Source organism: Diceros bicornis, chromosome 26 (assembly GCF_020826845.1).
Source record: "Diceros bicornis minor isolate mBicDic1 chromosome 26, mDicBic1.mat.cur, whole genome shotgun sequence".
Taxonomy (NCBI): domain Eukaryota; kingdom Metazoa; phylum Chordata; class Mammalia; order Perissodactyla; family Rhinocerotidae; genus Diceros; species Diceros bicornis.
In genome coordinates this window covers 6436406-6508494 of record NC_080765.1, presented here as the reverse complement: position 1 = coordinate 6508494, position 72089 = coordinate 6436406, and the positions used below count along the sequence as shown (strand labels likewise).

Below are 72089 nucleotides of genomic sequence, written 5' to 3'. Positions count from 1 at the left end.
CCCTCCCTATCCCAGTGACTTAACAAGTGGCTTCCATTGTTGCACCAATGACCCTGGTGTTATGCCATGAGAACTGGTATTAATGATTAATTAATTGATCTATTTGCAGAATGATGTGACCTCTGCACTCCTCATCTTGCTAAAATTTGTAAGTATTGGTGTAAAGTGGAGATGATTCCTTCATTTCTGTATTCATTCAAAATCACCATCCAACTATAGCACTCTTAGGCTCCAGGAATGTAGAAATGAATAAATTGAAGTTCCTACCCAGGAGGATCTCGTAATTTAATTAGAGAGACAAACTCATAATTATTGCACAATCAGTGTGCCCCCAGACACCCTGTGCTCTGGCCCATGAGGGAAGGAGAAGGGATCTGTATTACTTTGCTAGGGCTGCCATAGCTAAGTATGACATACTGAGTGACTTAAAGAACAGAAATTTATTCTCACAATTCTAAGTTCAAACATCTAGGTGTCAGCAGCATTGATTTCTTTTGAAGCCTCTCTGATTGGCTTGCATATGGCCATCTTCTGCCTGATCTTCACAGGGTCTTCCCTCTGTGCATGTCTGTGTCCTAATCTCCTCTACTTATAAGAATTACAGTCAAATTGGATTAGGACCCGCCTATGTGACCTCATTTAAACTTAATTAACTCTTTAAAGATCCTATTTCCGACTACAGTCACATTCTGAAGCGCTGGAGTTTAGAACTTCAATGTATACATTTGGAAGACACCATTCATCCCATAATAGGATCTGAGGAGGGAGCCTATGGACCTGCAGGTGGCTGTCACCGCTGGGCTAAGGGGACCTGTAGCAGTGCATGTGCACTCTCATCAAGGCTGGTGGAGGGTGAGGCTGGGACCTGGGTGCCAGTGAGAAGGGCCTAGGTCAGCAGAGGTTACTCTTAGGCCTGATAGAATCAAGAATTCAGCAGTGAATACTCGAGGACCCTCTTGAGAACCAGGGCAGAGAGCAGGTGTCACCTGCAAGGCCCAGGGCAGGGGGAGGGTCTGAGCCCACTTTCCCACTCCCAACAGTTATACCTCGGTCATCTCGACCTCATCCTAAGAGGAGCAGAGGAAGAAGGAGGTGGATCAGAGAGACCAAACTCAAAAAAGCTTGTTACCCAAGTGAAACCAAGAAGTTGTTTTCTGGTAACAAGAAATTCTCCCTCCCCAATCCTACCCCAGGACTCATGGGAATGATTATCTCAATTATGAAAAGGTAAAAAGCCTACATTTCCTTTGAGCATCTGTGTGCAGTTTCAAAAGCACTATACTTCTCATTTCTGCAGGTGGTATCATAACACAGTTGATTGATGGACAAAGATGACATGAAAGAAGCAGAGAGTTGGAAGGAATCTCAGTATTCAAGTACTTTAGGCTTGAATTTGGCTTTAATTTTACAGATTTCACATTTAATCCTCCTAACAGCCCTCTGAAGGAATGGAGGCACAGAGAAATTAATGACCTCCCCAAGGTGAGGGTGCTGGAAAAGACAGAGCTCTCCAGACATGTGGCCTTAACCGTTATGCTGTGCTGTTTCCAAACAACCTTATTAGTCCCACTGCTGGGATAGTGCTCAGGAGGCCCCCAAAGGGCTAATGTTGACCCCACTGGTGCCTTCTCAGGGCATAGATTGCTGCCGAGAACATAATAGGCCTTCAGTTAATTATGTCATGGCTGTTTGTGAAACATTTATTGGAAACACTAGTGGACTCCCACTGGCACCACCAAGTTCCTCTGGAACTTGGGGATTTCCCAACACCTCGTATCAGGAGGTTCATCTGAACCTCAAACACCCTGGAAGGTCAGCAGGAAGGTCCTTGTCCAGTCTTCTGTGTAGATCCACAGATATTTCCTGTGCACCACTCTGGGTCAGGTATGAGATGCACACAGTTTGGTGGGAAATCATCAGACCCATGAACAGATGGATTCAATACGGCCAGAGGTCAGCCCTGGTGCTTTGGGAGCACAGAGAAGAAGTACTTGTCCCCAGAGGGGTTGGGGAGGAGGTGACACCCAAACTAGAGCTTTTAAAAATTTATTTTAAAAAATCAAATTTATCGATGTATATGCTTTATAACATCGACAGGTGCTAGAAGGTTTATAACAAAATTAGGAGCTCCTTGCCTTACCTGATCTCCAGTGTGATTTTTCCCTCTAGAATCCACTTTCAACCTAGTTAGTAGTTTCTTCTGGTGTTCATTGGCGTGTCGTTAAATGACATGCTTATAATACTGTTTCTTGATTGCTCTAGAAGAGGACTGTGTAGGTTCCTGTTATCCTCCTTGCCTCACACCCACTTCCTCGCCTTCTCAAAACAGGGATAGGAATTAGATTCCTATTCAACGTATGCATCAACATGACTGAAGTACTTATTATTCACAGTTGAGCCAGGCACGCTTGTACGCATCTGCTTTTGTTCTTGCCATCTTTTCATTTTTTTGGAATCTATATTCCTTTTTTATAATTTGGTGAGTTTTCTATTCGCCATTATCCATTTTCCACCAGAAGTGAAACTCTCCTCTCTGCAAGATCAAGCCCTCCCCGGCTCTCTCTTTGCTTCCGTCCAGGCTGCTCGCTCTGGTGGCATCTCCAGGGCTGTCCTCCCTAGTGCTCCTCTCGCCTCTCTGCTTTGCTGAAATACATTTTGCGAATCCTATGGGTTTCTCCTTTTTGATTTTCTCCCTGGTTTTGGGAGAGGGCATCTTCTTGTAGCTTTCAGAAATGTGGCTGATCTGACCAAACAACTGCATTTCTGATCTTATCTAATTTTAACTACTTTATATTTAAATTTAACTAGTCATATGTAGCTAGGGTGCGGCCATATTGGACGATGCAGTGTATTGACCTTTCCTTCTCAGAAATTTTCTTGAATTACTTCTTTCATTTTTTTCTGTTTTCTATTCTGAAACGCCTATTGGTCAGATGATAGAACTCCTAGAATGGTTCCCTAATTTTCTTATTTTTTCTTTCCCATTGCCCATTACTTAATTTTTCTTTTGATGTGAATTACTTAACTTCATCTTCCTAGTTTCTACAAAATGTTAAATCTTCTGTGATAGTTTTTTATTTCCAAGTGTTCCTTTCTGCTCTCTGTTCTGTTTTCACATGAGCACAGCTCTCTGGCTGTTGTGACTGTTTTCAAAGATTCCTTCCTCCTCCCACATTGCTACTGTCCCTTTGAGTTCCTTTCTCTGTTTGTTTTGATCTTTCCCTTGAATGCAGGCTGGTCCTTGCATTCTGCTTATATTTGAAAGTGTGTTGGATTTGTCAATGGTGGGCTTCAGCGTAGAGCCATCAGGCTGGAGACCCTCTAAATTTCAGGATCTGTAAATCATTTGGACTACTCATCTTCCCAAGGAGGAATTCTCTGGTTTTCTGCCCAGGAGGCAGAGGTTGATGGAAATCTCATGGTTCCTTCTGCTTTCAGTCCAACATCCCGGCCTCCTCTCTGCCAGGGGTCCCCAAGCCCAGAGTTTGTCCATTTCAGCAAGTGCAGAGAATTGACCCCCAGCCTTCTCTTGGGTAGATGAGGTGGCCATAATATAATAAAGTACCACAGACTGAGTGGATTAAAACCACAGAAATTTATTGCCTCACTGTTCAGGAGGCCAGAAGACAGAGATCAAGGCATTGGCAGAGTTGGTTCCTGTTGGAGTTTCTGGGGAGAATCTGCTCCATGCCTCTCCCAAGCTTCTGGTGGTTACCAGCAATCCTTGGTTTTCCTTGGCTTATGGCACCATCGGTACAGTCTCTGCCTCCATCTTTACACAGCAGCCTTCCCTCCGTGGGTCTCTCTGTCTCATAATCTTATAAGAACACCACTTATTGAATTAGGGCCCACACTCCAGTGTGACCACATCTTAACTAATTACATCTGCAAAGACTCTATTTCCAAATAGGGCCACATTCTGATGTTGCTGGTGGATTTGAATTTTGGAGAGAACACTTTTCGACCAGTACACGAGAGAATCTGGAAGTCTAAATCTTTCTTATACAGACTTTGAACGATCCTCTGTTTTCAGCCTCATTTACACCCTCCGATTTCAGACATACATGGTTGACTGAGTTGCTGAGACTTTCTGGGCTCCAGCGGCCTGGTTCTGCTGGCTTCTGGTCTCTGCAGTGCTGCAGGCTTCAGCTTCAGCTTTCTCTGCTCTGCCAAGAGAGTGACTTTTCATGGCTGAAAAACGATAGTCACAGGTATAGACACTGGGGCCAGGGTCTGGGTTTACATCCTGGCTCTGTGGCTATATGATCTTCTCTAAGTGACTTAACCTCTCTGTCTCAGTTTGCTCACTTGTAAAATGGAGTGATAATAAGAGCACTACTACATACAGTTATTCTGAGGACTAATGAAAATGCCTAGAAAGATGTCTGTCATGAAGAGCTTGTGATGACTCTTGGCTACGTCTCCTTCCTTGGTTCAAATGTTTGGTAGCTCTTGTCTCCTCTCTGGAGGCCTTTGTCCCTGTTGATTTACGAGTTTAAAGAAAGCCTTTTAGTGCATTTTACTGTGACTTCTGGTGGTTTCAGAGGTAAATGCATGTCTTGAATCCACTATGTTTAAGTTTCTGAAGGAATCATAAAGCTGATTATGGGTTCAGGGGAGATTAGGGCAGGCAGAGCAGTCTGAGTAAAGGTGCAGAGCACAGGGTGTGCAGGGACCTGCATGGACTCCAATCTGTTGCAGTATGAGGTTGAGGAGGGGCGCTGGGACCCTGCTGGGTGTGGTCGCCTCTCATCTGTAGGAGTCACAGACAGTAAGAGACTGAGGGAGGGGTCAAATTCAGTAGCACCCGGATCAGATGTGCAAAGGTGGCCCTCGGAAAGGAGATCAGCCAGGAGGCTGTGGTTATTGTCTAGGTTAGAGATGATGAGGGTCTGACTAGGGCAGGGTGAAGGGGAAGTGAGGAGTAGGGGGAAGTTTGAAAGATCTTTAAGCTCTTAAAATATGTTGCTAGTTATCACTTCCAAAAATTTTTATAATGACAATTTTTTGAGTACAGAAAATTTGAGCAAAAAGATTGAAAAAATTGTTTAGTTACCATGTACCCACCACCTAGATTGAACAATTAGTATTTTGCTTTATGCTTTATCACCTATCTATCCAGCCCTCGATCCATCCATTGGCCCATTTTATTTTTGGCTGATTTTGATGTACATTGCAGAATATAACACTTTGCCCATAAACATTGCAGCACGATTGTCATTAACTAGATGAATCCTAATGTATAAGTAAAAATAACCTACTGATCCCCTCTTTATTTTAAATTTTGATATTTTTTCCACCTAGATGATTTTGCAATAAAATTGATTTTGAAAAATATTGGTTAGAGTATAATTTATCATAATTACTGAGATTTTTGGCAATTTCACGCTCAAGCGGAATGCCTCACTCTCATTGCTCTAGTACCGGCCCTGTCTGGAGGTTCTGACTGAATTTTATAAACACACTGTGTCTGTAAGGTGGGAATGAGTTCTCCCTATTCCTTTTTATGGTTTCTTTGGCGTTTGCCTTTTCTCTGCCTGCAACTCACTCAACATTGAGAACTGTGTGGAAACAGATTCTGCCCCAGTCTATGAAGAGGAGGGTAGGAGGGATTTCAACCAAGGGGGTCTTTGAGATCAAACAGGAGTGCTGGTCCTACTCTGGGCCTTGTGCTCACACAGCTGGATAGGCACCACCAGCCCCAATTAGAATCCAAGAAATTAAGTCTCTAAACGTTTGTGACCTCAGTGGCTCCTACAAAGCAGGGGGTTAAAAGAGCCATTTAAACACAATCGGTAAGAAAGAGAAAGGTAAACAGTCTGCACAGCAACCTCCCAATATTTTAGTTATTTATTCAACTAAAACTTAAACTCATGTCTCCTCTTCTTGGTAAAAAAACATTACACAATTTGTGATTACTCTATAACTCTTGTCCTCTCTCAGCCACTAGTTGAAATGTTCACGAGTTCATATTGGTTGAACATTCTTGGAGGGCCTACTGAGGGTCAGGTATCTGGCTGCGCAACATCACATGTTCTCTTCAGTCAGAGCCACCAGGTGCCAGACTTGCAGATCCAGGACACAAGCCCCTGCAGATCGTGGTCCCAGAGTCTTGTCTGACATAGGCTTCTTTGAGAAGGAAAGACATAATTATTAACACTCATTTTATAGATTAGGCAACTGAGGCTGAGAGTGTTTATAAAACTCACACAAGGCCTGCATATCAGTCACATTCTGTGGATCCCTACCTGCCTGCTGTCTACACAACAGAGAGCACAGATGTCCCTGGAGTCCATAGGGAGTTCTGGGGCCACCTGGGCCAGGTTCCCCGCCACACACTTTCCTTGTCCCTCTCTATCTCTGGCATGTTCTGACAGATTCTTACCCATTGTGGTTGCGCAAAGTCAAAAATCTCAGACATTTTACTAATTCACAATCACTAAGATGTCTATTATAAAGAAGAAGAAGAAGAGGAAGAAGAAGAAGAAAATAGCAAGTATTGGTGAGAATGTGGAGAAATTGGAACATCAGACATTGCAGGCGGGAATGTAAACTGGTGCAGCCACTGTGGAACACCATTTGGCAGCTCCTCAAAAAGTTACTCATAGAATTACCATGTGACCCCAGCAGTTCCACTCCTGGGAATATAGCGAAGAGAAGTGAAAACAGTTTCAGAAACAAATACATGTATCTTCGTGTTAATGGCCACACTAATCACAATAGTCAAAGGGTGGAAACAACACAAATCAGTGAATGAATGGGTATAGAAATTGTGGTATGGGTTGTGAACCAAAATAAGCAGCTTTGCAAGGCATAGATAAGTTTTAAAGAAAAGAAAGGCTTTATTAAAAGGTTTGCAAACAGGGACACTACACCTCAACCCACAAGTAGGTAGGTGAACCCTCCATCAGTGTTTGGGTGGCTGGTTTTTAAAGGCAAAAATTGTGTGGTTTGCAAGGCTCAGGGTGAGTCCAGTTCTGATTGGTTGTCCTTCACAGCTACAGTGTATCTTGTGCCTGGTTCTTTCTAAATATCCTAACTGTGAGGAAAGACTACTGTGCTGTTCTCTGGCCATCTGGAGACATTCAAGGTTAAAATGTAATTTTTTATTTCTGCCCATAATTCAGCCTTGAGGTGGTCATGGTGACCATCACATCACATCTGGCCTCCTTCTTATCTCTTTCTTTATTGTTTCCCCGTCTTGATCATAGGTTCACCATGGTGACACCATTGATCAGTTTGGGGAGTATGTAGGTCCCTTCATGCCCAAGTGCCTCCTTGGCTGTCGGGGTTCCATCCAGTCCCACAGAGTAGGCGTCAGAGGGCGGCATGGGCTGAACATAGGTGGTGGCTTGACCCAGCATCATGTGGGTTTCCAGTGGTGGGGTGGCGTCCAGACAGCATTGTGTGATGTTTAGTCAGGGGGGCAGGTGCTGTCAGCAAGTTGCTCTCTTGTCAGAGGTCCTCCTATTGTTCTGCAAAACAAGTTCAGAAACTTTAGTTACTTTGTTTCCCATGTCAATCTTCTGAGTAGGAGGCACAGTTTTACCCTAATCCAGGGAAAATTTTAATTCCTTCATTATTGGTTTCAATCCCATTGTCTTATGATCATTCCTCAATCTTGGAGAATGGGGAGAAAGACTGTTTGAGCTACTTCCTGCTGTGAAAGTGTGATGATCAGGGTGTGAGAGGAATGAAATTGTTCTACCTTTATTTTAAAATATTTTGGGTACCAGGTGGGGAGAGTGAGGAATGCTTTGTATGACTAATATTATAGTACTCTGATCAATGGCTTTGAAACAACAGTTAAGTCAATAGTTTTTAATTACTTAGACAGCCACACATATTAGCAAAATAGATAGCCCCAATTTTAGAATCCCATCCACAATGGACCTCAGTCTTTGGGAAATCCAGAAGAAGACACATGTAAAGCAATCAGTGTTAGGGCCTGGAGACTCAAGTGAAATCTGATGAAACAAAAAGAAAGGCAAAGTTAATGGTTGGAGCAATTATAAATTAATTTTTGAGCACAGGGAATGGCCAGTCAAGAAGATTTCTAGATGTCAAAATTGAAGCATCTTTTGTAGTTCAAAATTTCTCTGATGATGTCATGGGGTGTTCAGGTATACTTTTTGAACGGTTTATACAGCAACAGGCATGAAGATTGTCTAAATATGGGCCATCATGGTAATCTCCCTTAAGTTGATACTAAGCCATCCAGTTTCAGTTTGCAGGACCTCAGGAAAAAAGGGCAGTCTCAGTTATCAATGATTCCAAATGAAAAGGATTGAAAAAATTGAAAACATTAGTTTAAAGATCTCTACCAGATGTTTGAGAAAACTCAAAGAATTCAGGATCTAGGCCAGTTTACAGATGGGAAATAAAACCTCAAAAACAATTAACAGAACTAGAATTTTATATCCACGAATATATATTATAGCTTTTACTGAAACACAATATTTTTTTCTCTAAAATCACCCTCATTTTTACCAAAGATAGCCAAATAAGGCTCATTGGTTTGTAAAATAAATCTAGTTTTAATAAACTCGGTCCAGTTATTTAGATAAGTACAGGAAGAACAGCAATTGATTATATGGGCTCTTTTAAATCTGCTTGCTGGAACTTTTTATAGGGCATCTTAGATTGAATTTTAAAAGCCTCTCGAGGCCAGGAAAACCAAGCCAAGAACTTGTCATCAGACTCTGCCTGCAATACCTACAGATTTGGGTGAATTCCTCTCTTTTCTAGGTCCCCAAAATATCCAGAGGTTCTTGCACCTGCCAGAGAAGTGACCTTCTTTACTCACCTGCTAGGGTTGCTGGGAACCCTGTAAGAAAGGTACCAGGCCAATATTTTTAAAAGGCTTTATTTGCTTCATAAATTCAACCCTTGTTCTCAAAGCTGTTTGGTCATATCTGAGTGTACATATGTTTTTCTCAGATATGACATTCTAGTCAAAGCCTTGGTAATATAACCAGCATTTCCAAAAGTGTCCTGCTAAAAGGAGAAGAGATTTTTATGGAACTTATGCAAATGCCTATATGGCCATGAAAATAAGACTACTTACTTATTAAGAGTTTCCAAATTTTGGAGGGATCAGGTAGGGAGAAAAAGACAAATGCCCCAGTTTGGTTACAAATTGCTATAAGTTGTAGTTAGCTAAAGAGAAATGATTTCTTTAAATCTGGAAAAACAAAACATTAGAGGATCCTCCTCAGTTCATGTAGTCCCATGTAATTTAATATTTTTTTGCTTGAATCCAGTTTTTCCATTAATTTTCTTAACTTCGCCTGATTATTGAAGATGATAGGACCCAAGAAGTTTAAAAGTTCAAGAGGTTTGAAAGGTATTCATTAAGGTTCATATGATGTGCCCAGTGGTGTGGATTCCTTGATCACTGGAGACTGTGGAGAGTATACACCAAGTGGGAAATATATTTTTAAATAATTGCTTTGCCATTGTGAGATTATCAGCTTTGTGAGAAGGGAGGGCTTTAACCCATCTGGAAAACATACATACAATAACAGGAACATGATGATAACCCATACTAAGCAGCATTTGAATGATATCCAGCTTTGGGTGCTCAAAGGACCCAGAGGGAAGAGTTCTTAGGCCTCTGGGGACAGAAATAGTTTTTCTTAATGTACCATGGTGGCTGAAAGAATGTAAAAACAAAAAATGGGGTTTGCCAGGGAGCCAGGAATAACCAAGCAGCCATGTTGAGTTTCCCATAGCCCTGACTGTTTGTTTAATTTCCCACAGCCCCAACTGTTTGTTTCATTTACAGCCACTGTTCACCCATCTTAATTTCTCTGATTCAGGAGCAGACTGTTGTTGTGTTACAAGGACATCAGGATGGCGAAATCTTGCAATGAGGGGTCAATTTATTTTTTATTTTATTGCAAGATAAGCAGAATAGACTTCATCCACACGTGTCATAACCTTTATAGATTTTTTTGTTGTTGCCTTTGCATGGAAGTCAGCTAAGGGCACTTTCCTGATAGTCAGTGTGAGCCTCAATTTTGATGACAGACAACATTTTATACTGGAACATATTAGATTTTTAGGAATGTTACATAATTTATGGAACCCTTATAACATATACTTCTAAAGACATGACATAATGTAATTTAACATACCAAGTAAGTCTAATTAGTTTAATTTCTCTCTCTTTATAGAGAGAAGAAATTCTTTGAGAAGACCCAGGGCCCATTAGAAACTCAAAATTTGTCCTAAAGATAGATTTTAGGTAGCATTTGAACCCTGGGGGGAAGTTTGTCAAAAATATCAAAAAGGTTTTATTCATTTGAACAGAAAGGATCACAGGCTTTTATGAAACAATAGTTAATTATCCATTTATCCAAAGTGACAAGGAGATTTTAAAGGGAAATACAGAAAGTTACATAATTCTGAGCAAAATCTAGCTTTTCTAAGTAATCAGACTTGATAAAGACAAAACACAGAATCTTTGTTTCTTAGGCAAATTACATTAAAGGTAAAGAAACTTTCTTTATAATTTCTTACTAAGAGCAGACCAATAATCTGAGAAGACTTTGTCCTTTAATGGAGAGAAAAACCAAGTTTTAATTTTGTACCAGTGTACTTGTGCTATCAAAATTTATTTCTAAATGAATTCGTTTTAATCCTAGCCAGCTTGACCATGCACAAAACTCTTTCCTCTGGGTTTTATTTCCACAAACATTTTTTCACTAGTTTCTTACATTCAGAATTTGTCCCACGCCTTCTTTTCTTTTTTTTCTGTACTGCTGGAGAAGAAATTTATCTTTCTTAATGAAACAAAGAAAAATGTTTTTATTCTTTATACATTCTTATTGAAAATACGTATCCTATTGTCTATATTTCTTATACAGACATTTTCTCAATTTTAAAACTTACAAAATTTGTCTAGAAAAGAAGTGATGTAAGGCAGTTGTTACAGAATAATTATGGGTTTTACTGTTAGGGGATAGTATAAGTGCCTATGCATTACATTAAATGAATATAAACTCCTTCTACCTGATATAGTTAAAATAAATTATATGCTGTTTGGAAATTACAGTGTGAGATTCACTTGTGTCTGTAGGTTCATCCTAACATTGCTCTGTGAAACCAAGAATACTAGAACATGCAGAGGCAACAACATCCCCACATTATCGTTGAAGAAGGTTGCTCTAGGTTGAGTAAGCAGAATAAAGATTTGAAAGATGGAAGAACAACTTCTAAACTGACAGCAGAGCTATAAATATCTGGGAAGTCACCACCAGAAAGTTTAGCTCTGCAAGTAGATATAAGAAATGGGGGAAGTTCTCTTAAACAAAGATTGTTTCTTGGCTGTAAATCTGAAAAGACAAGGCAACAGAGTTTGAGCCTGTGAGAGAGTGATTACAGCCTGGCCTTGAGGAGCCGTCATTGTGTGTGCAGGACAGAAACGCTGGTCGTCCTTGTCTTAGTCTCCCCATCTGGCCACAGAGACCCCTCTGTTGTTCAGTTTACTGTGGTATCAGAGCAGTGGCTTTCCAACATGATGGATTACTCCATAGCAAGAAATGTAGTGTAAATTATGGTCCAGCATATACCTATCTATGTAAAATCATATAATTGAAATAAAAATTTAATAAATCGACATATATTTCCTACTTTCAGTATATTTCATACATGTGTTTTATTTTGCATTTTATGAAATTATTTTCTTTTATTTAAATATATAAATTTTATAATAGATTTATCTGTGTGTTGTAGATAAAATTGAAGATATATAATCCATTTATCTATATTGATAAATGTAGCTGCCAAGTACATTTTCTATTGAAATAAATGTTACTCATAATTTATCAATGGTCTGTGATCATAGTTGGAAAACTAAGTGACAGTAAATCCTTCCACGGTGGGGGAAAGCTCTCATGAGACTTCCACTGTTTCTTATCTTTCAAAGGCGCTCGTGCTGCTTTGTCTGCACTCTCTCAGCATCAGTGCATCCAGTCTGCATAGAGTTAATTTACATTTATTACTCTGTGTTCTCATGTTTTATCTTTGATTCCTTTTGTATTTTCAGCTATTGTTCCAACTTTTTAAAAAATTACTTGTGATCTTTGCTTTCCAGTGAAAACTAGGAAGCAGGCAATTGTGAACTGTCTATCATATATTAACTTCCTGTAGTAGATTAGCAAACCCATAAACACATTTCATAATTTCTAGAAGTATATTTCTCTTCACAGAAAACTTTTCATTGTGGCACAAAACATCTATTGATAGGCCTATATACTGTTTGTAAAAAAAAAAAAAATTAGAAAACCAAAACTAGGCAAACATGTTCAGCAATTAATGTCTATGTATACCATTCTATCCAGAAATTATTTAGGTATTTAGATATCTAAATTATTTAGATATCTGTCTATTATTTAGTTCACCTTAGTGTAAGATTTATCTTATTTATATTTATTTAAACATTTGTTTTCTAACAATTATGTTTGGATTAGACGTTAAATAGTTACCCATCATCCCAAGTCATTTTCCCTGCTGACAGATTCCACAATAGAAACAGCAGGAGCCCATCTGACCAGTAAACACAGGGAGAAAAAGTTGTGTGTTGCATTACATTCAATATTGATAACTCTGAAGACATGCTTTTTAAAATTAAACCAGCAAACTTAAATAAGCTTTTATTTACCAAAGATCATTTTTATATCATGTGAATTTGAAAGACATCTTGGCTAGTTTCTATTACATTTAGAAATAATTTATACAAGTGCTTACTTCAAGCCAATTAAATAGAACTCCTTTAGAAATTTTACCATCCAGAGGCAGAGAAATATATATAAAGAGAGACTTATATACATAAACATACACATACAGATAGACACATACAAAGATCTTTAAAATTTTAGCCATGTCTCAGGTGCAAAACTCAAAAGAATGGTTGGAACCAAATTGTTTCCAGATAGACCTGCTCAGATGGCCAAAGACTTTTACTAAAAATTCTTTTATTTGTGCTGTAAGGATCCTTTTTAGAGCTGTTTTGAAGTCATTTTGTCTTTTAGAAGCTTCTGCATACTAATCAAATAATGCATTCCATTGTTTCTGAGAGGCTTTAAATCCTCTAAGAGTGACCCTTTAGGTGGACTTATCTGAAACAGAGGTTTCCTCAAATGGCAATTTTCATTTTAAATTATCTCAAAAATTTACTCATTTTCACTTGCTTAATTTTAGATCAGGAATTTAGGAGGACTTGAAGTAGAGGAGCTCAGTGACAAAGAAGAGAGAGGAACAGCCGATTTGGTTTCGTTTCACTATAAAGGTCACTGGTGTAGCTGATACTCTCCAATCTGGCATGTTTTTTATCTAATAATTTTCTTTTAAAAAGGAAATAAGTGAATCATGATTTTATTTAGAAGCCTCAAATAAATTAAAGTAGGCTTCCCATTGTGTTTCAGAGTTGCAATATCCTCTTTTTTCCAATTGCACATCCTCTCTTTTCCAATTGAGTGTGCAAATAAACCAATTTGGGAATAGGAAGAGAGCCCCACGGTGGCTGATATAATTTTAGATCATGTCTAGTAATTTGGACGCAAATTATAAAGAACAAGTATTTGGTCCATAATTTTTGTCCATAAAGGCTGCAGAAGTGGTGGCAGGTGGCTGGCCATTTGCTGTTTCTCTAGAGCAACCTTTAGAACAATAGGTGCTCATCCTGAATGGAGAAACCTCCCTGGATGGAGAAACTTCCCCAGAGAAACCTCCCTGTAAACCAGCTGCAGCTGAACCTTATGAGAGATTCCCCTCCTTAGAAATGGAGGGATTCCCCTCCTTAAAATCCTCTAGACCTCCACCAAAGCATGGGAGGTTGAGGATGTGAGAGGGCCTTACTTTAATCATCCTCCTGAGGCCGTTGGAGGTGCGGAGGAGCAGTCAAGGGGCTCCAGGTTGTGCCAGCATGCAGTGTCAAGTCTACCCCCAGAAGGAGATCAGGTGGCTGCTTCGCATTGCTTCCTCATCACCAAAAATGTTAACCAAAATGAACAGCTTTATGAGGCAAAGATAAGTTTTAAAGAACAGAGAGGCTTGTTTAAAAGGTTTGCAAAACGAGGAAGTACACCTCAACTCGCAAGCTGATAGGTGAGCCCCTGCCTCAGTCTTGGGGTGGTTGGTTTTTAAAGGCAAAAAGTGCAGAGTGTGCAAGGCTAAGGCTGAGTCCAGTTCTGATGGGTCACCATTCCCAGCTACCGTGGATCTTGTGTCCGGAGCTTTCTAAATGTCCTAACTGCAGGGAAAGACTACTGCATTTTTCTCCGGCCATCTGGAGACAATCAAGATTAAAATGTAATTTTTCATTTCTATCCATAGGGCAGCCTTGAGGTGTTCATGGTAATCACGACTTCGACTGTGGTCTCATTCTTATCTCTTTCTTTTATCACTACATAAAGTAGAATATTATTTGGCCATAAAAGGAATGAAGTACTGACATGTGCTCCAACGGGATGAACCTGGAAAACATTTTCTGAAATGAAAGCATCCAGACACAAATGCCACTTATTACGTGGTCCCATTTATATGAAACATCTAGAATGGGTAAATCCAAGAAAATAAAATGTAGATTGATGGTTGCCAGGGGCTGAGGAGAGGAGAAGGAGGGCAGAAACTGCTTAATGGGTGTGGGATTTTATTTGATGGAATGGAAATGCTTTGTAACTAGACAGAGGTGTTGGTCACACAACATTGTGAATGTACTAAATGACACTGAATTGTTCACTTTGAAATGGTTAATTTTATGTTACGTGAATTTTACCTCAATAAATAGTTTAGATGCCAGAAATGTACCCTAACAAGTACAAGATAGGCCACTCTAGTGCTTGCCAAGCCAGTGGCTTGTTCTAGAGGCCCTGCACAGCATCCAGCCCCCTGATGACTGGTTCAGGGCAGAGCCTTGGCCCTAGAAGCAGAGGATCCCTAGGCTGACCTGTGATCTGATTACTTCCTCTTAGCAGTAATAAACGTTGGCTCAATTTAGACACTGTGCTTTACAACCAGGAAATGACAAACATACACAACGGTGATAATGATGGTAAGCTGGGCCACTCTCACAGCCTGAAATGCCCTCTCTCCTTGTCTTCTTCTGGCAGAACACTCCTGTGTCCATGGTGCGCAAGCAGAGTCTCTCCTTCTCTGGAAAGCTCATCCCCCAGGTGGCTCCAGCACCCACTCATCTCTGCTTTCCCCAAGCTCTTGATGCCTTTGGACGTGTCTTCTCACAGTGGAGCACCCCACCTGGATCCTCTGTGTCAGTGCCCTTTGTGATAATCTTGTTCACACTTTACCCCATGGTGCATCATAGCACTGGGCACAGTGAAGACACAATTCACACTGACAGAGAGGGCCCCATGGCCCTGGGGATCACCGTGTGATGGATCAGAGCAGGGCATTTTGTTCTGGAGTTCAGAGTGGGCTGAACTTGGCTGCACTGGATCCCTGGAAAAGTCACTGGGCTTAGCAAACACCATGGTGACATGTGTCCTTGGGAACCGCTTGGGTCTGCACGCAGATGATGAGTGTTTATTTTCTGGGAAGATGGTTCATTACCTCCATCTGATTATCACAGGAGCTGGTGTTCTAACTAAAGGTCAAGAACTCCAGCCTGTGAACCTAGGTGATCATGGCTGAATGAACGGCTGTCCTCTCCTTTTCCCCCTGCCTCTTGCTGGTCAGTTCAAGCAGCCTCACAAGGGAGGAAAATATTTAATGTTTTCAGTGCTTTTCAAACTCGGGTCCACAAGTTGGATTCTTGATAAAAACAAATAATGACATCATTCCCATTTATAGCAAAAGCTAACTGATGGGATTTTCTTTGTTTTTAAAAAGTTAGTATTTTTGAAAAGGCTCTATGTGAACCTAGTAAATCATTAAAATGGAGATATAAGAGGATAATGCTTTTAGACCACGGAGATTGATGTTTTCCTCGGTTTTCCGGTAGATACTTTGATCAGATTAAGGATATTACACACCATTAGTGGTTTAAGATTTTTTTATATAGTAATTGGGAGTTAAATATTATCAAATGCTTTTTCTGAAATTACTGAGATGATATGACTTTTTTATCATTTAATCAGTTAACGTGATAAGTGATATTTATATTTTTTTCTCTCTTAACCACCCTTAAATTCCAGGATCAAATCCACCTTGGCCATGGTGTATTATTGCTGCTGCATTTGATTTGCTACTAATTTGTTTAGGTTTTTTGCACTGAAGCTCGTGAGTGAGACACACATGCAATCGTCCTTTCTTATCCTGTTTTCATCTGATTTGGATCAAGTTGATATGCCCTCATAGAATGAGCTGGGCATGACGTGTTCTTTTGCTCTGGATTGGACTTTACGTGACACATCAGGTTCTCTTGGCTACACCTCTGTGGTCACAGCCTCTAAGACTGCTGTCAATGGTCCCTGCCTCTTGGTAGCTATGTCCCTGTGTAATCCCCTCTCCTTGGTGTAGGCTGGATCATGTGCTTTGAATTAATAGAATATGGCAGAAGAGATGGGATGCCATGTCTGAGATTAGGTTATAAAAAGACTGTGGCTTTGAGGCCAGCCTGGTGGTGTAGTGATTAAGTTTGCGCCCTCCATTTTGGTGGGCCGGGGTTTGTGGTTTTGGATCCTGGGCGCCGACCTATGCACTGGTCATCAGGCTGTGATGTGGTAGTGTCCCACTTAGAAAGTGGAGGAGGATTGGCACAGATGTTAGTTCGGGGACAAACTTCCTCAAGCAAAACGAGGAAGATTGACAACAGATGTTAGCACAGGGCCAATCTCCCTCACACACACACACAAAAGACTGTGGCTTCTTTCTTGGGTGTCCCCCCTCACTCACTCTGAGGGAAGCCAGCTGCCATGTTGTGAGCTGCCCCATGGAGAGGCCCAGGTGGCGGATAACTGAGGGAGGCATCTGGCCAACAGCCAGTGAGGAATTGAGTCCTGCCAATGACCACCTAAGTGGAATCGACAGTGGATTCTTCCCCAGTCAAGACTTCAGATGGGACTGTGGCCCAGCTGGACAGCAGGACTGTAACCTCATGAGAGAACTTAAGCCAGACGTACCCGGCTAAGCCATACCTGGGTTCCTAGCCCAAGAAACTGTGATATACTAAATGTTTGTTGTTTTAAGTTGTTATATTTTTGATAATTTGCTATCTAGCATTAATAACTAATTTACCTATCCTGCTCTTTGTCCACTTGTTCGGTTTCAGCCACCAGAGCAGGGACCACCTTTGCATGGATTCCAACCTAACTTGTACAAGTGTAGCCTGACAGTGCCTCCCAACTTACTAAATCATTTGTATTCCAAAAGTTTTGGTAAGTTAATGCTCCAGGGGAAGAACATTTGATCAATGGGAAAATGAAACTAGTGGACACCTTCTTTCCCCTTCCTTTCTTTGTATGCACTGTCCTGGAAAGGATTGCTTGCTTTTGATATTAAATGTAGGCCAGGTTAATAAGGATCCCTAGTATGTTCTCTTTCCCTCCTTGCTTCATTCCTATTTTCCTTCACTGTTGCTCACTTGGGATCTTATTCACAAATAAAATAGTGGCGCTAACACTTGTCTCTTAGGCTCTCATTTTGGAAACCAGGCTAAGACATATTTGTCCTTGACATTTACTGAAAACTCTCTGGACATGATGTTTTCTTAGTGGGAAGATTTTGACTTCTGCTTAACTTTTTTGAGGAGTTTTTGGACTATTTAGCTTTCAATTTCTTCTTGGGTTGGGTTTGGTCAATTACGTTTTCCTACAAACTTGCCTCTTGATCTAATATTTCAACTAATGTTTTCCACAATTCTTAGCAACAATCAAATTAATAGATATGAGTATTATTGAGTTTAGGCCTTAATCTCACAAATCTAAAAAAATTACCAGTACGTGCTACTACTAGTTAACTGCTAGTAAGTGCTTGCATTTGACAAAGTGAATGTACAAGCAGCAAGTAAATGTTAATTGAACAACTGAGAATTGGCTGATTATGGCTTTTTCCTCACAGACATGTGTACTTGTGGATGTGACTTTATATTACAAGTCATATGTCATAGAGATATATTTTGTTTAGTAGTGTATCTCATATTTGGTAAGATAAAATTAAAAATATCAATATTTTGGGCCAGTCATTCAGTTTGGCATGCTCAACTTCGGTGGCCCACATTCAGTTCCTGTGCTCAGTCCTAAACCACTCGTGTCTCAGTGGCCATACTGTAACAGCTACTCACATACAAAAAACAGGAAGATTGGCAACAGATGTTAGCTTAGGGTGAATCTTCCTCAGCAAAAAAAAAAAATATATATATATATATTAATATTTCATGAAAATATACTCATGGCCTCTAGAAGCCATTGCCTCCTGAGAAGGATTGAGCACGACTGCCTTCTCCCAGATGTGTGGCCAGGATTGGAACCAGCTATGCCCTCCATCTTCTTTACAGGTCCTTGCTTTGAGTCTGGTCCACTGGGGAGCAGTGGCAACAGACATCTCCAGAGACTCTCAAGCCACAGTGATGATGAGTTTACTTTACACGGGAACTTGCTTTGTTCTTTCCACCTCTAGAGCAAACAACCCCTTAAATAAACCGGCTTCCCTAAGCGGTGTTTGCATTTATTTTACTGTAACTTAGTTGGCTGCTACATATGATCAGTCAGATCCTTCTTGGTCATTGTTATCATTACTGGACTGTTTCTCAAATTTATCTCCCTTGGTTAGTAGGTTACTAGCTAGTTACCAACTTTGGAGATGTTCGCTGTCTGGCTTGCTACTGTTTCTTATTTGGGATTTCCAGGCTGTTCTTTGCTATCTCCTTGTGTCTTATCAAACTTCATATGTTTATTCATTCAATAAGTCATGCATTTATTTAACAAACATTTGGTAAGTGTCCCTGATATGCCAGGCAGTGTGCTGGGCTGGAGATTCAGAATCAATAAGACAAAATTCCTACTCTTAACTCTTAAGAAGAAAATCCGCATGATGTGTACTTCATCTCCATCAGCGATTATCATCTGCATGTCAGCATGGCTTGGGGGAGAAAGTCTGTAATTTTGTTGTTGTTTTGTCTTTTAATGTTGATTCTTTCCTTCTACTTCAATTTTTCTGGTGGACTCAGCATCTGTATTTTTTAAAGCTCCCCGTGGACATGGATTGTAAGGAGTATCCTGGGCTGAGAGTCACTATGTGTTCTTCCATAAGAACTGTGAATGTGCAGAAGTGGGATGTTTCCCATCATCTACCTGCTGGAGAGTGGACAAGGCTTGTTGGAGATGATTCATGCTCTGGCTGTCTTCTGGAGGATTCCTAGGAAGTGTCCAGTTGGAAAATGGGTTGGGCCCGTTCCCGACCCAGGAATAGCCTGTGCACACACAAGGAGTTATAGACATGTCTCATTTGGAGAGCTTGGATAGTGGCGAATCATACCATTTGCTTTAAACATCATGTACACATGGGGAAGTAAACCCAGACAAGACTGAAGATCCAGCTGTGGCCAGATGAACAAGGCTTCGGCATTCCTACCCTGAGGTGTTTGAATTTTATATTGGGGATTATGGGAGTGGTTGGAGGAATTTGAGCAATGAGGAATGCTACAAGATCCATGTTTACCAGACTCTGTCTGGTGGCTGAGTAGGGGATTCCCTGGATGAGGCCAGTGGAGGATCAGGCCAAACACGTTAGGAAGTTACTGCAACAATTAGGAGAGACTTCCAAGACTTTGCCTCGTTTTGCAACATACTCCGTGACACTCATCTTTTCCTTCATGTTACGTTACCTGTTTCATTAATTAACTTCTACCTGATCTTCTGAAATTTGCCTTCCATTCTCTGATGTCCCTTCTACTCATCACTTGGTTCATTATCTTTTACTCTCTGCTTTCCTGGAAACCCAAATTATTCTGCCTGCGACATCTCAGAACTGTTTGCAACATCGCCTATCTGCTGTCATCTCGAGTTTAGTGAATGTGTAATTCAGTAATGGGTAGAAGGATGTGCATGCCATTTTTGTGGTCACAACCATCTCTAGCATTTTTGCAACTACAGTGGGAGTGTGCTGGGAGGTGTGGAAGGAAACATTTATGTGGTGTGATGCTGATACAACCTGTCTAGTTATTTCAGGAGGACGCTTGGAATCCAAGCTAGCATGCCACTGGCACAACTGGGAATCACAAGATCTGCTCCATGTGTTGGATTTATTTGATTACTTGGGCAAGACTCTTCCCTAACCTGAATTTCAGTTTCCACATTTGTATCGTGGGAATTAATATAATCCCAACACTGCTTATCTCACAGAGTTGTCTTGAGGGTCAGTTAAGAGATACACGAAAGAACTTTGTAAATTGCACAGTGCAATAGAATTGTTAGTGGTTAGTTTATCAGGATTGAAACTCTGGATGGAGTAGAAAGTGAGGACCCACGAGGAAGGCCTTCTCCTCTTCTCTTTGCTGTAAAGTCTGTGGAAGTGCTTCTACCTCAGGACAAGGGGGCTTTCTGCCTGGTGCAACATGTGTGGGTCAGAAAGGACATCCCCTTGTGTCACCTCAGTCCTCATTGATAGGCTTGCTAGGGGGCTTCACCTTGTCTCTGTGTTAGGGCAGAGCGCTGGTCACTATCCTTTTCGAAGGCCTGAGCTCCATTGCTAGTCTTTATGCTAATTCTGTGTGGCCTTGGGCAAGGCTGAACCGGGTTAAAGTTAAGACCTTGGGCTCTAAAGCTAGGCAGTCTAAATTTGAATCCCAGCTCTGCTAGGAATTAGTGATGAGACCTTGGATGGTCACTTAACATTTCTGTGCCTAAGTTTGCTCATCTATAAAGTAGGGATCAAAACAATACATATCACATATGATTGTTGGGTGGACTGAATCAGCTCATGTAGGCCAACTACTCAGAACAATAAATATCAGCTCTAGTTGCCTGAGGTAGGACCTACTCTGTGTGTGTGTATGCATGTGTGTGTGTGGTGTGTGCTGTGCCACTTTCTCTGCAGTCCCAGTTGAGAAACCACTCTAGAAATTAGAGCTCAGAGCCTAAATGGGTGGTTCTCTTCTACCAGGTCTATCCTATTTCATATTTGCTCTCCATCTTGCCCTCAGGACACTTGGTTCCGGACTCTGTCGGGGGACCTGGGGGACCATATATGACAATAAGGAGAATAAAGAAGGAGGAAAGATGCTTTAGAAAATCCCCTTAAGAGACACAGAGGTTTAGAGAGTCAGGCAGTGAAGGGGTCCTGCGGTTGGGATAAGGTCCTCTTAAGTTGATTCTTATCAATTTTCTTCACAGACAAAGGAAGAAACAAGCCCAGGCATGCACAAGGTCATATCCTTCCAGTGCATTAAGTCCGATTGATTCTGTTATCTTTATATCTTTCAAAGGAGGAGAGAGTTGAAGGAAAGAAGAAGGGTCCACTGTGTCCAATATTGCTACTTCATAGCCCGTGTCCTGTTTTATAACTCAATATTTATTTGTGTGGTTATTTGTTTAGTATCCCTCTCCCTTGTGCCTTCATGAGGGCTAGGATCCTGACTCTTCTATATTCAGGCCTGGCTCATAGCCTGAGCACAGCAGGAGTATAGGCCAACCAACATACAATGGCACTGGGGAGAGGTGTCCCTCCTCCAATGCCGAGAGGCAATGTCCATGGACCTGCCACTTTCCTCACGACTCCCCCAACAAGAAAGAGGACCATCCATCAAAATGTAGATTCCACCTGGTTACACCGAGCTGCCAAGATCAAGATTTGTCCTACTGAGAAGAATGGGGGCTTGAGAGCTGAGTTATAGACAATAATATTGCTTTCAGTTTTTCCACACTCTAAATTGTGACCTGAGAAATTTGAATCTAACGCACAAATCATTCCAGAGCAACACTTCGTCTCCACGCCAGGAGCAATTCTCTTGGCCAGTGGAAGTCGGGACAGGCTTCCCAGAAGAGGAGTCACTTGGGCTAAGAATATAAAAGATGAGGAATATCAGACTGATGGTGTTCCTTGTATCACTGAGTCCCTGACAACCCCCAACTGACTTGATATCTGAGCCTAATGCTTCCCTGAATGTTATTTGAGATTCAACGTTGACGGATTGCTAAGGAGACCGAGAAAGCAGATAAGCCACTCTCTGTTGATGAGGACACTGTTTCTTATACCTGTATGATTACTTTAACTTGACTCCACTGTAATTAACTATTAATTTATCTCTATCTTCAACCCGAATAGTGTCTGGGTCTTAGTTTTATATTTGTATCCTAAGCATTTAGAACAATTTTGAAAGTACATGATGAGCTTATCAGTACATAAACAAACAGATGTGAGACAAGGTGTGTGGGGTGTTCTTCCAACATACAGTGTCTCCCTTCACACATTCAGCACAACTGTTACAATGCAAGTCTCTTCATGTTAGGTATTCCCTTCTGTGGAATGAAGATACACAGAGATCATGCCTTCTATTACTTCCCTTTGCAGAGGAGGCCATTTGTATTTGATAGCACATGGTGCTGGCTACATTTTCGTCCCAAACAATAACTAGCCTACTACAGTTGGGATAGGTCCCAACCAGCTGGACCAGGCCCTGAGGTGAATAAGGCAGGTAGATGGTGATATTAGGCTTAGTTACAAAATCGCTTTAGCTGAGTATGCATTTTGGAGGAAGATGAACGCATATTAGTTTCCATTGAGGTTTTGTTTCCAAGAAGAAGAAAGGCTTTGTGTTTAGGTGAGAGAAGTAAGTTGTCAATAGTTATCAGATGATACTCTAGTCTTTCCTTGTTTGGATGTACTCTGTGTACCTCTCTGGTTGGGGATACACAGGAGAGATCCTACCCAACAACATCTTCAGCATCTGCCGGACTTGCATCTGTGTTGCATCTCAGCAGGGTGTTCCTGCTGAGATGAGATGGAATCTCTGTTCTGGAAGACCCATGGGATAGCTATTGTGAGAGTCTCCATGGAAATAGGAACCAGAATTTTAACCAGTTTGCTCTTTCAGCCTTGGGTCTGACTAGTTCACATAGTGGCCCTTACCAGGAAATGGCAAACATTGGATATTGGTGTTTCAGGGCAGCAACAGCCTTTTCCGTCTCCCTTCCTATTAGCTTATTTATAGTATGTTGTGATCAATTGCTGTTGGGAAGCCACTTGCTGTCACTGAGCCTCAGTTTCTACATTTGTAAACTGGGGATGGTAGTATGACTCGATTTACCAGTGCCCAGGGAAGGCACAAAAAGGACACAGAAACGTATTGGAATTCCTGGGACTTTCTACCTTACTTTTCCTGGCGATCCTCTTCCAGCTTCCCATGTCTGTCCTTTGTTAGTATTCTAGCTTGCAGCCACTTCTTTCCTTAATTACCTCTCTATTGGGGTCCATTATGCCAGAGATTCCAGTGGTAATCCATGTTCTGAGCACACTTATGTGTCTCTCTCCCTCCATTGTGATGCTTCACCTGAAGAAGGGGACCGTATGGCTTCTAGCCCACAGCCAGCAGAATACCTACATATAACGTTCACCCACTTGTCCTGGGATCCAAGCACGAATGAGTAGATGCATTCATGCACTACACTTTCCAGTTGCAGCTGTGGATTTTACCAGGTGCCTCCTTGAGGAAACCTTCATCCATAGATGACAAAGTGTGATAGTATAAATTTAAGGTTGCATGACAAGGTATCAAGTAAATAAAAGGAGGCTGTGAGCTAGTCTACCAATGAGACGTTCACCTACTCAGGCCAGTGACAGGGAGTCCTGGGGACTTTGGGGTCAGAGAGTTGGAAAGACTTGGTGAGGGGAGAGTGTCACTTTCTGCAGAAGCACTGGAGGTGAGAAAGTATAAAGAGACAAGGAAGTGCACAAACACAGGTTAAATGTCTCTGTTTTTGGCAAGTTCAGTGTTTTGTTTTCCACACAACCCACAGTTTCTCAGGCCTGCAAACACAGAGCATGCGTCAGAGTGATGATAATGAGCTGGTGTAATTTCCGGATGCTCAGCCCTTGGATCTTTCCCATCAGGTATGTGGTGGGGGGCTCACAGGTGACAATTACTGCTATCATAGGCTTTCTCCTTACCAGCTCCTCACCACCAATTAGAAACTCCCCCACTGGTCAAAAAGCAGGAAGCCATCTGCTCTGACCTCTTTGCCCTGGAGAAAAAGCCCCTGCCATCTTTTTGGAGTCCTGGTTGCTTGTGTGTCCTGGTTGCTTGTGTGCTGCCTCCACAGGCATCTTTGGTGGCTAAAGCGGCTGGAGTCCACTCGGCCATCCAAGCTGCTTTCTCCTCTTCACTCCCTTCACACCCATTGTTCTTGCACATTGATCTTTCCAGAGAGAGAGGGCCAGTCTTTGGTCAAGGATCTGTCTAACTGGCTGTCTACTGCAGGACCCTCTGAGGGGCTGGACAAAAAGCAGCTTGAATTGATACCACTTGGTGCAGCCATCACCACTTTGGCCACGTCCCGCCTCTCCTTCAGGTGCCCTCTCATAAACAGAATGTTATGGATCAGCCTGAATGTGCAGTGATGGTGGTCGAGGTACAGCCGGGCCCTCCTGTGTTACTAACTATCCAGGAAGATGGTGTGGTCACCAGTGAGCCCCGGGCAAAGGACATGGAGGGGGCCCAACAATCTCACCTCTACCAACTCAATTCCAATGACCTTTCTGGATGCTCCCCTCTGCATAAGGCACTCTCCTAGGGACTAGGGACATAATGGTGACTAATACCCAGACTGTGCCCTTGAGAAGCTCTCAATCTGATAAGAGAACTAGGTATGGAAACCAACAATGGTGCTGGAGGGCAGAGAGGACAATAATAGAATTGGAGGAATATAGAAGATTCCCAGATGAGGAAGTGGTTACATCTGTTCAAGGAGGTTGCTGAGGAAAGACTCTAACTGAGGGGTTTCAGTCTGAGCTGGGTTGTTAAGGATGAGTAGGAGCCTTCCAGGGGGCACAGGTACATTTCTGTTCAGAGTAAAGTGCATAGGGAAAGATCTGTAGACCTAGCCGGTTTGAAGGATTCCGAGTGTTTTGGAGTGCATGCAGCCATGGTGTCAAGGGCAGGTTAGATATTGAAGTCCAGTAGCTTTGCTGAGTTTCTGTCAACTTTGGCCTTACTGGTAAAACTGAATGAGTTGTTTATTGATTTACCACAGAATATTAACTCAAAGGAGGTCAAACTGGAGTGTCCATGATGCTGTGCCAAGTATCAGGGGGGAGAGGTCACCTGGAGGTGGAGCATAGGTGGCCCTTCTACTGGCTGCAGCTGCAGCACCACCCCCTTTCCCAGCACATAAACCTTCCAGCCTCACTGAATCTCCACTGGGCTGGAAGGGAAGCTCTGTACCCACAGTTTTGCAAACAGTAGCACCCACTGTTGAAAGGAAAACTCAGAGGAGAGAATCTCAGAGGAAAGTGGCCATGGACCTGACCCCAAGCTTTTCCACAGAGACCTGGGTTCTCCTGGCTACCAGCCTGGTGCTCCTCTATCTGTGAGTAATTATCCATGCTCATGTCCTCTGTAACCTTGGACTTGGGGGGCTAATCAGACACTTATCTATTTCCCTTATCTATTTTGAAGATTAAAATTGTTAACCAAGTGGAAGTTGCTTAATTTTGGGGTGCTACAAACACATGAGAGGTTATCATTGATCTGACCCAGATCCGTTGAAGGAGCAACCCCCCTCCCCTGCCAATTTCCATAGCTGGGTGGGTTTAGGGACGTTATTTGCTCCTGAGGCTGATCTTCTGATTGACCAACAGTATGGACTTAGACTAACCAACCAGAATTCAGCAGAGGCTCTTTAAAACCTACAGGCTCCTGGGCAGTGGGGTCTTCAATCCTTTCCCAAACTCTGGGGATCCTGGAGGCAGGAGGAATTGGCTTGGGTTTTTGTTCCATTATCTTCACCTTCTAGGCTCTGTGTTCACTATAAGAGACATGTAGAACGACTTACCCTCTGTCACTCAGGTGGCACCTGCTTCCCTCCCTCCTACCACCGGGCATCCTTATACAATTCACCTGGTGCACCTAGAATTTGCTAAGGCTGGAGATTGCTCTGCCCCTCTCCTCAGACTCAGCTCATCCATCTTTGCTCTTCCCCTCTCTCGTGTATCCCCTACTAAGAATCAATTCCCTCATGATATAATATGCAGAACTATTTTTCCCTAAATTTTTGGAGTAGAGGAGACCTGGCAGAAATCTTTAAATTATATTATTTTCTTTCACTTTTTCCTTCCAGTCTCTGGGAGGGCTAGCATCAGTGTAGAGGTTTCTTTTCCCCCTGATATGAAATCTGCTAGCAGTCTACACAGGGACAAGCCCCAAAAGCCAATTTGGATTTTAAATAATTTTTCCCTTTAAGTTACAGTACAGGAAGATGAATCAAAACCATCCAGCAGAGGAATTCCTTTCAATGATGGGATCCTGGTATCATAGAGCAGATTGGGAGAGGTTTTATTTTCGACATTTGGGTAGGGAAGGCCCCTCCATGTCACATTTGACCACTATCTCCATTTCACTTTCTGGGAGTATGAAATCATGAACACAGATATGAACATAGGAAATATAAATCTGGTTTTAATTCATTGAAATAAATGTTAAGATATCCAAGTACTTTGGCAAATATTTTCTGACTGACCATATTTTAAAGTTAATTATGTGGTTTAATTTCATTCTATTTAATACTAGATTTTTTACTGAGATAAGTCTATTTCCAGCAAGTACTTTCTGAAGAATAAAAGAGGGCTGTTGGTTCAGTATTTGTGGCTAGAAAAGTGAATAAATAACCTCATATTTGTAGAATAAATTAAGGAATATGAATCTAGGGAGCAAATATATACTTCTATGATGTAGATTGTATACGTGTTTTTAAATATCCCTGCCCAGCAGGTTCTTTTAATCTCTCAGTGCAGGTGAGTAAGGGAGACTGTGAGCCAGTGACGATATGAGAGGCATCCAGGTAGGAGTCAGGATGAAGAGGAAGAATATTCCTCATCCCTCGGAGCAGAGATCATCCTCAGTCCTGGTCCCAGGACTAGGGAAGCAGGGTTAGCGTCTCATCTGTTTGAAGCCTGTAGATCAGGACACTATCTAAGTCATTCTGTGTGTGGTCTGTCTGGCAGTAGGATTGTCACTAGATAGTGTCACCACTGGACAAACAACACTGTAGCCTTAGAGACACTGATGCAGCCAAGAGTTAGTAGCTATAGAGTAGAAGATGCCCTCCTTATACCAATACAATGTAAACATAATAAAAAAGTTTGGCTTTATTGTTAGCACTTTCATTTGTACCAAAAGCCTCATTACTCTACTCAAAAGAGCGAGGCTGGAGGGAAAATGAAGAATTCACCCAGCCCACCCTCTGCTTTGATATGGAACCATGTGTGTTTAGACACTAGACCAGATCTTTCCTTGGGGACCAGTGTTGCTGACACATTTACTCAATTGCTTGGCATCACCTGAGAGTCCATGTAATACATTGAAAGTTCAGCAGCAGAAATTGGTTTAACTGATTTACCGTGGTTGTGATGCCAAAGGAAGGAACTGGGTGGGAGTAAATGAGGCCAATCCTGTTTCTAGCAGTCAGCGCACACACTTCTACCAACTGTTCTGGAGGAAGGATCCAAATGCCCACCTGGGCCTTGTCGAGGTGCCTCTGCTGAATCCTTCAAATACAGGTCCTTTCATGCAATTTTTTGGTTTTATTTTATCACATATTATAATATTTGCTGGATTTATACAGAATATTTGGAACCGGTACTGCCTTAAAGGCTAACCTCCAGAGAAGAAGAGGCAAGGTCTTAATTCTACTCTCTGGAACATTTTATGGTTACTTATTTACTGTTGCATTATGCATCTTTTACTATCAACAAGAAGATACCTGAACTTTGGAAGGCCCCATACCCTTTTGCTGAAAGCCCTTGTAGAGCATGTTGAACCATTTGTACATTGCATACTTTTCAGCCATACTTTCCTAATTTGCCTCTACAGAGTACGTCTTGTAAGCTTGGCAACTTCATGGTTAAAATGGTTGTCGGCAGCCGCTTTCCTCAGCCACTCTTTTCCCTCCATTCTGCCATCTCTCAGTAACACCACAGTTGGAAGCCTGCAAGGATCCAGAACCTCCAGTTGTGGCATTCCACACATGACACATGAAAGATGAGAAAGATGAGTTGCAGGCAGGCCTGCCATAAGGAGCACCAAGCTCAATGGGTGTCTGCGACAGCTAAAGCACAGAAACAGTAAACCAACTGCTTTGTGACTGACCATCTTGAACAATGTGTGTTCCCTGGCACCGTGCTCAGCATGTGTGTATCGCAGGTTGGCGAACCGGATGCCACGATAGGAAGGACGGTCTGGAAATGGATTCTTTAGTCATTGGTTCCTTTATATAGTATCATTCAGGGAACATAAGGGAACAATAACCCTTGTCTTTAGCTCAAGTCAACCAAACTGCCTGACTAAAGAGACTTGGGTTAGACTGAAAGATGCTCACATTTCTATGAGGCAAATGGAAGCCTTGGACACAGTCTTCACTCTATTGAAGTAAGAACCCTAGCTGCTCCAAGGCCTGTATGAAGACAGATTTAAGAAGGACCAAATCTTAAAATGGGGCCAGGGCATAGGGGAAGGAAAAGCGTAAAATCTTCGAGCAAAGAACAATGTCGCAGTAGGCTCCCAGTAACTCTGTAATTAAGTGGTTGTAGTTATGCAAAATCTCATTGGAGCAGAAAAAAATTTTCCCCTTTTTACTTAGAATGAGAATCTCTAAATCATGGGAAATTCACATTACTACATGGACATGAATGAATTTCCTGGAAGAATTTCAGCCTGAACCTCTCAGGAGCCCTCAAGTTTGGAAACATTTATCAAATATTCACTCTAGGATTGGGACCATGGGGACTTCAGCTGCTTTTAGCTACTCATCATTACTTTTTGTGCGTCTCACAGTGGAGGTGGCAAAGGAGAGGATGAGTGAATGTAATTATTGCTATTGGAGTTGCGGTTATTATTTATTGCCTCCATGTTACCTCCTTCTCTTGACTGTTTCAGTTCTGAATCAGCGACTGGCCAGCCCCAGCGCCTATTCCACAATCCTTGCAACCTTGCTCTTTCTTTCAATTTATAGATATGGCACCTATACTCATGGACTTTTTAATAAGCTGGGAATTCCTGGGCCAACACCTCTGCCTTTTTTTGGAAATGTTCTGAGCTACCATAAGGTGAGTGTTGTTTGTGCTTCCTCATTTGCTTCTCTCTCTCTCTTTTTTTTTTTTTTGGTTAGGAAGACTGGCCCTGAGCTAAAATCTGTTGCCAATCTTCCTCTTTTTGTGTGTGAGCCACTGCCACAGAATGGCCACTGAGAGACGAGTGGTGTAGGTTCGCATGTGGGAACTGATTCTGGGCCGCTGAAGTGGAGCATGCCGAACTTAACCACTAGGCCACTGGGGCCCTCTTCTGGGTAGTTTTTAATCTTCAATTTATTAGGCAGCCCAAGTATTCACCATCAGGTATTTTGCACATACGTGAATTCTCTCAGGAACTGCTAAAGCTCTGCAGTTATACCCATTGCTTTATTCCCCGTTTTGCCACCCGTGACATCTTTTGGGATTTGAGAGATGGAACAAGAGCTTTCTGCTTTACTTCTCTTCCTTCAGAGGAGGCGCCCTATGGGTGAGTCTGAGCAGTGAGTGAGTATGCTGAGACAAGATGGTGGCTGTCAATGGACTTCATGTATTCAACCACTAATTGAGTTGTGTGTGTGTGGTTTTTTTTTTTTTTTTTTTGAGGAAGATCAGCCCTGAGCTAACATCCATGCTAATCCTCCTCTTTTTGCTGAGGAAGACTGGCTCTGAGCTAACATCTATTGCCAATCCTCCTCCCCTTTTTCCCCCCCCAAAGCTCCAGTGGATAGCTGTATGTCATAGTTGCACATCCTTCTAGTTGCTGTATGTGGGCAGCAGCCTCAGCATGGCCGGAGAAGCGGTGCGTCGGTGCGTGCCCAGGATCCGAACGCGCCAGCAGCAGAGCGCGCCCACTTAACCGCTAAGCCGTGGGGCTGGCCCATGTGTGTGTGTTTTAAATGCAGACTCACTTATACAACATCACTGGAAGGGAGGTAATTGGACATCGTTAAAATTTTAATATAACCAAGGAATATACTAGGTGACACATAGACTGTGAGATTTGGTGGAGCCATTGTGGTTAACTGAGCTCTGATGCCTCCCTCAGGGCCTGGCCCCTGGGTGGAGGTTTCAAGTTCACGTCCAGATTGCAAGCTGGCAGCACCTTGCATGTAGGCTGGTCTTTGCCTAGATTTCCTTTCCCACAGACCTGAGGCTTCTTTCTTAGATCCCAATTCTCCCAAGTAGGCCTTCAGTGCCTAACTACTGCCACAAAACTTTCGTATATTTTTCCCTCTGAAAAAGCAATATTTTCCTTCCTACCTTTCTCAGATCAGCGCCTTAGTGGATGCACCCCAAGATCCATATTTCTGGGACATCTTTTTGCATAGTCAAAATATCACAACTGAAACTTAGTGACTGGGAGATTTTCTTTTTTAAGTTGTAGAAGTGAAAAATCAGAGCAAGTGTTTTAATTTGCTCTGTGGAGTGGTGGCTTCTCCCCATCTTTTCCATGTTGAGCTGGAAAATTGCAAGGCAGGTCTATTTTGTTATTCAATCATTCACTCACTCACTTTCTCACTCAACAAACATACCTTAGACTTATTTAAATCTGCTAGACTGAAATAGGTCACTGTTATCTTAAACTTCCTAATTCTCCTAGATTTCTAGAGAGAGCTCATGAGATAAATGAAAAGGATGCTTAACAAGGAGATGAAAGTGTGTGCAGGGCACACTCACTTTCCCTCGGCTTCAGATTTCTCATGTGTCCATGGAGGTCACAATTCAGAGGGTTATTTTACTTCAGAGACAAACATGCACAAAGGAAAACACTTTAGAAAGATAAGGAGTTACTTGGTATTCATGACATGGGTAAGTCATTTAGTATCTACAATATGTGGAGCATATTCAAAATGAAATTTTCCATTTCAGATATCTCCTCTATTTTCTCTTCTTTCCCCTAAGACATCTCTGAATAAGAGCTCCCTCTCACTGCCAGTGAAAGATAGTAAGACTGAATTCATGGGATTCTAGTAATTTTTATGCCAGTTATAGATATGGTTCAATACATTTATGTTAGTAATCTAATATTGTTTCTCCTTGCAGGGTACTTGGGATTTTGACAAGAAATGTTTTAAAAAATATGGAAAAATGTGGGGGTGAGTATTCTGGAAACTTTCATCAGATAGACTTGTTGTTATGATGATGCCTTTGCTGTAGGAAGGCAATCTCAGTCCAGAGACTCTTTTAGAAATTTTAACAGTAGGGCAGTGAAATCATTCATAATCCTACTATCACTTTTTGAGCATTCCAAATCTTTTTCCGTCTGTAGACACATTATTACATATTTGTGATCAATATGTCTACAGTTTTCATCTAATATTATGTCATATGCATTTGTCATGTTTTGATAGATCTTCAGAATTTATAGTTTTTCATGACTGAGTGGGTAGACTTTCTTTAATTAATTATTGTTTTTTTCTTAGGCAATTACTTACCTTCAATTATTTACTAACATAAGTTCTTTTTATAATGAAATATTTTAAACATAGAAAAAATGATGGAGAATGGGATAGGAAATACCCATGTACACACCACCTAGATTTAACAAATCTTCTTTCCAACAAATTTGATTTCCAACCGTCATCTCTTGGAGTATGGATTATGTAACATCAGGATGAAAGTCTGGACTTTTAGGTGTGGGTCCAACTGTAGAATCCATCTTGTTCAATGTAATCAGCTCTGTTTTCCCAACAGGGTTTATGATGGTAGACAGCCTGTGTTGGCTATCACAGATCCAGACATGATCAAAACAGTACTAGTGAAAGAATGTTATTCTGCCTTCACAAACCGGAGGGTAGGCATCCATTTCTTTTAATTTAAAATTTAATTTATTTATTAAGTTTGTATTTATAAATAATTATACGTTCACAGGAAGTTGCCAAAATCAAAAGTAGAGGGAGGTGCCATGTCAGGTGCCCTTCATCCTGCTTCCCCCAGTGGTAATAACTTGCATAACTATAGTATGGTATCAAAGCAGGACGTTGACATTGGTACTATGCACTGAACTGATTCAGATTTCATCTGTTTTATGTGCACTCATTTGTGTGTGTGTGTTTGTGTGTGTGTCTGTTGCTCTATAAAAATTTATCATGTACGTAGCTTTGTGTAATGACCACCACAATCAAGATACAGAACTGTTCCATCACCACAAGGCTCCATCTTACTATTCTTTATCGTCACGGCATGTAGCTTGTCTTTCCCTCTTATCAGGGTCTGTAGCAGAGGAAACATTTTTTATTCTGATGAGGCCAATTGATCCATTTTTCCTTTTATGCGTTGTGCCTTTGGTGTCAAGTCTGAAAACTCCTCGTCTAGCCCTAGGTCACAAAGAATTCTCTTTTTTTCTAAATGTTATATAGTTTTATGTTTTACATTTACATCCATGATCCATTTTGTGTTAATTTTTGTTGTTGTTGTTTATTGTGGTAACATTGGTTTATAACATTGTATAAATTTCAGGTGTACATCATTATACTTCTATTTCTGCATGGATTACATCATGTTCTCATGTTCACCACCCAAATACTAATTACAATCCATCACCAAACACATATGCCTAATTATCCCTTTTGCCCTCCTCCCTCCTCCTTTCCCCTCTGGTAACCACCAATCCAATCTCTGTCCCTATATGTTTGTTGGTTGTTATTATCTACTACTTAATGAGTGAGATCATATGTAAAGTGAAATAAGTCAGAGGGAAAAGGTCAAATAGCATATAATCTCATTTTGTGTTAATTTTTGTATAAGATATGAAGTTTAGGTCAAGGTTCATTTTGTTTTTGCCTATGGATGTCTAACTGCTCCAGCACCATTTGTGGAAAGGCTATCTTTCCTCCATTGAATAGCTTTTGCACCATTGTCAAAAATCTTTTGGGCCTACTTGTGTGTATCTATTTCTCATTCTCTGTTCATTGATCTGTGGGTCTATCCCTCCACCAATACCACAAAATCTTGATTACTGTAGCTATGAGGAAATCTTAACATCATGTAGAATGATTTCTCTCCCTTTATTTTTCTTCAGAATTGTTTTAGCTATTCTAGGTCATTTGCATTTCCATACAAATTTAGAGTAAGCTTATCCACGGTTACAAAAAAAATTGCTGAGATTTTAATAACATCTACAGATCAATTTGGGGAAAATCTATATCTTTACTAGGTCAACACTTTCTATCCATGAACTCAAGAATGTCTCTATTTATTTACGTTTTCTTTGATTCCTTTCATCAGCATTTTGTAGTACTCAGCATAAAGATTCCATACATGTTTTGTTAAATTTACACATAAAGTACTTCATTGTCTTTGGAGTGATTTTAAATGGGCTTGTGTTTTTTATGTGTTTTCACATATCCATTGTTATTATACAGAAATGTGGTTGATTTTTGTGTGTTGATCTTGTATCCTACAACCTTGCTGAGCTCATTTATTAGTTCTAGAGGTTTTTCTTTTTTTTAAAATTTTTTGTTTATTGTAGTAATATTGGTTTATAACATTGTATAAATTTCAGGTGTACATCATTATACTTCTATTTCTGCATGGATTACATCATGTTTATATTTCTTTTTATGTTTCTTGAGATTTTCTACATTGACAATTATGTCACTTGAAAACTGGGTCATTCTGTTTTCATTTTCAATCTGTATGCCTTTTATTTCTTTTTCTTGTCTTACTGCGCTAGCTAGGACTTCCAGTATGATGTTGAATAAGAATGGTGAGAGTGGATATTTTTCCCTTGCTCCTTATCTGGGAGGAAGCATTTATTCTTTCACCATTAAAAATTTTTAAAAATTTATTTTAGACAAATAAATACATATATTTATGGTGTACAATGTGATGTTTTGATGTATGAATACATTGTGAAATGATTACCACAAATGAATTGACATATCCATCACCTCCCATAGTTACCTTTTCTTGTGTGTGTGGTAAGAACACTTAAGATCTACTCTTCTCAAATTTCAAGTATACAATACAGTATTATTTACGATAGTCACCATGCTGTACATTAGGTCTCCAGAACTTATTTATTTTATAACTGAAAGTTTGTACCCTTTGAACAATATCTCCCATTCCCCCTTCCCTAGCCTCTGATAACCACCCTTCTACTCTCTGCTGCTATCAGTTTGACTTTTATCTTTTAGATTCCACATATAAGTGAGATCATGTGGTATTTGTCCTTCTGTGTCTGACTTAATTTTCTTAACATGTTGTCCTCCAGGTTCATCCATGTTGTCAAAAATGGAAGGATTTCTTTCTTTTTAAAAGCTAAATAATATTCCATTGTATGTTTGTGTGTGTACATACATATATCTATATACATACGCACATGTGTATATATATATATATACATATATAGATATACATATCTATACATATGTATGTACACACATTTTCTTTATCCATTCATCTATCCACTTACATTTAAAGTAATTATTAATTGAAAGGACTTATTATTGACATTTTGTTAATCTGGGTGTTTCATAGATCGTTTGTTCCTTCTTCACCTCTTATTTCTGTTTTTCTTTGTAATATGATACTTTTCTGTGGTGGTGTGCTGTGATTCCCGTCTCTGTATCTTTTTTGTATTTACTATAGGTTTTGGTTTTGTGGTTACCATGAGGCTTCTATAAAACACCTAGTAGATATGACAGTCTATTTTTTTTTTAAAGATTTTATTTATTTATTTATTTATTTATTTTTCCCCCAAAGCCCCAGTAGATAGTTGTATGTCGTAGTTGCACATCCTGCTAGTTGCTGTATGTGGGACGCGGCCTCAGCATGGCCGGAGAAGCGGTGTGTCGGTGCTCGCCCGGGACCTAACCCGGGCCGCCAGCAGCGGAGCGCGTGCACTTAACCGCTAAGCCACGGGGCCGGCCCCTATGACAGTCTATTTTAAACTGATAGCAATTTAACTTTGTTCTCACTGAAAAACTCAATGCTTTTACTCCCCATTGGCATTTTATGTTTTTGATGTCACAATTTCCATCTTGTTATATTGTGTATCCATTAACAAATTATTTTAGTTATAGTTATCTTTAACTCTTTTTCTCTTTTAACCTTTACACTAGAGTTGTGATTTGCACACCACCATTACAATATTACTGTACTCTGAATTTGAATATATATTTACATTTCCCAGTGAGTTTTATACTTTCATATGATTTCTTGTTACTAGTTAGTGTCCTTTCTTTTCAGCTTGAAGAACTCCCTTCAGCCTTTCTTGTGAGGCAGGTCTAGTGGTGATGACTCTTTCTGCTTTTGTTTGTCTGGAAATGTCTTTATCTCTCCCTCATTTCTGCAGGATCACTTTTCCAGGTAAAGTATTCTTTGTGGGTAGATTTTTTTCTTTTAGCACCTGAATATATCATTTCAGCCTCTCCTGGGCTTCTTGGTTTCTGCTGAGAAATCCACTGATAGCCTTATGGAGGTTCCCTTGTAGCTCTCGCATTTTTTAGTTCATTCTTTGTCAACTTCAGCTTTAAAATTTCTTTTTGGTTCTTTTTTAATATCTCTTTGTTGAACTTGTTATTTTGTTCTTGTAATTTTTTTCCGATTTTGTTAAACCGTTTATCTGTGTTCTCTTGTAGCTCTCTGTGCTTCTTTAGAACAATTATTTCAAATTCTGTCTCAGACAATTTGTAGATCTCCATTTCTTTCAGGTCAGTTACTGGAAGTTTGCTATGTGCCTTTGTTGTTGTCATGTTTTCCTAATTCTTTGTGATCCCTGTAGTCTTGCAATGGTGTCTGTGAATTTGGGGAGCAGTCACCTCTTCCAGACTTTATGAACTACCTTCAGTAAGGAATGACCTTTGCTTGTGGGTTAGGGCACACTGTAGTGTGCTGCGGCCCTCAGTCAAGTGGTGCTGGGTGCCAAATGTGGGGATGTGTGGTGGCTCTATATGCAGGGGGGCATGGTTGGCTCAGGCAGCTGGGGTTCACAACACCACCAACTGCTTGATCCTTGGCAGCAATATCTGTGGAGGGTCCACAGTGGCTGCAACGGCTGTTGAGGTCTTCAGCAACGCCTCCAGTTCTATTAGCAATGGACCTAGACAAGAAGCAGTGGTGGAGAGAGTGGGTGTATGCACACACTCATCTGTGGGAGCTGAGTCCGGGCACATGCACTGCAGGGGAGCTGGTGACTGGAATTGAAGCTTGCAGTGTGCAGGTCGGCGGCTGCAGGGGTTAGCTGTGGGCAGGTGCAGTGAATTCCACTGACAAAGCTTAGGGCTGGCTCTAGGCACCTGAGCAGCGGCAGGGCCCTGGGCTGTTGTCATGCACAAGCCCAAGCACAGAGGCCAGGGCTGCTGCTGATGTGGATCCTAGGGCTCAAGGAATCATTGGTGGCACTGGCTAGGGCAGCTCTGGCAGGGGAGCAGTGGGGCAGGGCAGGACTCATGCAGCTGGAGTCTGTGACTATAAAAAAACCTGTGGGGTTATCAGCTGCAAAATCCGCAGAGTGTCTGCAGCCTCTGTGTTAGCTGTTGGTTTCCTCAGCAGCAAAGATTTCTGGAGTCTTCTGCAGAGCAGGCCACAGAGAACCATGGTCACTCTGACCACATTGTGATCAGTGGCAGTCCCTGCCCTTACTAGCTGTCTTAAGATGTGTCAGCTATGCCAGTCTCAGAGAGGCTTGAAACCAAAGTGGGTCATTTCTGCAGTGCCCTGAAAGACTGGGGAAACTGGTCACTTGCCCTGCTGTCTTATTCCCAGCAAGTAGAAGTCTCTCAGGCTGGGAGTTCCCTCCTTGAGCTGAGGAGTGCTGGCCTGGGCGATGAGGTGATGTAGGCAAGTGAAACTATTGTCCTTACCCATTTTTTCAGTTATTCTCAGTTTTTTTTCCTCCACTGTGTTGCTGAAGAATCTTAAGTAGACTCCTGAGCTCTTCTAGATCTATTTTCAATTGTGAATAGCTGTCTAATTATTCTTTGAGGGGTGATGGAGGCTGGAGTCCTACTCAGCCAGCTTAGTGAGGTCACTCCAGTCTTTCATCAAGTGTCATGTTAATTGTGGGTTTTTTATAGATGCTCCCTACGAAGTTGAGGAAGTTTCCCTCTCTTCCTAGTTTTTGAGTTTTTATCATGAATGGTGTTGGAGATATCCATTTTAAAACAAAACATAGTTTTAGAATTTGAAAGAAATTCTCAGGGAGGTTGGCTTGGGAAGCTAATCTCAAGCTAAGAAATAGAATTATCTCTTTTCCTTTCTAACCTTGGAGGAAAAATGTAATACCAAGGGATTTCCATGTGATTGTACAATTTCTGCAGAATAGCAAATAGATTACTAGTCTTTTAATTATTAACTACTTTTTTTTAAATTTCCATATCAGGACATCCCTTTTTCAAGTTGTTTTTGTATATATATAGATATATATAGATATAGATATATATAGATATATATGTAAAGACAGAACTGGTCTGAGGCAACATACAGTTCTCCAAGGCTATCTGGCTATCTGTCACCAATCCCTTTCTCCTCTGATCATCCCTCTAGGATGTACTAAGTCTTATGCCTGTCTATTCCCCTGGAAGAACAGATTCCCTACCACATGGGTCATTTGCATTTAAAAGGAGATTGGAATATAAAGGCTGGAATCTACATCAGGTGGTTACATGTCTCCTTCACCCTCAAAGGAACCTAGGCATTGGAAATAAATATTTATTGAGCATCTATCATAGGGTCTAATACTAGGTACACAATCATTAAATATTTCTTAAATAATTGATACCAGTTTACCAAATTTTCCACAATTGTTGAGACCTCCAAAACTCATGTAGGGCAACATGTCTTTTGCTTTTGAGTCCAGCCTTTTGGTCCAGTGGGATTTATGAAAAATGCCGTCGCTCTGTCTACAGATGAACAATGGAAGAGAATACGAACATTGCTGTCTCCAACCTTCACCAGTGGAAAGCTCAAGGAGGTAAGAAATTGACAGGACTTTTAAATAGAAACTTAAGGAAAGCACCTGGCATCAGATAGAAAATAAGATCATAGCCCCTCTCCAAGGGGTACTTTGCTCAATTTGAGCTTCCTAGAAATAGTGTTTTATCTTTACATCCTAAAGAGACATTATAAGATTCATTATAAAATGTCACTTACTGTTCCATGCTTGCTAAAGCCAAGTCCTTCTAGGAGTCGAGTCTCAGCATTTCACTTGGGTTGTGTTGTATTTTGTGTCTAGATGTTCCCCATCATTGGCCAGTGTGGAGATGTGTTGGTGAGAAACCTGAAGAAGGCAGCGGAGAAAGGCAAGCTCATCACCTTGAAAGAGTAAGTACGACTGTACCTGCTGGTAGTCTGAGCTCTGTCACAAGACCCTCCAGCTGCCTGACATGGAGCTGCAAATCCCACTGTTGAGTTACTCTAGTGACCAAACAGAAGTAAGCCTATGGTATTACAGCTCCAATGAGTCACACAAGAAGAGGTGACTCACCCTAGAAGGCAGGGCAGCCAGGAGAGAAAGGATCTTCTCACCTGTGTACATGAGCAGGGATAGATTTGTCTGCTTAATTTTCACCTTGGATATTCTGGAAGACAAAAATACGTAGTTTAGAAAGAAGAAGCATGATCATACTAAAGCTTTCTGTTTAGAGGGTATGGAGTGGTGGGAGGGTAAGGCATTTGTTACATATTGGTGGGCAGTAGGAGGGGCAGGAAAGTTACGCTGTGGAACTTGGTTTAATTTAAACCCCTTCATGATTTTGCTGAGGATATCAGCAAAATGCTAAATATTAAATCTTTCCACCACTTCTCCTTCCTTCAGTCTCAAAGAGAGAAGGCCCTGTACAGGCTATGGGTAGGGTGCCCATTTCATCTGTTGGCTAAAGTGGGATATTTTTAATTATGCAGGAACAACAGATGTAAACTGGGATTGTCCTGGGAAAACTGGAAACACATGATCACTTAGCTATGGGATCACCTAAATCAACGTTGGAGTGCTCTATTATTATTTTCTAACTAGGGAACATTCTTAGTTTTTACATTTACAGAAATGAGTCTGCCCTCAGGGCAACCTGAGATCACTGGAGTTGAGGAGGAGTGGGTCTTTCAGGAGCCTTAGCAGGGGTATAGAGAAGGAGTGATGACATTCCTGGCAACTCAGAACAGGGTCCTGTTGTTCTGTAATGTGCTAAAGAGAAAGCAGCTCTCAGCATAGATACTGTGGTGAGGCAAGACGAGATCAATGTCACCTTTCTTGAATCCCCTAGAATGAGTTAGTTATTTCACCCTTTGTCCTGCTGAAACACAGTGCTCATACAAGTACTATTGCCCATATTCAAAACACACTGTTGAAATTTTTCTGATTATGGGTCTCTTCCTCTATGGCTCAGCTCCTTCAGGTCAGAGGAGGGTCTAACATTCCTTAGTGTCCCCATAACCCCTAAGACAGGGCCAAGTTCATCACTGAAACCTGATAAACACCTCATGAGTGAGAGTGACAGTAGCATAGACTCTTCAGATGATCCAGTAGAAGGTTTGATGATGTATGGCTCTTTCCCTGTCTTGACTGAGCATACGAATTTGCATACACCTCTTGCTGCATGTTTTGGATAAGGAAAGTAAAGAGGTGCTGATTTTAATTTTCTGTGTCTTTCTTTTTCTACTCAGCATCTTTGGGGCCTACGGCATGGATGTGATTACTAGCACATCATTTGGAGTGAACATTGATTCCCTCAGTAACCCACAAGATCCCTTTGTGCAAAATAGCAGGAAGCTCATAAGACTTGATTTCCTGGATCCACTCATTCTCTCAACAAGTATGTGGACTACTATTTTTCTTTTCCTTACTTCTTCCCTCCCACCTTTCCTTCCTTCCTTCCTTCTTTCTTTCCTTCCTTCTTTCTTCCACTCTCCCTCTCTCCTTTTTTCCTTCTTTCCTTCTTTCTTTCTGTAACAGCTTTATTGATTTATAATTCACATACCGTATATTCCACCCATTGAAAATGTACGATTCAATTGTTTTTTCATCCTAAGTATCTATCTACAGATGAATGGGTAAAGCAAATACCTTATAAATATACAGTGGAATACTATTCAGCCATAAAAAGGATGGAAATCCTGCCATTGCATCAATATGAATGGGCCTTGAGGGCATTATGCTAAGTGAAATAAGTAATACAGAGAAAGACAAATACTGTAGGATCTCACTTATATGTGGACTCTAAAAAAAACCCAACCAAACTCATACAGGAAAAAAAAATCAGATTTGTGGTTACCAGAGGCATGGTTTGGAGTGGGTTAATTGGAGGAATGTGGTCATAAGGTACAAACTTTTGATTATAAGATAAATGAGTACTGGGAATGTAATGTACAGCATAATGTCTGTAGCTAACAGTGCTGTATGGTATATTTGTAAGTTACCAGAGTGTAGCTCCTAATAGTTCTCGTCGCAAGGGAAATTATTTTTCTGTGACTATAAGAAGTGATGGATGTAATGAAACTTATTGTGCTAATCTTTTCACAATATATGTATGTCAAGTCTTTATCCTATACTTCTTAATCTTATACAGTACTGTGTGTCAATCATAATTCAATTAAACGGGGAATAAAGATTTTTATTACATTCAAATATATGTTCAACTATCACTACAGTGAATCGTTAGAACATTTTTGTCAACACAGATACCCTGTACATTTTAACCAACCCCTCCCCTCCCCTGAGTCCTAAGGAACCACCAATTTACTTTCTCTCTCTGTAGATTTACCTAGCTGGGACACTTCATAGAGATGGAATCATACAATACGTGGTCTTTTGCAGCTGGCTTTCTTTATTTGTCATAATGTTTTCAACATTCATCCATGTTGTAGCATTTATCAGTACTTCATTTCTTTTTACAGTCAAATAGTTCTTTAGGATTTTTTATATACAAGATCATGTTATCTGGTAATAGAGATAGTTTTACTTCTTCATTTCCTATGTGGATACCATTTATTTCTTTTTCTTGCCTAATTCCTCTGGGTAGAACTTCTACTACAATGCTGAATAGAAGTGGTGAGAGAGGCATCCTTGACTTCCTCTTAACCTTAAGGGAGAGCATCCAGTCTTTTGCTATTAAGTATGGTGTAAGCTATGCTTTTTTGTAGCTGTCCTTTATCACGTTAAGGAAATTCCCTTCTACTCCTAGTTGGTTGAGTGTTTTTAACATTAAAGGGTGTCAGATTTTGTGAAATGCTTTTTCTGCATCTGTTGTGATGATCACGTGGTTTTTGTTTTTTATTCTATTGATACGGTGTATTACACAACCTTGCATTCCTGGAATAAACTCCATTGGTTATAGTGTATACTTGTTTTCATATGTTGCTGGATTAAGTTTGCTATTATTTTGTTGAGGATTTGTGCAGCCATGTTGATAAGATATGTTGGTCTCTAGTTTTTTGTTTTTTGTTTTTTTCCTGTGATTTCTTTGTCTGGTTTTAGTATCAGGGTGATACTGTCCTTGTAGAATGAGTTTGGAAATGTTCCCTCCTCTTCTATTTTATGGAAGAGCTTGTGAAAAATTGGTGTTAATTCTTTTTTAAATATTTGGTAGAATTCCCCATTAAACCATTTGGATCAGAACTTTCCTTTGTGGGTAGGATCTTGATTGCTAACTCAATCTTTTTACTTGTTATAGGTTTATTAAGATTGTCTTTTCTTTAATTGAGGTCACACTGTTTATAATATTATATAACTTTCAAGTGTACATCCTTATATTTTGACTTCTGTATAGACTGCATTGTTCTCACCACGAAAAGTCTAGTTGCCATCCGTCAGCATGTACATGTGCCTCGTTACCCCTTTTGCCTTCCCTCTGCCCCATTCCCATGTGGCGACCACCAGGGATTGTATTTCTTTTTGAGTCAGTTCCTGTAGTTTGTGTCTTTCTAGGAAATTGCTTATTTCATCTAAGTTAGTGAAATTTTTGGCGTACAATTGTTCATAGTATTCCTTTATAGTTCTTTTTATTTTTTATTTTTTTGCTGAGTAAGATTAGACCTCAGCTAACATCTGTCGACAATCTTCCTCTTTTATTTTTTGCTTGAGAAAGATTAGTCCTGAGCTAACATCTGTCCTATTCTTCCTCCATTTTATATGTGGTTCACAGCCACAGCATGGCTGACGAGTGGTATAGGTCCATGCCTAGGATCTGAAGCCACGAACCCAGGCTGCTGAAGTGGAGTGCACTGAACTTAACCACCAACCCACGAGGCTGGCACCCCTCTTTTTATTCTTTTAATGTCAGTAATAGTGTCCCCTCTTTCATTTCTGACGCTTGTAACTTGAGTCTCTCCTTTTTTCATGGTCAATCTGGCTAAAGGTCTTTGCAAAGAATCAGCTTTTGGTTTCAGTGATTTTCTCTATTTTTTTTAATTCTGTATTTCATTAGTTTCTGCTCTTGTCTTTATTATTTCCTTATACTTGCTTTAGGTTTTGTTTGCTCTTAATTTTTCAGTACATTAAGCTGGGAAGTTAGGTTATTGGTTTGAGATCTTTGTTCCTTTTAAACGTAGAAATTTGTAGCCATAAATTTCTCTCTGAACACTTCTTTTGCTACATCAGATAAGTCTTGGTACATAGTGCCTTCGTTTTTACTTATTTCCAAGTAATTTTTATCACTGTTTTAATTTCTTCTTTGACCTATTGGTTATTTAGGAGTGTATTGTTTCATCGCCACATATTTGTGAGTTTCCCAATTTTCTTTCTGTTACTGATTTCTGATTTCATTTCATTGCGGTTAAAAGACTTGTATTATTTCTATCTGGAGTTGTATTTCTCGAACTGCACAATTAATTAAAGTAGCGCACTATGATCAGGTTTATCCAAAGAGACTCTAGTCCAATGGATAAAAGACTAAGAGGTCAAGGAATGCAATCCTTTCCTTTGGTCACTCCAAAGATGCAGAGGGCCACTGACCTCATTGCTGTAGTGATGGTGCCTATGTGTGGACTTACAATTGCTCAGCCATTGGCTTGGAAGTCTGAGAAAAGGTAATTGTTGAGAAGCTTGTTGTCATTTACCCTTCTGACTGGTAGAGGAAATTATAGTTGCTCCAGGTAAATTTTGCATTTTCATTATGCTTTCTTTTTTCTTTTTCCCTACAGTACTCTTTCCATTTCTTCACCCAGTTTTTGAAGTATTAAATATCTCTCTGTTTCCAAAAAGTCGTATGGATTTTTTTGTAAAATCTGTAAAAAAGATGAAAGAAAGTCGCCTCAAAGATAAAGAAAAGGTAAAATCTGGTGGTGATTACATGTGGGTGTTCGCCTTTCATAATTTATTGAGCTGTATACATATGGTTTGTGCACTTCACTGTAGTTTTTTTCAGGTGGTTGAGATCTCCAGGGTTTAGAGCAGGAGACTTCTAACATTTTGGGGAAAATGAAGAAGGTTGAATTGGGGGAGGGAAATAAGAAAATGAGTCAGAGGGCCATGTTTAAAATTAATAATAGGCATGACAATTACTATGTCACTGCATGCATATCATTGAGGTAAAACTTGACCACTTCCCTTCAATCAATTGTCAAAGGATAAACATTTCTATTTAAAAATTATTTTACTGGTATTTTAATTTCCCCAGATCTTAGAGTGGCAAAGAATCATTTCAATTCCAAGCCTCTTATTTTACACGAGCCCCAGTGGAAGCCCCCATTAGGCTTCCTGTAGAGTATAGTCTGTGTTAAATCGGTGCCATCTCATAGTGTGGAGTGGGCAAGAGTCTTCTTTGGCATTGAGGCTGCAAGCTGGCTAACACAGCATTGCCTTCATGAAGTCTGGAGACCAGCACAAGGATGTCTGTAGTCGGGGGGACAGGGCTGAGTGCTCCCAGTAAGTTCTTGAAGATTGTGTATAGTTCTGGGAGTGTGGGGCATTTGAAGATGTTCAGAGAAAAGCTGCTGATGAACTCTGCAAATGTCAGGGGATTAATTTATGTGGCCATTCATTAAAAATTAAGGATGAAGGAAAAAAGAGATTGAAGTCAGGAACTTCCTCATGACAGGAGAGGAGGCAGACAACTCTTTGGCCAAGAAGCTGTGTTCAAAAGCCAGAGAAGCCCAAGATCAGACAGAGTGAGAACAGAAAAACAGTTGGACATGATGGCTGGATTTCTCTTAGGGAAACATCTTGCTCTTCAAGATTTGTAGCTGGATGTTTCTGTTCACTGATGATGCAGGCAACACTAGTCAGACTTCTGGACTTAAAGGGGCCATAATCTCAAGAAAGAGGTTAAGTACCGCACTCATCGTTTATTTCTGACTTCACAAGTAAGTGTCTATCATTGAAATGTATCGCTCTCCTTCCAGCAGCGAGTGGATTTTCTTCAGCTGATGATTAACTCCCAGAATTCCAAAGAACTGGACACACATAAAGGTAACCAAGGAGTGTGTCAGAGGGCCACTATGGGGAAGCTCAGAGGGAGAGGAAGCTTCTGAAAACCTGCAAAAAGTTTTTCCAGACAGATGAGAATTTAAGACAAATGGAAGAAAGACACATGTTCCTAAATAAGTGGTAGCCAGAGGCACTTTCTGGAAAGGTACAGGCATAATTTTTTTCAAATCTTGAAGAGCAACCATGAACAAGTGTTTCATGCCCCAAAGTCAGTCAGTGGTCTGTGGATCACCTACATCAGAACCTCTGGGGAGCTTGTTTTCACGTCAGTGTTCAGACCTCATCCAGACCCGCTGAATCAGAGCCTCAACCTGGCAACTTGCATCAAGGCTTCATCACGGGGGCACATTGCCCCATTGTTAGTGACCTTAATGTGGAGAATTGTTTACAGTTGTGTCCACTAGCTTAATCTACTGTAAAGTTTTATTTTTTCCTTTGTATTAATATGTAACCTCTGAGGGAAGCCTTTGAGATTGGGTAAACATTCTATACCTGTTCAAATTTCACCTACTAGTTTTGTCATCCATTGATGGTTTTAGATCGAAACCACTATTCCTATGATGGTTGCAAAATGATGGCTTTCCAGTTCCATCATTTCTTCAACATTTATCAGTTGATGTTCCATTGTAAGGAGAGCACTCCATTATCTCATTAATATATTTGTTTACATATTTATATTAGTATGATCTCATATATTACTAATTTCCTCTCATATCATTTTTTATTTTGATGCTCAAATTCTCTCAGATTTGGCCACTGGAAACCCTTTCAAGGGAGCTCCTGTGTCCTTTGATTTTTCTTCTTCCTTTTTTAATTTTATTTTTTCAGTAGACTTATTTAGAGCAGCTTTAGATTCACAGGAATATTGAGTGTAAGATACAGAGATTTTCCATATACCCCTTTCCCTAACTATACACAGTCTCGTCCACTATAGAAATCCCTACCAGAGGGGTACATTTGTCACAATCAATGAGCCTCCCTTGGCACATTATCACCCCATGTCCATAGTTTACTTTAGTCCTGGTGTACTTTCTACAGGTTTTGACAAATGTATAATGATATATATCCACCATTGGAGTATGCAGATTATCCTGTGTCTTTTCACATACTATTTTCTGAGCACTTCCTTGCTTTCTGATGGAAGACTTTCTAGATTTCTCTTCTATTTCCCTTGACGAACCCTGGAATCCACCATTTCTCCAAGGAGCTCTGGTTCCTTTTATTGAGAAATAGTATTTAGAAAACAAAATCTGGGATGTAGGAGTGCTCATTGCTAGTAGGGTTTCTTTGCTTCTAGATCCTCTCAGAGGACAAAGCTAAGAACATCAAATATACTTACACAGAAGTGATATATGTAAATATTTCTGTATCTACGCATAACCAGTGATGTAAACATGCTCTGTTTCACTCTCTCTAAAAACGGCTCTGATTTAGAGTTTATTTCCATGATATGAGTACTCCCATATGGTTAATTTCAAGCTACCAATGGTTTGACACCATCTCAGAGAATTCCCAAATGTTTAGCAGTTGGTCCTCGAGAGCACAGATGATATGAATGTATCACACCACTATAATTTTATCTATATCTACTTCTATCTATCTATCTATCTATCTATCTATCTATCTATCTATCTATAACTGTATGGTCCGGTACAACTTTCTGTGATGAAGTTTTCTGTATCTGCCCTGTTCAATGCAGTAAGCACTAGACACATGTGGCTATTGAACACTTGATATGTGGCCAGTGCCACTGAAAACCTGAGTCTTATAATGTATTTAAATTTAAGTAACTTAAATTTAAATTTAAGCATCCACATGTGGCTACCATATTGTACATCACAGCTCTAAACTTTCAGTATCAAGAGATTCATGCTGACCTGGGGGAGCATTTGATATATTAATTTACCCACAACAGCATAGCAGAAGTCATCATTGGGATGTAAGAACTCTATAGACCTTTCTTACACTCATTTTGTAGTGTTTTAGTTGTGAATTATGTGGTTGGAGCAGATACCAACCATGTTTATTTCAGTGCTCTAATTAAGGACTCTAAAAGTCCTAATCTAGTCCCAAGCAAATCGATTAGAGTGGGACTATGCTTAGTTTCTTCCAGGAGAAATTCAAAATGGAGGCCAACTTATAAACACAATGGCTATTTGCTGACTGTAAAGCAGGGCAAAGAAAGGACACATATGCTGAGGAAGATGACATTCAGGCCATGATTGAATAAGCATTGCTGTTATTCTCACTGGATCTTATTTTTCTACATTTCATGCTGGTCAATGCTATTCTTTCTTCTACTATTTTAATGCCACTGATTAGACTAGGGTCAATCACCACTCTTCTAGCATTTTTGTCTATCTCTGTAGTTTCCATACATATCTGGGGTCTTCCATTTGATGTCTTGCGCCTCAGATCTTCCATTACTTAATGCCTCTGAAGGCACAATCCATGCTTATCAAGCTAGGTTGTGCACACAATACCCCACATCTTTTGATAGTTCAGGTTCTGATTCGATAGTTCTAGAGTAGGGGTTGAGATTTGCATTTCAAATGAGGTCCCAGATGCTACTGGTCCATGGACCACAATTTGAGTAGCAAGGTTTTACCTGTAGGCCAATATTATTCTCTTTAATTCCCTCAAACATATCAGGGGAAATATCTTTTAATTTTCTCTACAATTAAGCCTTAGTATTGCAACTCTCTTAAAAAAATTTAAGCTATATTTTAGCTAGAGTAATTTAAGTTATTCCTGGGGATATGCTATTCCACTTTACTTGTAGCTAAGGTACTTTTAGGATTCTCCATGAGGCATGCTGAACACTGTATATGTTAGACAGAAATTCTGTCTCTTAAACTACCTAGCTATGTTCGTGGGGACGGTGGCATAACCAGGAGGAGATGTCCAGGAATAGTATACACATCGGGAAAAACTGAATTAAGACAATTTTTGCTTTTTCTGTTCTTTCAGATACACATCAGAGTGCGAACCACTCTCAGTTTGAACTGCTATTCTATTTTTCTCCCCTCGGGTTTTGGGAGTTTCATTTGGATTTCTCTTCATCTAAATTGTGATGTTTTACATTGACCTGCTTCACCTAAAATGTCTTTCCTCTCCTTTTAGCTCTGTCTGATCTGGAGCTTGTGGCCCAATCTGTTATCTTTATTGTTGCTGGATATGAGACCACTAGCACTTCTCTTTCCTTCCTTATGTATCTTTTGGCCACTCACCCTGATGTCCAGCAGAAGCTGCAGGAGGAGATTGATATGACTTTTCCCAATAAGGTGAGTGGCTGATACCTGGAGTGAGAGGGAGAAGGTGAATTATTAGCAAGAATGTCTCCTTAATACTACTTATGAGAATTTTTCAAAAAGCAAAAACATCAATTCTTTCACCTACTCTATTTAAGATGGATGTAAAGAGACAAAAACAAAGGGAGAAACCTAGGCAATGTATGCTACTCACATAAATATGAGATCTCGGAAAAAAGTGCTGGCCCTGACGTACCTATTATCCTTTACCACAGTATTGCCAGGTGAAAACCCCAGAACCTCAATGGCACCTAACAATAAGCATTTATTGCTCAAGTGTCTGGGTAGTTATCTCTGTTGATATTGGCTGGATTTGCTTTGGTCTGGCTATTGGCTGATGTAGGCTGGCCTTGGCTAAGCTGACTAGGCTACTCAGCTCCACGTGTCTCTCTTGCTCCAGAAAACCAGCCTGGGTGTGCCCTTCTTAGGGCAATGGCAGAGGGCAAGAGCAAGAAGCCCAATCATACGGGTGTCTTTCAGAACTGTGCTTGCATCTCACTTACCCAACATTCCACTAGTCCAAGGCAAGGCACCTGGCCAAGCCCAGAGTCAGAACGGAAGGACAACACAAGTTTAGATGGCAAAGGGCATGGACACCGGAAAGGGTGAAGAATTGGGACCATTAGTGCAGTCTACTACTCATGGTAAACTTTACAGACTAGGAGAGGTTGGTGTACAGGGAAGAGCAGGAAATAGGACAGGAAATGGAAGACATGACTCTGAGTCTTGACTGCGGTTTTGGACAAGTCTTATGACCTTTCTGAGCATTAGGTCTTTCAGATATAAGGCAAGAATCCATTTTAGGGCGTACCCAAATTAGAGATTATCTCTTTTCCCTGGTAAAACCTGTATTGGGATTCTTTTGTTTGCAATATGATGAAAAGGTCAGTTTGAGGCAGAGACTAGCTAAACATTGTGTTCTCCCTTTTTTATAATAATATTTACAAGGACAATAACAACATGAGTAGCTAATAGTTGCTTATTACTAAATGTGTCTCTTCTAAATGCTTTCTATTTATAAATGAATTAATCTTCATAAAATTCTGTATCGGTCAGGATAGGCTAGGTTTACCCTCAGTAACAGATTATCCCTCAAATTTCAGAGGCTTTACACAGCAAATGTTCACTTCTAACTGTCATTTAGATGTCCAAGTGGATGTAGTGGAGGATGAGAGTGGGAGTCTCTGCTCCACATATTTGCTAGGGATACAGCCTATGAGGCTCCATCTTCTTCTAGCTGATTGTCTGGAACAGGAGCCCTTCCTGTTGGCTACGGAAGAAAGAGCCAGTGTTTCTCACTGGCTTTTCAAATGTTTTGTCCCCGAACTGACATACATCACCTCAGCTCACAGCCCATCACCAAAGCTGATTTCCCCTAAGTTCATTGGGTTGTAAAATGTGTGAGAGGACATGGATGTTGGGTAAGTAGTGAATGTCTCTGTCCAACAGCCCTATGAAGTGTCTACTCAAATCATCTCCATGGAACATATCAGAAAACTGAGCTACAGAGAGATAAAATACTTTCATACACTAGTTATAACTAGTGATGAAGAAGCCCAGCTATGAACCAGGGTATCTGGCCCCAGAGCCAAACTCTTACCCTCTACAATATTGTCTCTTTAATGTAATACCAGGTGATAGCCACATATTGACCACACAGTTTTCAGATCTCTTCCAAAACAGGATTTCTTTGTAATGAGAAGAGACCTGGTCTCTGTGGCTAGAGTGGCTTGTTTAGATCTTCAGAGCTTACAGTCCAATTCTGAAGCAGCCGCTAGGAGACTTCCAGCAACCAAGGGTGAGGCTGAGAGTGGGGTTCCGATCCTTTTTATAACTTTCTTGAGAAATGAAATTGAAAGTGCCAAGGTAGCATCCTATCTTACCTTTTGTTTTTTCCTATTTTGTTTAGAAAGGAACTAGTTTCTCCCCAAGTTATTTTTAATTTTTTTAAAACAGTTTTTCTCTCCAAATTACATATATATAAACTAAAGAGTTATCAAGAAGGATTTTTCCATTAAAAAACTTTGTGTGAATAGGGCATTTGCTCTTTTATGCATTCTCTTTCCTTGTTACTGATGTGTGGCCTCTCTTTTGAGAGGAAACAGTGACTTTGGCATATTTCACTTAAGAGTAAGAGTCATAGTCTATTAGTCACATTTGTTCACATGAGAAAGAAAATCCACTACATGGTAGTGTGAGGGATTTCAGACCCTGTTTAGAGGATTCTCCCAACAGTCTCCTATAGTCCTGGGAGTCCATGCTACTCCATGCATCTCAATGGGTCACTGAGCAGGTCAAAGGACATGATAGATATTAAAATGTCTATAAATGCTAAGGTCCTTTATCAATATGAATTATTCTTTCATACTCCTAACATTTCAATAGTACTGCAGAGACTGAGTGAAAAGTTGATCCCAAATATCAATTTATCAAAACCTGTTTCTTTCTTCCCAGGAACCTCCCACCTATGATGCTCTGGTACAGATGGAGTATCTTGACATGGTGTTGAATGAAAGTCTCAGATTATTCCCAATTGCTGTCAGACTACAGAGGGTCTGTAAGAAAGATGTGGAAATCCATGGGGTGTTCATTCCCAAAGGGACAGTGGTGATGGTGCCCACATTTGCTCTTCACCGAGCCTCGGAGTTCTGGCCAGAGCCGGAGGAGTTCCGTCCTGAAAGGTGCAGACCCCTGGGAAAGGAAACCCACCCTGATATTGGCAGATTAGAGCATATTTTGACATCTCTTAGCATAGATGACAAATGTTTGATTATACAATCATTTATTTGTACATCTCTTTATTTTTGACAGTTTTTTTTTCTTATTACAAGAGTGGTCATTGTTGTTGTCAAAATTTTACAAACTGTAGACTAGAAAAAGGAAAATTATAGCTTTCCACATTCTGAATAATTTAAGATAGGCCTCATTAACAATGTGATATATATACTTATGCATGTTTTTCTATGCATACTTCACTTTTAAAAAATTAGAATGGGGGCCAGTCTCATGATGTAGTGGTTAAGTTTGGCATGCTCTGTTTTGGTGGCCCGGGTTCGTGGGTTTGCATCCTGGACGCAAACCTACACTACTCACCAGCCATGCTGTGGTGGCCACCCACATGTACAGTGGAGGAAGATTGGCACAGATGATAGCTCAGTGCTAATCTTCCTCCGCAAAAAAAGAAAAAATATCGGAATGATATTATATTTTATTTGGTTTTGAGCTGCTTACTCATAAGTAAAGTATAAACAACATCCTATGTTACTGTATACTTATATGCATAGTATATATATTTTTGTGTGATTGCCTGCATTTGCCATAATTTACTGAACTGATACATGATTTTGGGAATATAGGCTCATTTTTCCTTTATGTTTTCTATGCTGTTCCCTTCAGCTCTCCTAATTTACCACCCAGATTCCCATATTCTGTTTTTTTTAAACATTGCTGCTGTTTCCTGTAGTGTTACTGTGAGAGTGAGGTGACGACCTGAGAGGTCCTCATCCTGGTGTTTTAAGCAGCCTCATTGAGGACAAACATGAGCACAGGTCCCCCGTGCTGTCTGTGGCTGCAGTCCTGTGCCAGCTCCCTTCCACTCTCAGTATTGGGTGACCCTTCCAAAGGGAATTCCTCTGCTGTCTAGACTCTGAGACATTCTCCCGGGAGGGGTCTTGAGCATGCTTTTCTGGGAACTCAGAGCCAAGGTCTGACTTTGGGCACAGCTTGAACTCTGGAAGGAGCTGACGCTTTCGCATTTATTGTATTGGTGAGCACAATTTGGAACGAACTTTTTAGGGCACCAGCTGAGATCTAGACTTTTATTAACTCCTGACTGTAAACTCCCTGATGGCAGGGACCTTGTCTTGTTGGCATAGCGTCATTAAATCTGGTATAGCATCTACACATATTACTTGTTGAAAGAAGAAGATAGAGTTGACCAAATGCTCTGTTTTCTGGACCAGAGGACCTCTGTGGTTCCTCCAAGCTCAGCAGTTCCCCTCTGTAGTTTCACACGCATAAAACCAGAGAGCACTCACCGTACTTCTCTTGTTCATTCAGTCGTCAAACAGAGAGGAAGTGCTTACTGTGTCTCAGGGACTGGGCCAGGCAGTGAGAAATCCAAATGTTAAAAAATGCCTATTATGAAGAATTTTTGATATATACACAAGTATATGTGTTTTGACATATATACAAGCATATCCTATAGACACAAATCTATGGAATAGTTTTAATGTATCTATATGGGTCCACCACCTGTCCAATAACCATCAGCCCATGTCAGCTGCATCGTCCTCACACCTCTGCTACCCTTCTCCTGATTCCCATATTTTTTAAGGCATATCATGTATAACTATTCCAGAATGTTCTCCAAAATATGAGGACTCTTTAAAAGTACATAGCCACAATGCCATTATCACTTTTCCCAAATCCACAATTTTTCTTCATGTAATCACATATTTAGGAATCAAATTGAATAAAGCATAAGTGTAACCTGCAAGGAATTTATAGCTGATGGAACAGATAGAGAAGGAAATCAGTGATTATACTATAGTAGAGTAGCATTATATGCCCATGTAAATCATCTGATGTAAGCTGTTCTACATGGCGGGGAGACAGAGAGAGAGAGAGAGTGAGAGAGAGAGAGAGAGAGAGAGAAGGAGAGGGAGAGGGATAAGGAGAAGGTTTGGGAGAGGGAGAGTGGGAAGGAGGCAGAGAGGGTGAGAGAAGGGTGGGGAGAGGACGAAAAGAGAAGGGAAAATAACGATTTAAATAATGGGAGGCATTTTACTTGCTTTTTTCAATAATGTCTTATAGTTTTCAGTGTATAGGTATTTCATCTCCTTGGTTAAATTTATTCCTAGGTATTTTATTCTTTTTGTGCAATTATACATGGGGATGTACTCTTGATTTGTTTTTCTGCTAGTTCCTTATTAGTATATAGAAACACAACTGATTTCTGTATGTTGCTTTTGTACTCTGTGACTTTGCTGTATTCATTGATTATTCCTAATAGTTTTTGGGTGGATTCTTCAGGGTTTTCTAAATGTAGAATCAAGTGATCTGCAAATAGTGAGAGTTTTACTTCCTGCTTTCCAATTTGGATCCCTGTTATTTCTTTTTCTTGCCTACTTGCTCTGGCTACAACTTCCAGTACTATGTTGAAGAAGTATAGTGAGAGTGGGTTTCCTTGTCTTGTTCCTGTTCTCTGAGGAGTAGCTTTCAGGTTTTCACCATTGAGTATAAAGTGGGTTTGTCATATATGACCTTTATTATGCTGAGGTATTTCCTTCTATACCCGTTTTACCAAGGTTTTTTAAAATCATAAATGGATGTTGGACCTTGTCATATGCTTTCTCTGCATATATTGAGATGATCATGTGACTTTTATTCTTCATTTGGTTAGTGTGGTTTATCACATTGATTGATTTGTGGATGTTGAATCATCCCTGCATCCCTGGAATAAATCCCACTTGATCATGGTGTATGATCCTTTTAATGTATTGTTGTATTCAATTTGCTAATATTTTGTTGAGGATCCTTGCATCTATGTTCATCAGTGATATTGGCTTTTAATTTTTGTTTTTTGTGTTGTTCTTGTCTGGTTTTGGTATCAGGGTAATGTTGGCCTTGTAAAATGTGTTAGGAAGCATCCTGTCCTCTTCAATTTTTTTTTTTGGGAAGAGTTTGAGAGGATAGGTATTAAATGTACTTTGAATGTTGGTAGAATTCACCAGAGAAGCCATCTGGTCCCAAACTTTTGTTTTTTGGGAGGGTTTGATGACTGTTTCAATCTCTTTACTTGTGATTGGTCTATTCAGATTCTCTATTTCTTCTTGATTCAATTTTGGAAGGTTGTGTGATGCTAAGAATTTATCCATTTCTTCTAGGTTATCTGATTACAGGCGTATAGCTTTTCATAGTGTCCTCTATAATCCTTTGTATTTCTGTGGCGTCTGTTGTAATTTCTCCTCTTTCATTTCTGATTTTATTTATTTGCATCCTCTTTCTTTCTTCTTAGCGAGTCTGTATAAGGCTTTGTCAATTTTGTTTATCTTTCCAAAGAACCAGCTCTTAGTTTCATTGAACATTTCTATTGTTTTTCTTCTCTATTTCACTTATTTATGGTCTGATTTGTTTTATTTCCTTCCTTTTGCTGACTGTGGGCATTATTTGTTCTTTTTCCAGTTCTTTTAGGTACAGCATAAGATTATTTATTTGAGATTTTTCTTGTTTCTTCAAGTAGGCCTGTTGCTATAAACTTCCCTCTTCATACTGCTTTTACTGCATCCCATAATTTTTGGTATGTTGTGTTTTCATTTTCATTTGTCTCCAGGGATTTATTGATTTCTTCATTGATCCAATAGTTGTTCAGTATCATGTTGTTTAGTCTCCATATGTTTGTGGCTTTCCCATCTATTTTATTATAGTTGATTTCCAGTTCGTAGCAGTGTGGTTGATAAAGATGCTGGCTATAATTTCAACCTTCTTAAATTTACTGAGGCTTGATTTGTTTCCCAACGTATGGTCTATCTTTGAGAGTGTTCCCCGTGCACTTCAGAAGAAAATTCCATCCACTGTTTTGGGATGGAATGTTCTTTATATATCTGTGAAGTCCATCTGGTCTTCTGTTTCATTTAACACCACTGTTTCCTTCTTGACTTTGGATGAACTATCTGTTGAGGTAAGTGGGGTATTAAAATCCCCTACTAATATTGTGTTGCTGTCAATATCTCTCTTTAGGTCTGTCAAAACTTGCTTTATATAATTTGGTGTTCCTATCTTAGGCATATGTATATTAATCAATGCTATATCCCTGTAATGGTTTGTTCCATTTATCATTATATAATGCCCATCTTAGTCTCTTGTTATCTTTTTTAGCCTTGAGTCTATTTGTCTGATATAAGTATGAATATACCCACTTTTTTTGGTTGTGATTTGCTTGGTGTATCATCTTCCATCTCTTCATTCTGAGCTGATGTTTATCTTTAGATCTGAGATGTGTTTCCTGGAGAAAGCATATTGTTGGGTCTTGGTTTTTTTTTTTTTAGGGTCTACAAATAATTTTATTGAAACAACAAAAAACACAACAACAGCCTTCCTAGATTGGGGGCCACCCTCCCCAAGCCATTTCCCACACTCTTGAAGCACAGAGCTTGCACAGTAAGGAATTAAAAAAAAAGTCATAGTCATTTCTATGTAGAAATCAGACTCTGCACCAACAACATCATAAACTAGACTATTTACAAACTTTCACATTTTAAGTATTCCTCTGATGGTTATTCTCCTTTCTGTCCCTACCCAGGGTCGCCAGTACTTTCCCTTGACTGATCCTGAAGGGATGGGTATACTGTAGGGGAAGGGATGGTGGGCTCCACAGAGCTACTGGCACCAGCCCTAGGGTGCTCTTCCTCACCATATGGTAGTGGATGGTCTCCTCCCAATGGGGTGTGTGTGTGGGGTGGGGCTGGTGCAAAGGCAAAGGGGATTAGACAGAGTAGGTGGGTTGAGGCAACTCCCCCTAGGCATGGCATCCATAGCCCTTCCTGATTCCCATCTTATGCCCTCTCAACTGGCAGTGGGGGTGGAGGGCAACAACTAGTTGCAGTGGGAAAGTATCAGCCCAGCCCTGGGTGAAGGGAAAAGCCTTCCACACCAGTCCTACTCTTATTAACAGCCAGCAAACTGTCCATCTATCTGGGGGTGGGAACAGATGGGCAGGAAGAATCAGGCTTGTGCTGCCCCCAGCCTCTGTCCAACACAGGAGGAATCGAGATAGCAAACGGCTGAAATGCTCCAGTGAAGGGGTAAGGGAAGTGAGGGAAAGGAAGTTCCCACTTCTGTACAGCTCCCACAGCCCAAGGGCTGGAAGAAGGCAGACCTTGCTTGTAAAGTGCTGTAGCCCCTACCAGGGCTGGGCCCTAGGCAAGCTTGGAAGAAAGCAGGCCAGGCAAGGGCACAGGAACCAGGCATTCCTGACCAGTATATGCCCTGCCATGCTCCTTGTAGAGACTGCTGGGGAAGGTGGGCTGGTAACTTCACCATTATCCCTTGCCAACCACCAGCCACCTCTTGTCCACATGCAAACCAACACCCAATCAACATTGCAGGACTGCCCCGCTCACAGCTGAAGATTCCAGGCCAATGGAGTTTATTCAGGGTTGTGGCCCCAGCCAAGGTTCCTCACTGGAAGCCAAACCTTGAGCCTGGAGGTTTCTTGCTGGGGCAGGAGGTGCTCATGCCTGCCACCCTCCAGGCTCACACCTCGTAGAGGATCACAGGGAAATCCACGTGGATGCGGGGGGATCCAGCTTCACGATGCCCTGAGGAATCAAGTTCTTATGCACCCGCCTCAGCTTGGCCCGCTTCTGCCCGTTCTTGGTGACGATTGTCTCCTCATAGAACTCGTGAGCCAGATCCCCATCCTCGTCATAGAACATGGAGCCGCGGTGCGTGAATACGAAGAGGGGCACGACTAGGCCTCGCGGCCGCATCAAAGCTTGCTCAGCGACCGCAGCCTCCGGACCACCGCCCACCGCCGCTGAGGCGAAGGGCCACAGGCCCCGAGCTTTGGAGCCACTGGCACCCATGTCAGGGCCACCGGCGCATGGTGGGCCCTGCGGCCACTTCGCTCTCACAGGGCCGTTGGCGCCGCCATGCCCTGCCTCGGCCTCGTCTGGCAGGTGCCACCACGGCCGCCGCCTTCCACAGGCTCCGCTGTCTCCACGGAAACCTCCTGGGTCTTGGTTTTTAATCCATCCAGCCACTCTGTGTCTTTCGATTGGTGAATTCAATCCATTTACATTTAGAGTGATTATTGATATATGAGGGCTTCATACTGCCCTTTTATCTTTTGTTTTCTGCTTGTTCTATATATCCTTTGTTTCTTTTTCCTTGTGTTTCTGTTTGCCATTTCACTTTGGTGGCTTTCTGTGATGTTTTTCTCAGTTTTCTCTTCATTTATGATTTTTGACCCTGCTCTGATTTTTTCTTTTGTGGTTATCATGAGGTTTGCATAAAAGATCTAACAGATTAGGCAGTCCTTTTTCTGATAGCCTCTTATCTCCATTAGCCCACGCAGGTTCCGTCCTTTTCCTCTTTCCCTTCTAGGTTATTGTTGTGATTAATTATTCTTTTTTGTGTTGTGAGTTTGTGACCAAATTGAAATGGCTACAATTATTTTTGATGCTTTCTTTCCCTTTAGCCTTTATGTTATAAATAAGTGTTTGCCAACCTATTCAGATACAGAGTTTTAATTTTCTGATTCTATTTAACTCTGTGCTCAAAGCTATGTAAACCTTTGTCTTTGTCTCTCAGGTAGGAGGGCTCCTTTCAACATTTCTTACAAGGCTGGTCTAGTGCAATGAACTCTCTAAGCTTTTGTTTGTCTGGGAAAACTTTTATTCTTCATCATATCTGAAGTATAATTTTGCTGTATATAGTATTCTTGGCTGATAGTTTTTGTCTTTCAGTATTTTGAATATATTATTCCCCTCTCTCCTAGCCTATAGGGTTTCTGCTGAGAAAGGTGCTGAAAACCTAGTGGGAGTTCCTTTGTATTTTATTTTCTTCTCTCTTGTTGCCTTAATGCTTTTATTCCTCATCATTGACTTTTAACAGTTTCAATATTATTTGCTTCAGAGAAGGTCTTTTTGGATTGATGCAATTAAGAGTTCTATTAGCTTCATGAGTTGCATGTCCAGTTCCTTTCCAAGGTTTGAGAAGTTCTCAGCTATTATTTCTTTGAATAAGATCTCTGTTCCTTTCCACCTTTCCTTCTGGGATACTGGTTATCCTTATGTTATTGTTCCTAAATGAGTCCGCTATTTCTTGAAGAATTTCTTCATTGTTTAAAAAAAATCTTTGTTCTTTCTCCTCCTCCACCTGAATCATTTCTCGGTTTCTATCTTTGAACTCACTAATTCACTCCTCCATATGGTCTGCTCTATTTTTAATGATTTCTACTTTATTTTTCTTTTCATTAATTGTGTTTTTTAACTCCAGAAGTTCTGTTTGTTTGTTTTTTTTTAGTTTCTGTCTCTTTAGAGAAGTACTCCTTCTGTTCATTAATTTTATTCCTGAGCTTATTGAGCTATCTTTCTGAGTTTTCTTGTAAGTCATTTAGTTTCGTTATGACAGCTGTTTTGAATTTCTGTCACTTAGATGGTAGTCTTCTGTGACTTCAAGATTGGTTTCTGAAGAGTTGTCATTCTCTTTCTGTTGTGCCATGTTACTGTAGTTCTTCATGGTGTTTGATGAATTGATCATCTGCCAGAGCATTTGTGGTGGTAACATCATTTCTTATTCGGGTAAGACTTTGGTTACTAGGGTTCTGAGCTGCTTCTGCTTGTATTTGAGAGCCTGCACTTTCCTCCCTCCACTGCCTCTACTAGAGGCATTGTCAGTGCCCTCGTTGTGTAGTTTCTGCCTCTGAGGTTGTTGGTGCCTTGCTGCTTGTGATGTCACTGCCACCTCAGGTGTCACCACCGAGGTCTCCAGGCTGCAAGAACATCTGTTTCTTCCAGGCATACCTGGGTCTTGTGTTCCTTCACTGGCTCTCCATGAGTTCTCTGTATGTCCAGACGCTGCTGACCTGTGCGCCACCTGCACTGCTGCTCCTGGGTTGCCTGCTGGTGCTGGTTGCATCAGTGCCACCAGTGCTGCGTTCACAGGTGTTGCTGTTGTTGCCAGGGGTCCGGGGTCCAGGGGACTTGTATGCTCTCCTGCAGCTGGTGGAGCTGGTATTGGGGTTGCCACCAGTGGGGGATGTTTCACTGGCTCTGCTGTGGTTCCTGATGCTTCTGGTCACAGGTCCACCCTGACACCACAGGGGGAGAGCAGAGGCTCAGCTAGGAGATGTTGTTTTTGCTGCTAGTTCACGCAGCCTCAGGTCTCAGGCACTGGCTGGTGTGTTTTGAAAACTCAGGTCAAGGTATCCCACTCCAGCCAGGTCAATCAGTGTCTTGTATACTATCCCTACTGTTGGAAAGACATGGCCACTGCCATGGGGCGGGGCATGCATGCTGAATCCCCTGTGAGACTTGAAGGGATGCTTATTAGTTTTGCTCCTGTCACGTCTGCTTACAGTTGTGCAAGGTGCAATGTGCACTTCCTCTGCTCCCACTGTGCCTCCTGTTTCTGCTCTGCATGCAGTTGCATGAGCTGTGGTGCCTGCTGTTTCTGCACTGTTTGCAGTCATGTGAGCCATGGCAACTGCTGTTTCTTCTCCACTCACAGTGACTATTTGCAGGCACTTGCACTGGCGTGAGTCTCCACACCCTGGATTGCTGTTACTGAGGGAGGGCCAGGTGGCTGCTACGCTAGTTCCACTGCCTCCAGGTGTTCCATTCCCCCTCCTTCCGATGTGTAGGTGTATGGATCTCTTATGCACCCTTTTGTGCTGTGTTGACAATCCTCTGTTCATCAATGGATGTCTGATTGGTTGTAACTTTGAAGGGAGAGACAAAGGGAACAACTCACTCTACTATGATGCTGGCGTCACCCTCCTAGCTCTTGTGGTTTTTGTTTCACTAACTTGTTTTCATCTACTATTGTGGAACCAGGTTCAGTAAGAAGAACAAGGACAGCATAAATCCTTATTTATACCTGCCTTTTGGAACTGGACCTCGCAACTGCATTGGCATGAGGTTTGCTATCCTAAACATGAAACTTGCTGTCGTCAGAATACTGCAGAACTTCTCCTTCCAACCTTGTAAAGAAACACAGGTCAGACAGTTAATGTTCTACATAAATAATGTCTTATTTGGAGTTTTTTTTTTAACTGGGGGTGTCTATCTCTCAGTATTTGAAAGAATGTGTTCTCTTCAAAGAATCATTTAATATTGGCCAGTGAGCTTAGGGCCCTTTGGCTCTGGACTGCTAAGTCTGTGGTGTTACAAAGATCCAACTATAAAGGTGATCTAGAGTCAACTCAATTAGCATGGCATGCATATGAGCAGTTCTTTGAACTTGAGACAAGTTTTAAATTTGATTTGAAGTCCACTGGAAGTAAGGAAGAGTGTTGTGCACAACCATGAAATACAGTGATTACCATGTCATGACTTTTGAAGGATGCTCATTTCCACCAGAATTTACAGAAGCTTTGTGAGAGCAGTTCTTAACCACTGTCTATATAAAGAAATCAATGGGGAGCTCAAAAATCTTGATGAATAGGTCGCCTCAGAAATTCTATAATAATTCGTGGGAGTGGGGCTTAAAAGCACCATTGTGGTATCTCATGTGTGGCCAAAGTTGAGAATCACTGATTTAAAGCTTTAGTGCCAGATGTGAAGGACTCCCACAGTCTAGGGCCATCTGGGCTATTTGACCTCGCCTTCCAGGAGCCCTGCTCCAGTAAAGCTGGGCTCCATTTACATCCTAGTTATAACTTTATGAATGTTCTTCTTAGTGTCCTCCACATTCTGTTCTCATTCTTCAAGTCCAAGTCCGATACCCAAGCCCCTCCATGGAGCCTTCTCCATCTAGTCCAGAGCCCATTCTCTCCTCTGCTCTGTTATCAGTTTCTGCTGGCTGGTATCATTGGTTGGGCCACCTAAGTTAACACTTTATCATTAAACCATCCAGTTTCATGTTCTATGTTTTCTTTGTATCTAAGAATGTCTTTAACTCTAGCTGGTGTCTTGCAGCCATCCAGTGAATGCTTATAGAGTGATTTGAGTTGATTTAGAGATCTTAGATACAAATTTTGAACAATTTTAACTATAAAAACTTAAATGACATTTGTGTATGTGCATGTTGTGTGTGTGTGTGTCTTTCTTCAGGGAAAATACACATATGCTACATTGAATTATAAAATAACAAGGTTTCATATTTATAGAAAGATCTGGAATCTCTCCTCTGATGAACATCAGGAATGGTTGCCATTTATTCTTATCAAACAAGGCCTCATAAGAAGGATTATTTCTAGGATTCTTGCATTTAATATGCAGCTCCTCCCCTTAAGTAGGCTTTCTTCAGGGGAGAGGAGAATAGAGATGGTTTTCATCTTATTTTTTGCTTTAGGGCAATTGTGTGGCAGTCTGTAAGTGTGTACAAACAGGGCACTCAGTCCTGAGAGAAAGCAGGTCTCTGGCACACTTGGAATGGGCAGACATTCCCTGCAAGCTCCCAGTCATGCACAGACTGACACTTCTCACCTTCCATGACAATTTTCTTGCCATTCATTCAACTGAGTCCCAAAAGTGAATCCGCTGTTAGTCTCCCTACACTGAAGGAGTGACTGGGTGAGAATGGAGCTAAAACTATCAGTCAAAACACTGTATGTCAGAAGGTCACCATTTACACTATGCCTGTGATCCAAGAGATGTTAGAAAACAGACATAAGGCTTCATAAAGACCTTTTACCATCATGAAACTGGATTGCTTCCACCGGGAGAGGTGATCGGGCTCTTTAGAAGTCAAGGATGGCTCATACAATTAAAATGTGTAATACCCACTCAGGATTACCTTGCAAGTTCCAACATATACAAAATTAAGTCTATATGGCTTTTCAAAATATTTTGCCATAATCCTTAAGAATTTTTAAAAAATTTTAATAGTTCATTCTTTTTACTTAAAATTTAAATCAAAAGGGAGCACAAGCCAACCTGATTTTGTCCCTGGTTTGGTCAAAAATGGTGCTGCATAGATATTTTGTTGAACGAATGGGTGGATGAAACCTTTACTGTCCAGTCTGACACAATGTACAGACTAAGTATAAAGAATCAAGGATATATGATGTTAAAAGTAGTTTATATGTTTTTCAAGTATTATTGCCCTTAACATATCTCATCTACTTTGCTTCTGTTGTTGGCAGAGCTTATCAGTCAGTTCTCATATGCATGTTTTACTGTTGCAGATCCCCCTGAAACTAAGCAGGCAAGGACTTCTTCAACCAAAAAACCCCATTGTTCTAAAGGTTGAGTCCAGAGATGGGACTGTGAGTGGAGCCTGACTCTCCCTAAGGACTTTCTCAGTGTCTGTGTAGAGTATTATATGTTGTTCAATATAAAGGCCTAGTAAGTGCCAGATATGCAGACTCAGCTTATCTGGTTCTCACAGGACAATCTCTATCCACACCCATTTAGTACCATCTACTCTTCCTGAGCACTGGTCAAGAGTAAAAGTTTCTCAACAATTGTATCAACACACTTTAATGAAAATAAGAATTATTGTGCTGATTGTAGTAGTGACATTTATATCACACGTTCATTTTGAATCTTCTATGAATTATTATACTGAGCAAGTCAATAAACGTCTCTTTACAAAAGTATTATCTGATGTCTTTGTGCACATTAGGGGGAATCTAGAGACCTGAATCAGTGAGAGCCAGTGAGTAAATGTTTTTGGCCATCACAATCACTGGTTGGCTGGGCCTTTTTGAGAACACTCATTTGATACATTAACATAGAGAGTCAACCCACTGTGACTTTGCCTGTTGCTTAGAAAATACATTCATAGTTTAATGCCCTCTTTTTTGGAGCACGTTTATTTATTTATTTTGTGAGGAAGATTAGCCCTGAGCTAACTTCCATTGCCAATCCTCCTCTTTTTGCTGAGCAGGATGGGCCCTGGGCTAACATCCCTGTCCATCTTCCTCTACTTTATATGGGACACCACCACAGCAAGGCTTGAGAAGCAGTATGTAAGTTGGCACCCGGGATCTGAACCTGCGAATCCCAGGCCGCTGAAGCGGAGTGTGTGAACTTAACTGCTACATCACTGGGCTGGCCCCTGGAGCACATATTTTTTGTAACACTCAACTGAGGCGCTTATTATTACGTTATTAGTTTTGATTTAATCTTTTCTTCTCATCTCCCCTGACGTTTCTGAAAGGCAGGAAACATGTTTTCTTATATGTCTTTGTACTCCATCCTCAACTCCCAACTGTCTTAACACAATGAAGTCAAATAAAAAGTGATTGGTTGGTCAATTGATTGGGCAGAAAGGCTGCTATATTTCATCAGTTTCAGTTGGTATCAGAAGCCGCACACGTTCTTCCTTTTCCGTTCTGGCCCTTTCCTCCCCTTCCCTCCTTTTCTCTTCCTGGATAATTTAGTCCTAAAGCCAGTAGGCAGGGCACAGCAATGTGACCAGCCACACATTGTGGGTCAAGGGCAGAGATGGGAGTCGCAGTGGCTCCAAGTCAGAGCAGAGTAGGGTGGGGAGGGTATGTACAGGGAAGGGCAGCATGGCATGGGTGTGGGAGATAAGCAGGGTTAGAAGGGGGTCCACGCAGAGGGGTGACCTGGTGAAAACAGCCAGAGCCTAAATAGGATGTGGAGAAACCATGCAGGGTATGGAGTGCATCTGTGACTGCAAAGTGATGGAGTGGGGATTGGCCGCATAAAGGGGGATTGATCAAATAAGTTAATATATTGCGGATGATGGCAGCCAGGTTTCCCATTTTTGGATAAAGGAGTCACTGATTCAGAAAGGGAGAAGCCTGGAATGAACCCTGCAGAGTCAGAGATCGGATCATAATGTATTAGAGTAAATTCATGCTTTCTATATAGTAGATGGTTTATAGATAGATAGCTGTAGGGGTGTGTGTGTGTGTGTGTGTGTGTGTGTGTGTGTGTGTGTGTGTTTGCGTAGATATAAAAACATATTGTCCCTACTTCTCTCCACTGATAATGCTTGGAAATAGTGACACCCTAATAGCAATGACACACCTCGTGCCCAGATCTTGCCTTATAGATACTATTTTTTGCTAGAGGAACTAGGGGTCCTTAGAGAACTCTGATTTCAGGGCTGGGACCGAGAAAGTACAAGATGAGCCTGAAATGTCTTGTTGTGCTATAATGGAAGAGAATGAAAGTGATGGTTACCTGTCAACAGGACCCAGAAGCCAGCCTGAGGGGCTTCCACTGACCAAAGCAGAGACAATTTGAGCATCATAATAAAGAAGGATGGTAAGAGATTATGAGCTACTGTATAAAGGGAAAACACGAGTACATATAAATATATATAAATGGCTAAATAGCAATTTGATGAAGATGTTTACACAGTTTCAAAGTGCTGATGCTCAAAATACCCATTAAGTGTATTGGCAAAGAGTAGCTTCACAGTGGAGAAACCTGGCAGACACTCCCTTAATCAAATGATGAGAGACAGCATCACCAGGAACAGGGTGAACTGATTGGGTGTCACCTGATGGGACGCAGTGAGAAGAACTCAGTGTGACCTCTGAGATAGTTCTGCCAAGGAAGAAAACATGAAAGAAATCCTGCAATAGTCAGACAAACTCAAACTGAGGAATACTCTACACCTCATCTATGACTGGTTTGTAATCTTCAAGTGTCAAGGTCATGAAAGTCAAACACTGAGGAAGTGTTCCAGACTGAAGGAGACTAAAGAGAGGTGACATCTAAATATGACATGTGGGCTGGGTTCTTCTGCTATAAAGGACATTGTTGGGACAACTGGGGGGATTCAATGGGGTGTGAGAGTTAGATGTGCCATGTAGCAGTGTTAACTTCCTGACTTTGATGGTTGTGTTGAGGAAATGTAGGACAATATCCCTTTCATAGGAAATACACGGGTTATGAAAGATCAGCTCTGCATTTATTCTGAGGTGATTCAGGAAAACAGTTCTTTGAACTGTCTCTTCTGTAAGTTTTTGATTGTTGGTGGGCGAAGAGCCATAAAGGCACCTTTTGCCTCACACAGCTCTCCCACTCTCTCACCTTAGTCTTACTTGTATTATTTTAATATCAGGAGGCAGCACCACACAGTGATTGAGAGATGGGGGGCTCTGAAGCTGGATCTCCTGGGTTTTGAATCCCAGCTCAGTCCAGGGCTCAGTCTGGACCAATCAGTGGCTTTGGGCAAATGCTTAAACTCCCAGGAGAAGTGGCTTTAGTTTGGCCAAGGGTGATTCTCTAGAGAATGGGGCAGCTGTGAGCTAGTAACAGGCAATACTCCCAGCAACTTGGGAGGGGTGTGCAGCCCAGTGAAAGGGATCTGGTACCCTCCTACACTACATACACTTACAAGTGCGACCTTGAACAAATTATTTAATACCTTCATACCGTAGTACTTAGTGTCTCAGAGTCCCCATCTGCAAAGTACAGAAATAACATAGCACCTAACTCAAGTGATGATGGAGTCAGATGTGGTGTGTGAAGTATTTAGGACACAGATCACGAGGCAGGAAGTGAGCACTTAATAAATGTCAGCTATTATTTTCGTAGACATATTATGCTCAATCCTCAGGGAGCCCATATTGATTTTGAAGTTTGGGGTCCAGCAGTATCAACTCCAGCTTCACCTAACAGTTTTGAAAATAACTGCATCCATCTTTCACGGAAGTTTAAGTATGAAATCATTGGTGTCACAGCTGATGCTGTTCAATAACTTCCCTAAAAACAATATAAACATCCCCATTTCAGGTGTGTCTTTGTCATAACAACTATGTGTAGGCAACTTTGCGTGGGGCATGCATTGAATTGACTCAAGGGAAACGTTCCCACTGCATTCCTGTGGGCCCTCTCCTGCCCTCCCCTACTTTTCTTTTCTGGTCCCAGAAATCTGACAAGTATCTCTGTTCATGTCCAGGCTGTGCAGTGTCCAGGGTACATGTAAAGATAGGATGAGACAGGTTTATCCCTTCAGGGCTCAAAGATAGGCAGGGCCATGGAATTGTTGAGTCAAAGTTGGTTTATTCAGGGATTCACTTCCTCTCCTCTGACAGACTAACTGAGACCTTCTACAGAGTAAGTGGATCTGGTAGGCCCTTATTTGGGTGTCTGAACTTGTATCTTCACCTCTTTAGGCCAAGAATTATCCTCTTCATGGAATACGGTTTGAAGATGCAAAATGTCCTTATAAGTGTCAGCGTGTAAGTCTGTATATATCATTCTATCATCTATCTATCTATATATCTGTCTATAACTCTCAATCATGTATATATATTTTCCTATTTACCTATCATTTATCTATATTGATCTATCTTTCTATAACTCATCTATCTACATTTATATGCATCTATATCAATATACCTACTTATCTATCATCTATCTATATTTGTTTGTCTATACCTATCACATATCTATTATCTTCTATCTATTATCTATCTATCTATATATCCATTATCTATCTACCTATTATCTATCTATCTATCATCATCATCATCTTTGTTTCTATATAGAAAGACAGAAATGACTGAGGAGACCCAGCCCTTCCAGCCCCCAGCTGTTTGAGTCTTTCCAACCCAGACATGTGAGGAGAGCCTTTGTGATGACCCAGTCCAGCCTGCCTGTAACCACATGAAAGACCCCAAGCAAGAGCTGCCCAATTGAGTCCAGTCAATGCAAGATTCATATGCAAAGTAAAGGATCATTATTGTCCACTCTTTTTGAGTGGTCTGTTATGCCACAATAGATAATTTGAACATCTTTCCTTCACTTCAGGTAGAGTAAGATGTATAGGACCCAGAAGACAGATGAGAACTGAGGGAAATTTTAGGTAGCAATGAACCTTTAAGTTACTGTGAATCACTGGAAGCAGCAGTGGGGTAGGGTGTCACCTCAGAGGAAGGAGTGCCAAGGTCTAAGCAGGTGACACTAGGAGTCACATGGACCAAAGGGAAAGGGAGGGTACTAACTTTATTGAATACTTATCATGTGTTGAGTCTGCTTGACACCAAGCCTTTGTGTTCCCACCATACCTTTCAGTAGGTGGGACATTGTGGCAGTAGGCTGTCCAAAGCACCCCCACTGATTCTCTCCTCCTGGCATTCACACCCTTGTGTGCTCTCTTCCCACATGCATTGGGCTGACCTGTGATGCACTAGGATATGGCGGATGTGATGAAGTGTGACTTCAGATGCTGAGTCATAAGAGACATAGATGCTTCCACCACGTTTCTTCTTGGATCACTCACTCTGGGGGAAGCCAGCTGCCATGTCGTGAGGACACTCAAGTAGCCATGTGGCAAGGAACTGAGACCTCCTACCATAATTAGTCCTGATGTTTCAGGCCCATGACTGAGCTACGTTTGAAATAGATTATTTATCCCAGTCCAGCTTTCAAATGACGGCAGTCCCTGCCAACAGCATGTCTGCAATCTCATGAGAGACTCTGAGCTGGAACCACTCGGTGAAGTCACTTCTGAATTCCTTACGCACAGGTTCTGAGATAATAAAATTATTGTTCTAAGTCAGTAAGTTTTAGGGTAATTTGTTACAGTGCAAATGATAACTAATACAGAGACAGAGGAGCTGAGACATCACCTTGGGTGGCTGCAACAGAGAACTCTGAAGACTGTCCAGGGGTGGGACTGTCAGCTGAACTTGCTGGGCCAGGGAATGAGTTAGTGTTAGTGGTTCTGTGTGTGTGTGTGTGTGTGTGTGTGTGTGTGTGTGTGTATGTGTGTTTACAGGGGTGTTCACACACATGTGAAGAGGTAGGAGCCCAGCAGTCGTCCTGATGAAAGGGTAAAGATTACTGCTGCCAATAAAGTGTAGTGGTTGAGAAGGCAGTCTCTCCCTGGATTCGTTAACCAGCTCTTGCACTTACAAGCTGGGGGACCTCATTATTTAACCTTGGTGAGCCTCAGTTTCCTCTTCTTTGAAGCAGTGTTGATAACAGAACCTAGTTCCTGGAGTGATTGGGAGGATTAACAAAGTTAATACAATTGAGACTCTGAGAATGATTCCAGGCATGTGGTGAACCAGAAAGAGTGCTGGCCATTGTTATTAAGATTCATACCCCTGAGCTGCAGAAGTGATGGAGGTAGCTCTATTTGTCACAGATCAATTTGCTGGAGAGTCATTTGGCTGAATGACTCAGTCACTGGATTCCTGAGGACACTTTGTGAGGTTTCACTTCTTCCCCCACCCCCAACCTGTGATGCTGCACTCTGAGGTGAAGGAGTGGGTTTTCCTGTAAACATGCTTTACTATTTTTATTCAGGACTTGTGTCCTGCCCTGACATCTGTGCCCACCCCCTGCATTGTCCCTTCCTTGGGCTCACCCTGCTGCCCCCATTCTATGGGCACAGTGGTGCATGGGCGGGCTTTCCCTCAAACCCTCTTTACTGTATTCTCTATTTTTGTGGGCTTATGTCTCTGTTTTGTCAGAGAAATGGCAGTGATTGAATATCTAGATCTTAGTGTCTTACTGTGTAGGTGAATTGACTTATCTTGAATTGAATTCAGGTGAACTGCCAGAAGCAGACACTGGGCTTACAGCCATCCACTGCAGGTGTCAATGGTTCCACAGCCCTAGCCACACTCACCCAATGCTTGACCCTTCCTATCCCAGTGACTTACAAGCAGCTTACATCATTGCATCCATGACCTTTGTGTATGCCACGAGAACGGGTACTAATGATAATTAATTGGTCTATTTACAGAGCGAGGTGAATTCTGCACTCCCCATCTTACTAAAATATGAAAATACTTGTGTAAAGTAGAGACAATTCCTTTACTCATGTATTCATTCAAAATCACCATCTAGCTATAGCACTCTAAGGCCGTAGGAATATAGAAATGAATAAATTGAAGTTCCTACCCAGGAGGATATCATAATTTAATTGGAGAGACAGACACATAATTATTGCACAATCAGTGTGCCCCTAGACACCCTCTGCTCTGGCCCATGAGGGAAGGAGAAGGGATATATATTAATTTGCTAGGGCAGCTATATCAAAGTATGGTATACTGGGAGGTTTGAAGAACAGAAATTTATTCTCTCACAATTCCAGAGGTTGGATCCAAGATCAAGATGTCAGCATGGCTGATTTCTTCTGAGGCCTCTCTGATCTGCTTGCACATGGCCATCTTCTCCCTGGTCCTCACATGGTCTTCCCTCTGTGCATGTCTGTGTTCTAATCTCCTCTTCTTATAAGAACTCCACTCAAATTGGATTAGGACCACTCATATGGTCTCATTTAATTTTAATTACCTCTTTAAGTATCCTATTTCCAACTGCAGTCACATTCTCAGAGGCTAGGGGTTAGGAAGTCCATGTATACAGTTGAAGGGGACACAATTCAGCTTATAATAGGATCTGAGAAGAGATCCCAGGGGCCTGCAGGTGGCTGTCACAGGAGGGCTAAGGGGACACACAGCAGTGCATGTGCACTCTCATCAAGGCTGGTGGAGGGTGGGGCTGGGACCTGAGTGCCAGTGAGAAGGGCCCAGGTCAGCAGGGGTGACTCTCAGGCCTGATAGGATCAGGAATGCAGCAGTAAATACTTGAGGACCCTCTGCAGAACTAGGGTAGGGAGCAGGTGTCAACTGCAAAGTTCAGGGCAGGGAGAGGGTCTGAGCCCACTTTCCCATTCCTGTAAGTTATATCCCGGATCATCCTGATCTCATCCTAAGAAGAGCAGGGGAAGAATGGGGTGGATCAGAGAGACCAAACTCAAAAAAGTTCATTACCCAAGTGAGACCAAGAAGTTGTCTTCTGGTAACAAGAAATTCTCCCTCCCCAATCCCACCCCAGATCTCATGGGGATGATGATCTCAATTATGAAAAGGTAAAAATCTACGTTTCCTTTGAGCATCTGTGTGCAGTTTCAAAAACACTATATCTCTCATTTCTGCAGTTGGTATCGTAACAGTTGATTGATGAACAAAGATGAAATGAGAGAAGCAGAGAGTTAGAAGGAGTCTCAGTGTTTGAGTACAAGGCTTTAATTTTACAGATTTCTCATATAATCCTCCTAATAGCCTTTTGAGGGAACTGAGGCACAGAGAGGTTAGTGACTTGCCCAAGGTGAAGGAGGTGGATAAGCTGGAGCCCTCCAGACACGTGGCCTTAACCATTATGCTGTGCTGTTTCCAAACAACCTCATTAGTCTCACTGCTGGGATGGAGCCTAGGAGGCTCCCAAAGTGCAGGAAGTCCTTGAGGCTAACGTTGGCCCCAATGGTGTCCTCTCAGGACCTTGAACACTGCCAAGCACTTAGTAGGCCTTCAGTAAATTATCTCATGTCTGTTTTTAAACACGTATTGGAAACACCATTGGACTCCACTGGTGCCACTTGTCCTACGGCACTTGGGGATTTCCCAATACCTGATCTCACGAGGTTCATCTGAACCTCAAACACCCCGGGGAGGTCAGCAGGGAGGTCCTTGTCCAGTCTTTGCTTTATACCCACAGACATTTCCTGTGCACCACTCTGGGTGTGTACAAGATGCACACAGTTTGGTGGGAAAACATCAGACCCATGAACAGACTAATTCGATATGGCCGGAGTCAGCCCTGGTGCTTTGGGACACAGTGAAGAAGTACTTGTCCCTGGAGGAGCTTGGGAGGAGGTGACACCTGATCTGGGGCTTTTAAAAATTTATTTAAAAAAATCAAATTTATAGATGTACGTGATTTAAAAAGTCAAACAGTTCTACAAACTTCATAAGAAAACTAGGGACACCTTGCCCTACTTGATCTGCACTCTCATCTTTTCCTCCAGAGTCTATTTTCAACCTGTTCAGTAATTTCTTCTGGTGATTATTGCTGTGTCACTAAATGACATGCTTATACTACTGCTTCTTGATTGTTCTGGAAGATGAGAGTTTAGGTTCTTGATATCCCTCTTGGCTCACAGCCACTTCCTGCCTTCCCAAAACAGGGATGAGAATCGGAATCCTATTCGGTGTCTGTATCAATATGACTTAAGTACCTATTATTCACAGGTGAGCCACACCCACTTTTATGTTTTCAGTTCTGTTCTCAACAACTTTCATTTTTCTTGGAATCAATAGTTCCTTTTTATGACTTGATGTGTTTTCTCTGTGCCTATCATGCATTTTCTGCAAGAAGTGTAACTCTGTTGTGCAAGTTTAAACCCTTGCTAGACTCTCCTTGTTTCAGTCCAGGTTGCTTGCTCACGTGGCTTCTGCAGAGCCACAGTTTTAGTGATTCCACTTGCCCCTCTGCTGCACTGAATTGCCTGTTCCTGGGTCCTGTGGTGTCCCTTTCTTCATTTTCTCCCTCGTTTTGGTAGAGGGCATCTTCTTGTACCTTTCTGAGGAGTGATGCGCAGGAGTAAATTTTTTTCTAGGAATTTGCATGTCTGAATAATTCTCTGTTCTACCCTCATACTCAATTGATAGTTTGGGCATAGAATTCTAGGTGGGATAGAATTTTCTCTCTGCTTTTGAAAGAGAAGACATAGAGTTTTGCTTTTAGTATTGTTCTTGAGAAGTTTAATGCCCTTCTGATTTCTGATCGTTTGAATGTGACCTGTTTCTTTCTCCTGTCAACCTTTCTAGAAGCTTTTGGGATCTTCTTTTTGTCCCTCATGTTCTGAAATTTCATGACCATGTGCCTTGGTGGATCTACTTTCATCCATTATTCTAGGCCAGAGCTGTCCAATCAACCTTTCTTCGAAGATGCAGATGCTCTGTGTCTGTGTTGTCCAGCACGGTGGCCACCACCACATGAGGCTATTGAACACTTGAATCATGGCTGATGCGACTGAGAAATTGAATTTCTTATTTTATCTGATTTTAATAAATTTGTACTCAAATTTAACTAGCCACTTTTGTCTAGGGGCTACCATATTGGACAAGGCAGTGTATTCGCCTTCGGTCCTGGGAAATTTTCTTTAATTATTTCTCTCATTTTTTCTGTCCTCTGTTCTGAAACCCCTATTGGTCAGATGATGGAACTCCTGGAATGATTCTTTAATTCTTTTATTATTTCTCTCCCATTTTCCACCCTTATTTTTCTTTTGGAGTGAATTATTTAACTTCACCTTCCTACCTGTCTTCAGAATGTTACTTCTTCTGTTATATTTTTTATATTTAAGAGTTCCTTTTGCTTTCGCTATGATTTCAGATGAGCACAGCTCTCAGGGTGCTGTGACTGTTTTTGAAGCTCCTTTTCTCCTCCCACATTCCTTCTGTTTGTTCAAGCTCTGCTCTCTGTTTGTTTTGGTCTTCCCTTTGAGTGCCAGCTGGTCCTTGGCTGTCTGCTTGTATTTGAGAGTGTGTGGGATTTGTCAAGGGTGTGTTTTGGGGTAGATACATCTGGCTGGAGACGCTCTAAATATCAGGATCTGTAGAGCCTTTGGGCTGGGCAGCTTCCCAAGGAGGAATTCTCTGGTTTTTTGCCCAGGAGGTAGAAACCTGGACTGCTGGCCAGAAGGCCGAATATGATGGAAATCTCATGGATCTTCCCACTTTCAGTCCAGCATCTCATCCTCTTCTCTGCTAGGGACCCCTGAGTCCATTTCTTTCCAGTTCAAAATGTGCATAAGATAGTCTCCCAGTGTTTTGCAGG

The 72089-nt window shown here is 41.2% G+C and overlaps 2 protein-coding genes across 2 annotated transcripts; one reads left to right on the top strand and one right to left on the bottom strand.

Annotated features, from left to right (window-relative positions):
* The first annotated feature begins 25413 nt into the window (after window positions 1-25413).
* On the top strand, window positions 25414-61807 carry LOC131422199 (cytochrome P450 3A12-like). The gene is made up of 13 exons (XM_058569207.1): window positions 25414-25484; window positions 29124-29217; window positions 31225-31277; window positions 31876-31975; window positions 37985-38098; window positions 38360-38448; window positions 39787-39935; window positions 43261-43388; window positions 44461-44527; window positions 47669-47829; window positions 50311-50537; window positions 59418-59580; window positions 61712-61807. The coding sequence occupies exons 1-13, from the start codon at window positions 25414-25416 to the stop codon at window positions 61805-61807; spliced, it is 1512 nt and encodes a 503-aa protein (XP_058425190.1).
* Window positions 55661-56444, bottom strand: LOC131422201 (tumor suppressor candidate 2-like). Its single transcript, XM_058569209.1, has one exon. The coding sequence runs from the start codon at window positions 56442-56444 to the stop codon at window positions 56130-56132; it is 315 nt and encodes a 104-aa protein (XP_058425192.1). The 3' UTR covers window positions 55661-56129.
* Window positions 61808-72089: the final 10282 nt, after the last annotated feature.

Excerpts from the sequence above, each read along its gene's own strand:
- LOC131422201 (XM_058569209.1), bottom strand. The coding sequence starts at position 56,444 with ATGGGTGCCAGTGGCTCCAAAGCTCGGGGCCTGTGGCCCTTCGCCTCA.
- LOC131422199 (XM_058569207.1), top strand. The coding sequence starts at position 25,414 with ATGGACCTGACCCCAAGCTTTTCCACAGAGACCTGGGTTCTCCTGGCT. Across the intron at positions 38,449-39,786 it reads AAGCTCATCACCTTGAAAGA|CATCTTTGGGGCCTACGGCA; the intron begins GTAAGTACGACT and ends TTTTCTACTCAG. Across the intron at positions 50,538-59,417 it reads GAGGAGTTCCGTCCTGAAAG|GTTCAGTAAGAAGAACAAGG; the intron begins GTGCAGACCCCT and ends TTGTGGAACCAG.